Genomic DNA, 72,089 nt, shown 5'->3' with positions numbered 1-72,089 from the left:
CTTATGTGCATTTTTGTAGGGAGGGGGTCCATAGCTTTCACCAGATTTTCAGAAAGGTACGTTACTCAAAAAAGGTTAAGAACCACTGGATTATTGTGTTGTTTGAACCTGGGCCAGGTGCCTTGCTACAGTAGTTAAGAAGCCACCCAGAACATATGGGCTACAGTAGGGTTCTGAGGTGGCTTGTTAACCACAGCAACAAGCCACCCTGCCCAGGTTCATACAACACAATAAGCCACAGAGACTGCACAACACAGCTTGAATATTCATAATGATGGCCAGCATGCGCCCCAAGCTACCGTGGCTTCTTTAAGCCACCATGCTGGCCACTGATTGTGTGAACCTGGTCAATGTGTAAACCTTTATGAAGGTTTGTTGTCTCTTCTGAGTTGAGTTTACTAAATTGGGAGCAACTCAACATAGTCAGAAGGCATTTGAAGCACACTTTTTAAATTATTTGATGGGGTTGTAATCTCAGAATAACCAGACGGGGGTAACAAAATGCATACACACCACCTCTGCATCTTTATTTGTGTGATTTTGTTAGCCAAACCCAAGAGAAACCGGTACCCTTAAGAAAAGGACAAGTATAGGGTGACTGTAGAAATGTGAGACAGCAGTGGAAACCCTTTCCAGACCATTTATTTTCATCTTTTTATCAGCTGGCCCCAAGGGTGGTTTCAGACTGCCTTAACAATTTGTCACTCCGCTTGCTGCGACGACTGAAATTTTGGAAGGACCTGTATAAATCTCTCGTGGCCCACTCTGTGCATCGTGATTAATGAAACCCACCCCCCCTCGGCTTGGTGTGTCACCAAAACCACTGTGTCTGTAGCCCAGGCGTGCAGCAGGGAGCCAGCAGGGGATGAATCTTCAGAACCTGGCTGTCACCAAGCCGAGGAAGATCCAGGAAACCAAGGAGGAACCGTGCTTTCTCGGTTTCTACCGAGCCCCTTTATAACAGCAGGAAGGGCTATTTATGAATTATGAATGATAACCGCTAGAATTGGCCTCCCTCTCCCCCCAAAGCTAATCGAAAATAAATCACGGCTCCTTTCTTTTCTAGTGGAAAGACCCTCTGCAGCCGATAACGTAAAGCAGCAGAGAGCTGATATGGAGGTTCCAGCTGAGCTGACAAAAGAGAACAGGGCGGGGTGGGGGGATGGGGGAGCCAACAGGGAATATCTGTCTGCCTGTGCCAAATGAATCACAGCAATCAGCCCATCATCTGATCTGTTCTTTGCTGTGAATGTCCCTCCTAAACCACTTCCTATACAGTGTCTTTGCTGAAGCACCGGCGTTGCAGACAGCTGCTTACCCTACAGAACTGTAGTCTCACTTCCTTTGGTAAACGGGGGGGGGGGGGAGAGAGAGAGAGAGAGAGAGAGAGAGAGAGAGAGAGAGAGAGAGAGAGAGAATAGGTAGGGAGGTTTCAAGTTGTTATGAAATTGTCCCCTATCCACTTCCTCCACACCATGCATAATTTTGTACACCTCTATCATTAACTTGTCACATTCACACACATTGGGCGAGTGCACACATCATGCTAAGCCACTGTGGGCTGGTTGTTCACTCAAAAACCGACATTACTCCCAACAGATGACTGGGCCCACTGTGGCCTGCCCTGGGTTGTTTCCCCCTTAGTCCTCCCACCTGTCTCCAGCACATATCCCAGTTGCCACCACCACCACCGCCACTGCGCCAAGCACTGGGGGGAGAGGGAGGAACAAAGCAGGAAAAGAGGGTTTCACGGCACCTGAATCAGTTCTCCTACCTCTGACCTCCCTCTGTCTGCCCTGTTCTTCTCCCCACCATTTTTTTTATAAAAAATCTGTAAATAATTTTTTTAAATGGTGGTGGTGGGGAGGAACGGGGCCCATTCCTCCCCCCATTTTAATTTTTACTTATTTACAGATAAAACTTTTTTTAAAAAAAATGGGGAGGGAAGGAATGGGGCAGTCTAGGGTGAGGAAGAGAGGGACGCACAGCACCCAGACCCAGCTCTCCTGACTCAGGCACCTTTGCAGTAGAAACCTTATTTCCTTGTCCACTATGTCAACACCCTTTCTGCAACCCTTTATACTGTTGTTTTATACTTTGAATGTTTTTAATTTTTGTGAACCGCCCAGAGAGCTCCGGCTATTGGGCGGTATAGAAATGTAATAAATAAATAAATAAATGGTCCAGTGGGGTTGCCGGCTCACAGGGAAAGAGCCTCCCCCACACATCAGGTCACCAAAAGCATATAATTTTCTGAGTCCTTATGAACACGGTAACACGTCCATAATTTTTTTAAAAAAAGTTGGTGTCTGCTATTTAGCCCAGCATATCAATATCCGCCTCTTGTCAATGTTCTTGTCAATTTCATCCTCCGCTTCAGGCACTTGCCTTGCTAGTGAACACCTTTTTTTGTAAATACACCTACCCCCAAAGCTCCTCCTCTGGTCTCCGTTTTTAGCTGTGAGATATACCGTATTTCTTCGATTGTAAGACGCACACTAATTTCAGTAGCACCAACAGGAAGAAAAAAAAACCTAAGACACACCCGCGATTCTAAGATGCACCCCATTTTTAGAGATGTTTATATGGGAAAAAAAGTGTGCCTTAGAATCGAGGAAATAGGGTATATCTGGGGTTACAGAGCAGTGGCAGGGATTGGTAAATGTACGCAGATTTAATGGCAGAGCAGTGAGTGGGATTGATAAATATATGCAAGTTTCATGGCAGAGCAGTAAGTGTGAACTTGCAAGAAAAATGGACTTCAGGGAGAAAATTCACGAGTTTGCAGAGAAAAGGGCCAGAGGAATAAAGCTTTTAAATAAATGGGTCTATTTATAAAAAGAAAAGTTACAAAATAGGGTCAGCAAGTCTTTTAGGACTGTTCTTTAAACTGGATGTTATGTTAAACAAAAAATAGCAAAAAAAAGTGTGGGAGAAATATAGCACATGATAGATACTTTTCTTTCATGATTCATGAGAATAATGGGATGGGATCATGACATATATGTGTGGGGGGGCTATGTTACAAGTTTGTACTGGACCTCCCCCCCCCCATTGTGCTTGGGCCCTCCCAGAATTCACAGGGATCTAGGGAAGAAGAAAAGCAGAAGTAAAAATAATGTTTTTTTTTTTTTTATAATTTTTATTCATTTTCAACACTATATAAACATAGATAAACATTACCAAATATAACTAAACAACACAATAAGAAAAAAAAATAACATCAAACATCTGTTACATACATCTTGGATAAATGTTGAGTACAATATCAAAAGCTATTACATATACCTTATCAAACTATAACATCTTCGCTCTTAACATAAAAGTGCACCCCCCCACCTCGGGATCATTCTTGAGTCCAAAATCTAATCGTTTCTTCTGCTGGTGGTTTCCCACTTCCCTTAGTAAACACAAACACTAGGAACTGTTTCCAAATTCCTTCAAACTCATTTATTTTAGTTATGCCTTTTCTCCACTTAATGTTACATGTCAATTTATCATTGATGGCTATATCCCATACTTCTTTATACCATTCTTCAATAAAATATTCCCCTTGGATCTTCCAGTTCCTAGCTACCATCAACCGTGCTGCTACCAACAAACTCGATATCAGCTCTATAGTTCCTTTTCCACACTTTATCTCTTCAAATAGTGACAGCAATGCTATTTTTGGTGTTTGTTCTATTTTCATTCCCACTATTTCTTCAATTTCTGAAAACACCATCTTCCATAATCTTTGTACATATTTGCATTGCCACCACATATGTAAATACGTTCCTTTTTCCCCACAACCTCTCCAACAATTTGCTGAATGTTGATCACTTATCTTATTCAATCTAACCGGGGTTAGGTACCACCTCCATAAAATTTTAAAATAGTTCTCCTTTATTCTTACTGATAAACTTCTCAACACTCTTTGTTTCCATAGCCCCTCCCAGCTCTGTCGCCCTATCTGTATCTTCAAATCTGATTCCCAAACCATTTTCTCTGTATTCTCTCTAAACTCCTTCTCTAACAATATTTTATATATTTCACTCATTAATCCTTTTGAGACTATACTATCTCCTTTTCCTTTCTCCTTACTTACTACTAATTCTTCAAACCTCGTCATCTTTCTACACTTTCTATTGTCCTTAATCCACTTTTTATTCCATTGTTCTAATTGACCATATTCTAACCACGATAGCTTCTTCTCCTTTAACAAATTTTCCATATCCTCTCTTGTTTTAATATCACTTAACCAATCCTTTAATTTTATTTTATTTTTTTCTTTTAATATTTTACACAATCTACCCTTTAGATCCTCTGGCAAATTCTTTAACATTATTATCGGTGCTAAGGGAGAGTTGCTCGGAATCAACTTCCCTTTAAATTTACTCCAAATTTCCCATTGAGTCCTCAGGAGTGGATTATCTATACTTCCAACCCACTTTCTTCCTCCATCTTTAAAAAAAACATTCTCCAAATTCATCTCTACCTTACTTATGTTTTTTTCTTCCATCCAATATAAATCTCCTACTCCCATAATTGCTTCTACAACATGTCTTAATCTATTTGCTACGTAATATAATTTTATGTTTGGGAGACCCATTCCGCCCTTTTTTTGGCTTACGTACCAATTATTTTTATTCACTCTTGCTCTCTTTTCTCCATTACAATATTTATTAATAATATTTTGCCAACTTTTTATCTCGGTTTCTGATATTTTTATAGGTAACATCCTAAATACAAAATTAATTTTAGCTAATATCTTCATTTTTATCAAAGCTATTCTCCCAAACCAAGATAAATTTAATCTTTTATATTTCTCCAATTTCTCTAATACCTCCTTCTTTAACTTCGTTAAATTTTCCCTTTCTAAATTTTCTAAATTTTTGGTAATTTTAATTCCTAAGTATTTAATCTCGTCCTTGACCTTCACTTCCATTCCCTTAAGTGCCAAATCCTTTTCTTCCTTCTTAGTATAGTTAAATAGCATCATCTCTGATTTAGACCAATTTATTTTTAACCCTGTAATTTTCTCAAATTCCCTCAACTGATATTTAACTCTTTCTAATTTTCTTAATGGATTCTTAATGGTCAATAAAGTATCATCCGCGAACATGTTTAACTTTATTTCCCTTACCTCTCCAATTCCTTCTAACTCTTCATCCTCCCTTAGTGCCTTCGCCAAAACTTCCATAACCATTACAAACAGGACCGGCGAGAGCGGACATCCTTGTCTTGTTCCTCTGGCTAGTCGTATCTTTTCAGTAAGTCCGTCATTTACCACCACTACCGCCGTATTTTGGGAATATAACTGTTCTATTACATTTTTAAATTTATTTCCAAATCCCAGTTTATCTATAATACTCTTTAGTGCCTGCCAGCTCACACAATCAAAAGCTTTAAAAATATCCAATGCCATAATACCTGCCTTAATATTTGCTTTTTTTATTACATTTATTACATTTAAAACTCTACCCACTAAATTATGCATATGCCTTCCTACCACAAACCCACATTGATCTGCTCCTATATATTCTGCCAAAAATTTATTTAGCCGTTTAGCCATAATAGATGTAAAAATTTTGGCATCCTGATTTATTAAAGAAATAGGTCTATAAGAATCGGGATTAGTCAAATCTTTGTCTGGTTTTGGGATCAGAATTATCACTGAATGTTCCCATGATTCAGGTATCTTCTCTCCTAATAATATCCTATTATAAAGTTCCATTAATTTTGGAACCAAGTAATCTTTGAAGACCTTATAGTATTCTGGACCCAATCCATCTGCTCCCGGTGATTTACCAACTTTTAACTTATCAATAACCTCTTCAATTTCTCTTTGAGTTATTACTGACTCCATTAACTCCTTATATTCTAATTTTATTCCCTTCTTTATAAACCTTCCAATATACTCCTCCACCTTTTCTTGTTGAATTTCTTTACCCTTATACAATTCCTGATAAAATTCCTGAAAATTTTTTATTTTGGCTTTCATTGCATGACAATAATTCCCTCGGCTATCTTTCAACGTTTCTGTCCCATTCCTTCCTTTTTCTTTTTGTGTGAGCTTGGCGAGCAACCTCGAGTTCTTATTGCTATTTTCAAAATATTCCCTCTTCATATACAATAAATTCTTTTGAACCTCCTCTATATTTAAATTTTCTAATTGTTTCTTCTTAGCTTGTATTTCCACTAATTTATATTTATCTTTAACTCTCCAATATCTTTCCTCCAAATTTTTAATTTCTATCTCTAACTTATCCTGCTCTACCCGTTGTTGTCTTTTTAAAGTACAGGTTTCTCTAATACAGATTCCTCTTACTACGGCCTTCATGGTGTCCCAAATGACTGACCCAGCTGTTCCTCCTTTTTCATTTATTTCCCATGACTCCGACAGTTCCTTCTGAATTTTCTCTACTACTTTATTATATTTCAATATCTTTGTATTCAACTTCCATCTATATGCCTCTTTATAATCTTTCTTAACTGTAAATTCTAAACTTAACAAGGCATGATCAGTTACTTTTATTACCCCTATTTCCATCTTACAAATCTTCGTTGCAAAATCTTTTGAAACAAATATATAATCTATCCTGGAGTATGTATAATGAACTGGGGAGAAATATGAGAACCCAGGCCTATTCCCATTAAGTAAACGCCACGAATCTAGATAACCATTTTCTTTTACCAATTTATTCAGTATAGTCATATTATTCCTCTTTTCAACCTTAGTGGGATTTGACCTGTCTCGTTTATTATCCATAACCATATTAAAATCCCCAGCTAATATAGCATATCCTTCCTTAAATTCTTCTATTTCTTTAAACAACTTTATAAAAAACTCTCTATGCCTCTCATTTGGGGCATAAACATTAATCAAAGTATAAACCTTTCCCTCAATTTTACCTTTTAACATAAGATATCTGCCTTTATCGTCCTTTTTTACTTCTTCTAATACGAACCCACTTTTTTTTGAAATCAAGGTGGCCACTCCATTTTTTTTAGATGTCCCTAATGACTTTTCATAATAGGCTAGCCACCTTAATTTTATCATATTCGAATTCTCGGAGCCTTGATGTGTTTCTTGGACCATTATAATATCTGATCCCTCTTTATTAAATAATTGTTCTATTCTCTTCCTTTTCACGACTGCCCCCAAACCTTTAACATTGAGTGTTGATACTTTTATCTTTTTATCCATAATCACCCTTTTGAAATCTCTTCCGATCCCTCGTGCTCAGTAATTCAAAATTACTTACATAAAAACACAAATTCCACACATAATACTCCCCCCCTCCTACCTCATAAACAAATACAACAACAAATATAACAATAAACCCTAACCCCCCCTAACCCCCCCATCGGGAAAAATAATGTTTTTAAAGCATTCTTTTAAATTATTTTTCCCATGTTCGTTCTGAGATCAAAGTAATTCAGGATGCAATCCTATGGGGAATGCTGGGAGTTGTAGGACTTTTTTCTGTCTAAACATGTGTAGGATTGCATCCTCATAGTGTCATATTCTTTCATCCTCTCCCCCTTCCCCACTGCCAGATTTCTAATCCTTTCCTTTTTAGGCATCTGGTGACGAAAATGGAATGGTTCTTCCCCCACCCCCCTCCCCTGCCAAATCATTACACTACGCTGTTGTGCTCTCAGGAATGGACTAAAGTATTGCAAGACATGACTGAAGCATGGAAAGCAACTATTTACCAAGAGCAGGCAGTCCTTGTGAAAGACTGGCTGCTCTAAGTTTCTAGCCTTCATAAGACAAGAGAAGCCCCAGGGCCCACCGCAGGTGAAATTCCAGAAAATAGGCCAATGTACATGGAGCTAATTGCTCCAATCCAACAAAACTAAAAATACAACCTTGGGGAAATGCCTCAGCAAGCTCTGTAGCTCAAGAGAATGCTGATTCAGAGGGGAAAAAGTGGTGGTGGGGAATTGGATAAACGCGAAAGCAAAGTCAATTTGCTTAGCTCTTCTTAACAGCCATCTTTAATTTATAGCCTCCGGCGTTTCAATACAGATGATTAAAATTAAACTAACAAAAACAGAGATGGAGTATCAGGGAAAGCCCTCCTGACAACCCAATCTCCTCATGAACCTCCTGCAGGAAGAAATAGAAGCAATATTGCGTCGGACGATCATGGCTAAGCCTGACTGCCTAAAATTGGCATTTTTTTATTTACTGTTTTATATCCCCCTCGCCCTTTCTCCAAGCAGCTCGGAGCAGCATTTTCACTCCCAAGAACCCTGTGTAGTAGCCTGTGCTGAGAGAGATTCGGTAATTTCCTCTGAGGCTACCTAGTAAACGCCACAACAGAGGAAGGATTTGAACCGAGTTTCCTCACATCTATGTCCACTGGCGCTGGTCCTGTATTTGAAGAGTGCAAATGGAACCTGCAACATAGTGCACCTATTCAGGGTTCCAGCCAACCATGCCCTCTTCCACGATACTCCATTCTACTTTTTCCTTTTCCATTCCCCGCCCCCACTCCCTCACAAATGCTCTGAATTCTGTGTTCACTGTGTATTGGGCATTTATTCATTTATTTATTGCCCTCTTTGGTTTCTGGTTTCCCCCCTAATTTTTTTGTGCGATCTGCTGCAAACCTTTGGATTCCTCTGAGCGTGTTGATACCTCCCTCTTGTGCTTGGTTACTTAAGGATCAGCAGTCACCCCTGAGCATTACTAACAGAAGGAACAACTGAGGCTCACAAAATGCTGGTCCTGTTCAGGATTGTATCCAGCCAGCTACATCCTCCTCCAAGACAGTCCATTCAATCCCCTCCATTTTCTGTTTTTCTTTTCCAACCTACACTCATCCTTCTGTGGCTACTGAGCATGCCCTCAGAGGTTTTATTTTATTAAGGTTCTTTTTATACTTCTGCAAACCTTAAGCCTCCCTCAAAGCATATTGACACCTCCCGATGGCTTTTCAGTGTTCTGCTTTGGTTCCAATCCTGTCAGCAGCACTCACCTCTTGAGTTCACGATTAGGTGTGATGACAAAAACGTTAAGAACCAATGGGCCAAACATACATCAGCAATCACCGGCAGGATCAAGAAAAAATCCGCCAATTTCTTGGATGTTGGGTCATTTATTTAGTGACTACTTTTCTATAACAATGATACTCAAAGTGTCTTACAAATTGAAAAACACCAAACTGCAACAAGTCAAATTGTTGGGGGGGGGGGGGGAGATACGCACAAAAACCGGGAAGCCAGCAATGCACTAAACATCATACATTTTTTGGTACTAGTTTAAGCATGGGGGAGAGCAAGGAAGGTCCAGAAGACCTCCCTTGGGAAGGTATTCCAACAATGGTGGCACCACCACTGAAAAAGCCCTGTTTTTATTTAATTAATAGGTCCCCCCCAATGAAAATAAATATTAATAGTTAAACTACAGTAGGTAACTACCAGCAAAATTAGTTTAAAATACTTCATTTGAACTACTCATAAATCTGTTGCAATTACATGAAAAATTGCATGTAGCTAATAATTTATATTAAATTATAATAATTTAGCTACATGTAATTTAACTACTGCCCATCATCAGTTACCATATCACATATCATATTACCAACTGTCTCTGGAGAGGCCACCAGTGAGGGAGGAAGCAGCAGCCAGGCACCTCTCCACCATGCCTGGGTCCAGCTCCAGCTCAGAGCCCCCTCCCTCCTGCTACCAACTGTCTCTGCAGAGGCCACCAGTGAGGGAGGAAGCAGCAGCCAGGCACCTCTCCACCGTGCCTGGGTCCAGCTCCAGCTGAGAGCCCCCTCCCTCCTGCTACCAACTGTCTCTGCAGAGGCCACCAGTGAGGGAGGAAGCAGCAGCCAGGCACCTCTCCACCGTGCCTGGGTCCAGCTCCAGCTGAGAGCCCCCTCCCTCCTGCTACCAACTGTCTCTGCAGAGGCCACCAGTGAGGGAGGAAGCAGCAGCCAGGCACCTCTCCACCGTGCCTGGGTCCAGCTCCAGCTGAGAGCCCCCTCCCTCCTGCTGCCAACTGTAACTGCTGAACTTTGCAACTAAGATTGTAGTGCCTGAATTTGCTTTCCTTTTCCCCCTCCTCCTCCTCCCTCCCAATCCCCTTTCCTTTTGTGTCATGTCTTTTAGATTGTAAGCCTGTGGGCAGGGACTGTCAAGAAATACTTTTGTAAGCCGCCGTGAGAGCCTTTTTTGGCTGAATGGCGGCATAAAAATCCTTAAATAAATAAAATAAATAAATAAAAGTCTTCAAAGCTATTATTTTCCCAAACTGAGCGATCTGAACATTTTCAAGTATGGAGGCCATTTCAGATAAAAAATTAAATATATGTACACGCATGAGGTATCAAAGTCTCTATATTTAGATACATACATTTATTTTGGAGATGGTGATAACCAGCTCTGCAGTCCACTTCGTTAAATTCAACTTTTCAGTGGGAATCTTTTTAGATAATCTTGTAAAGCACAATGTACATCACTGGCACCATTTTAATAATATATTTGAATAACCAATAACAGTTTATCAAAGTAACACACTGGGAGATGTTTTAAGTAAAGGTGTGATAACTGAGATTAAATATAACCATCTGGCTGCATTCCTATAAAACGTGTCCCGTTAACTCAAATTTAGTTTTGTACATTCCACAGAACAAAAACGATTACTGTCTTTAGGAAATGAATTGGGAATAAGGCCTAAAATGGTGTGCATGGGTAGAATATATATATATATATATATATATATATATATATATATATATATATAGTCTGTTTACACTTTTCAATAACTGTAACTCAGCAGTCCGCAGCAATAGAAAATGCCAACATTTCCCTGAAATTACAGCAAGCTATTTGCACAAATTGCAGTTGTCCTGTACAATTATCATCAATCCGAGAAAAATTAAAATGGAAACAAATAAAGCAAAAAACCAATACCACCCTGATGGCGCTACACCATCCCTGCTTTGAATGATTTCTATTTCCAGCTAAGCAATGAATCTTTCCACTCTGCTCAACCATAGATCTACACTACTGCTTTATAGTGGTACTGAAGTGCATTGATAATTGTTGGGGCATAGAGCGGCATCACACAGGGGAAAATCACGTTTGGTTACCGTTGCTTCTCCGCCCATGCATTTGTCCCTCATTACTTCCCCTTTTGAAAGAGGAAGTAAACAACTTGCACGTGGCCCATTCAGTGGGCCGTTTTGATCCCGCTGCTTCTCCTGCACACAGCGGGAGATAGCAGCAACTTCCGTCTTTAAAAATAAGTCAGACTTACTGGGGTGGTTTTTTTGTGGTGCGAAGAAGGCTAGAAGGGGTGGGAGGCACTCAGGAGGCAGATGTTGTTGTGAGAGGGAGCTGTGAAAATCTGCGAGTGCCCAGTAATGAGCATGCAATAAAACGCTTGCCTGATGGAGCTCACAACCCTATATACAGCTTTCATAGTGTTATATCCTGCTTTTTATTCCACATTCGTAAGGGTTTGACACAAGGTGTAGATCTGGCCCAGATTGTGTCCAGATCGCCTCTGATGGATGATAGAAGTGTCTAAATGCTGGTGTACCTTTTGTCAAATTCAGGACAGTGATAGTGACCTACAAGGTGGAATGCGTGCACCAAACTTTTCCAAAGAAAGAGTCCCGTGCAATTACACATAATCATGTAATTGTTTTATCTAAGCAGGTGACTTGCACTCAGGGGTATTAAACAGGAAGATACAAAAACGGGAATCTGGACGCCATCCAATACCAACATGCACCCTGTGCAGATGCAAACATCAACAGGGCGGAAATATAATTGGATTACATTTGGCTTCTCTCTCTAGTCCAGCTTCACTCTGTAGCCCCCAAAGGGATAAGAAAGTCTTATAAGCAGCCGCTCATCCAGCTGACTATGATGAGCAAAAGTTGCCTCCAGGTGGCTAGACAGGAAGCCGTTGTAAATTGGAAAATGGTTGGTTCTCATTCACCTTTCAGGCCACCAACATGCCGCAAATGGCTAACATCCACCAGGGCTTGCCCATCCACATCCCTATTAGCCACATGAATGGCCTGACAGAATATTAAAACCCATACTCTCTTTGAATTTCTTGCCACTTGGTCAAATCTAGAGTCACACACAAAGGAATGAATTTAGCATAGACTTTTCTGCAGATGTTTGCATGTCCGAGAGATGCTTGAAGGTGATTGGTGGAAGATTCAGGACAGACAGAAGGAACTATTTCTTCACACAGTGCAAAGTTAAATTATGGAATTCACAACCTCAAGGTATAGTGATGGCCACCAATTTGGATGGCTTTAAACGGGGGTTGGATGAATTCCTGGAGGAGAAGGCTATCAAGGGCTACCAGGCCTAACAGCTATGTGCTACCTTCACTATCAGATGCAGTAAGCCTATATACATCAGTTCTTGGGGAACATGGATGGGATGGTGCTGTTGCACCGCTGTCCTGCTTGTGAGTTTCTGATCGACAGCTGGTTGGCCAGAATGCTGGACTAGATGGACCCTTAGTCTGATCCAGCATGGATCTTCTTATGTTCTTATGCTCAAGAGTATAGAGATTAATTTCCCCTCTCCTAGGAGATGAGAAGTAGTGGGTTAGCAGTTTCCATCTCTCCTGCCTGCCAACCCGTGAGGGAAGGAGGCATAGAGCCTTATTATCCATACATACCCCTCTAACGCACATTCACTTACACACATTAGGAAGTGTGCCCTGGAACTCTCTCCCAAGGGCCCTACTATTAGGCAGAGTGAGGTGGCAACCTCAGGCAACTGATTTTGGACATAGTGAAAAGGCAGCAAATTGAGAGCCATTGAATTTATTATTGTTGCATTTTTATTGCCAGTGTGTATGGTGGAGGGGGAGAGGCGCTTGGGGGTTTTCTGCCTCAATTGTCAAAATGACTTGGCTGACCTTGGGTACTCTGTGCCCTGATTTAGGAGGTGAGGTGGGGTGCCATTTGCTGCTCCTCATGTAGTGAAATGTCTTGGCCCAACCTGTCTCTCTTCAGTAAGGCTCACTCAGAGCAGGGTTACAGATCTGGACGTTGCTAAGTGTTTTCAAACCATAATTCCAGTATTTGGGAAGACATTAGCTGCCAGTTAGGCTAGATCTACACCTTGTGTCAAAACATTACATCCCTCTTGTGCATTTATACCTCGTAGGACACACAATGACTTTTGTTGTAGTCATTTGGATAACGTGGAATAAAAAGCAGGAAATAACACTATGGCCATGGCTAGACCAGGCCTATATCCCGGGATTGTCCCAGGATCATCCCTGTGCATCCAAATGACACACAAGGGATCCCAGGAGCAGGCAGAGACGACTCCTCCATTTGCCTGGGATAATCCTTAGGTCTAGCTAAGGCCTATGAAAGCGGTATATGGAATGTGTCATGGGCCCCAACAGTTATCAGTGCACTTCAGTACCGCTATAAAGCAGTAGCTAGACTGCTGGCAGGTACATCTTACAGAGACCACATAACACCGGTCTTAAAGGAACTGCACTGGCTGCCTATATGCTTCCAGTCAGAATTCAAGGTGTTGGTAATGACGTTTAAAGCCCTAAACAGCTTGGGACCTCGATACTTGAGAGAGCGCCTCTCCTTATATATGCCCGCCCGAGACCTTAGATCTGTTGGAGGAACCCTTCTCCGCATCCCACCAATGCAACATATACGCTATGTTGGGACAAGGAAGAGGGCTTTCTCTGTTGTGGCACCCTGACTGTGGAATTGCATTTCGATGCCAACATTGATTGCATTTCGATGCCAAATAAAAACATGGCTTTTTAACAAAGCCTTTGATGGTTAAACTCACTGGCACATTGTTTAAACTGTTTTAACTGCTTATACTGCTTTTAAATTATATATTGTTTTAAATTGGATCAAAGTTTAATTTGTTTTTAACTGTGCATATTTATTGTTTTATACTGAATGTTTTTATTTGTACGCCGCTCTGAGATCTTAACGATATAGAGCGGGATATAAATGTTTTAAATAAATAAATAAATAAATAAATAGTGTAGATCCAGCCTTAATAGATTAATACCCTTCAGATAATATTTTAGGTGGGTTCAATTTTGTTGTTGCACTAACAAGAATTTGTAAGGGGAAAATATTTTAATCCATTTGTAGTTGTTCTTGTTGTTAAAAAATATTCTAAAAGCATAATATCTAAAAGCATAACATCAAAATCTAGTATGTCACATATGATTCCTTCTTCTTAATAGCTTAGCAGGAAACAGTATTTCCTAAACATTTATTGTTCTTAGACAAATATTCCTAATCATGCTGTCGAAGTACAAAGTTTCCCATTCATCTTTGAATAGTCTGTTCAGGTAACAGATACACAGACGCTACTTCATTACAAAATCAGCGCATACTTATATCTTTTTGTGTAAAGATTACCTCATAGCTAATATTATTCACTGCCTTATAAATCAGAGCTCACAGTCTTCATTATCTCATTATTACTAAACATTCCTAAAAATGGAAATGTACAAAAAAGAAGGTTTGGATATACACCTTTTAGACTAGATAAGTAAGATCAATTCTGAACCATACCTTTGAGAAGATCACTCCTTTCTCAAAATTTGCTAATTAAACCTACATCTAAATGTTTTTCCAGGAATCTGTTTTTCAAGCTTTTTGATGTGGATACTGTACCCAATATTAATTGATAAACACTTTGACATGGAATAATAGTCTCACATCCATTCATTACTCAAATAACCTTTTGAACCAAGTGATAGGTCTTTATCTGAGCATTTTCTCGTTGGATTCCATCCAGGTCATCTTGACAACTGATTCTCAATGCCAGGTATCCAGAATTCATTGTGAACCCCCTTGTGGATTCTCTTTAATACATTTACTGCTTCTTACTTATTTACATCTTCAAATTGTTAATTATTTATCATTAAGCATTTTCAGCTGTTCATCGCTTGGCATTTCACAACAAGACATCTTATGCCTCTGAATACCAGCCACTGAGGAATAACTGTAGGAGAAGGCTGTTGTGTTCATGTCTTGATTGAGGATTTCCCATTGGCATCTGGTTGATGAGTGAGGGGGTACATCTTGATGAAGGGTTTGCCCCGGGGTGGATCTGGAGTGGTGGCAGGTCATCCATATGATGCAGCCATCATCCAGGGGCAAATCCCCAAAACTCCGCTTTAAAAAGTTGGGCACTTACCCTGACTTTTTTTGCTGCAGGGGCGTGTCACAGCCAATGGCGACCCCTGATTGGTCGCCATTGACTAGACAGAGAAGGGGCGGACTTCCAGGAGCTCCAAGTCAGGAGAGCTGGGTCTGGGCGCCGCGCATCCCTCTCTTCTTGCTCCTCCGGCTGCCTGTTCTTCCCTCCCTTGTTATTTTTTTAAAGTTTTTATCTGTAAATAAATAATAAATAAAAAACAGGTGTGGAGAGGAATGGGGCTTGTTCCTCCCCCCCTTTTATTTTTTTATAAAAATAAAAGCTTGCATTTACGAATTAAAAAATGGGGGGGAAGGAATGGGCCCCATTCCTCTCCCATTGTTTTTTTTTATTTATTTGTAGATTTTTAAAAAAATTAAAAATGGGGGAAGAGGAACGGGGCAGCCAGAGGGAGGAGAGCTGGTTCAGACACCACGCGACTGTCTCTTCCTCCCCCTCTGGCTGCCTCGTTCCCCCCCCCCCCCCCGGGTGCGGCAGCAGAGACAGCAACTCCAGACTCGTGCTCCTTGCCATGCAGATGCCGTGCAGAAGCACAAATATGAGGGCTCGAGGTCTTGCCGTGCCAACGTGCCTCCGTCAAGACGGGGCCAGGGAAACAAAGTTGGACTAGCTAGGCCTTTGGTTTCATCTAGCAAGGCTCTCGTGTGCCAATGCTGAGACCTTCCGATGCTGATAGTTATGTATCGTTTTAACATGGCTTCTGCTGATCTCCCTGCTGCTGCTTTTTGTGTGTGTTCCGTATCTGACTCTATACTGTTTAGCTTCACCCTACCCAGTGCCTGTTTACACTTCCCTGTGCCTGTTTGCATTCTCTTTCCCTCCTTATTGTCTACTACAACTTTATTAGATTGTAAGCCTATGCGGCAGGGTCTTGCTATTTACTGTGTAATCTGTACAGCACCATGTACATTGATGGTGCTATATAAATAAATAAATAAATAAATAAATAAATAAATAATTTATTCTTGTCTTAACTGTCAGCTGCTTGGGGAAGTTTTACCCAATGAAGAGGATATAAATTCTTTAAATAAAAAATAAAAATGTCCATTTTTGCATATTCAGTAAAAGGGGTAGTTACTTTACTTGGAAAGTGATACAATTGTTTCCTTCTTAAAGGACTGAAAAGAAGCTTAATTGCTTGCCTTGCATAGGACTGTAACTCCCACGTATGTGTGTATGAGAGAGAGAGAGAGAGAGAGAGAGAAATTGGGGTGCGGTGCTAAGTTGTTCCTTCTTCATTCTCTTCTCTCAGAGTTTTTCTTAGTCCCAGTCAGTTTTTGCCTTATGGGCTAATTTATTTATTTATTTTAAAAGAATGAAACGACATCACTGAACAATGTCTTGCTTTAATCCATTCACAATGCAGTCCTGTGCATGTTTACTCAGAAGGAAGTTTCACTGTGTTAAGTCTCACAGTTAGCCAAGAAATAAGTGCTCCTTTGTCTCAAAACACGTGGTATCATGAAGATATTTAATGACAATAACTTTTTCTGTTGAGTCTTGACTAAGGGTGCTTTCAGATGAGACTTCTATTGTGCAATTGCCCTGCTTCATTCACAGAATTTTAACCCTCTTGTCTTTTCCCACCATTTTTTCGATCTTTTTTCTTACCTCAAAGAAAAACCATTAAGGATGGAAAGACGGAATAGCTGTGCAGTGCTTTTTGACTGGTATTGCTAGGAGTCACGTGTCTGGAAGCACCCTTAGTAACACAGAATTCATCATTTAGCCTTTGTAAGGCAATCTTGAATCCAGAGATAAGCACAAATTGCCTAAACCAGCCTCCTCCAACCTGATGCCCTCCAGACTACGAGTGTTTTCAAACCAGGGGTGGGTGGGGTGGAGAATCATGTTTCCTTACTGTTGCTCTCTTCTTGGTTCTCTTCCGCATTTGAAATGAGCACAATTACACGGAGAAGAGAGCAGCAACCATCTGGCCTGCATATTTCAATGGGACAGCACCTTCTACTGGGCATTTTAGAATGCAACTTCAGAAGAGTCGGGTTTTCTGAGGTTTATTTTGTGACGGTAAAAGTGAGAAAAGGTGCGGGAGACACACAGGGGGCTGACGGTGGCGTCAAAAGGACCCGCAAACATCCATGAGTGGTCAGTAACAAACATGCTACAAATCGCTTGTTTAAAAAAGCTCTACAACTCCCAGAATCCTGCAGCTAGCCATGCTGTCTGGGGTATTCTGGGAGTTCTAATCTAACACATCTGGAGGGTACTGCATTGAGGGCAGCCGGTTTAAATGCATGTCATTGGCCCTGAACTCCCATTCACAAGAACAGCACCAATTAAAAATCCATATAATATAATTCATGGTTTGTGAATTATTTTTTATTGATTAACTGATGGATCCTTTTATCTCCACTTAGCATATCCACCTTCCCCACTTAGCCTGCAGGCAAGTTAATGAAACGTTTTAACTAGAAATGCCTCTTATTTTGCCAACTCATTTCCTGACGTTCCTGCTTATTTAGCTCCAGCATCTTCTCTCCCCGCTCTGTGAAGCTGTTATGAAAAACACTATTTTCTTTCATCTCTGGTATCTTTCCAATTGAAAGATCTCAGGTACCTGGAGTAGGAAGGAGAACTGTACATTGTTCCGTACATTTTAGGCAAGATGGGACCACACAACAAGTCGAGCCATTGATGTGATTCAGCATCAGAGAACTGTGGCAGTTTCGTTATTGTATTTTTTAATTATGCAGGTTGTTTCCTAAACAATAAACAATTGCAGTCTTACATAACCGGAACAGCAGAGGGCAGCTCCACCATGCTGAAAGCCAAAAAATCAGCGTTCTTATAGAGCAGCAGCCCTTTGTGGCAGATCCAGAAACCTGCTTCACTTTGTGGCACTTTATTCCCATTAAAATCAACTGGACTAAATAAATCTCATTACTGGGACTAAGTAGATCCAGAAGTATTAACAATCAACACTTCACATTCATCTTTTACATACATAAAACGGAACATGGGCATACCAGAGGAAGGACTCTTGTAAAACTGCAGTGCCTTTGTAATCCTCAGTACCAGCCCAAGACATCTTGCTGCCTGACGCAGAGAACCAAATCTCCCCACCCACCATCAGCCTCACTGAACCATTCACACAGTGATTCCTGCCTTCAGCTTGCGGAAATCCCAGTTTATATAAACCTGGCCAGCAGTGCAGCTGACTGGCAGTGGGCATGGGTCCTCTTTTACAGAGGGCAGTCCTCTGTTTGAAGCACTAGGAGAGAACTGTCCTTCCTTTGGAAGGCCTCCTCTGTTTGAAAGGGTCTCCAGTCCAAGCCATCCGAAGGAGGAGCTGGACTGAGAAGTTGTCCATCAACAATCTTCCTCACTATGGTGAAATTGAATTTCTATTTAAATTGTAATAGTTATTTCTAAATGGGCATCTCTACTATAAATCAGCACATGCAGATTTTATGCAAATATGTGCCCTCCTTTTCCCCCCTAGTGATGCATGCCCTCTTTTTTGGTGATTCACAAGGGGACACCCCAATGTGGGGGGGTGGAGAAGAATACGAGAGTCAGAGTGCTGGGTATGGTCATGTGACAGGTAACATTGTGCCTAGGGTGGACAAATGTCCTCCATTACAGAGGACCGTCTATCTGAAGGACAATTCTCTATTTGGAGGTGTTCTCTGTTTGAAGGGCAGTCCAAGCCCAGTTTAAATATAAAGAACTATCAAAAGAGAGACCAAGAGGCTGTCTGTACATCTTCTTTGCCCTGTGGTGGCTGCATGATGGCACTGCATGATGGCCCGCGCGCACACACACACACACCGACTTACACCACTGATGGGAACAAGTGTGTTTTCTTTTCTTGAGGTCTCCTTTATTGTGCTAAGATAGCCTGTGTGCATGTAGGATTGGAAAACACTCATTTGCCTTCCCCCCCCCCTCTCTGCTAACTGCCTTTCTTACAGGTGACACCATTACTAAATAATTCTATCAGTGCCATGTAGCCAACAGAGATGGGGGACAGGGGGAGCGGGGAGGTGGTGGCACCAAGAGAGAGAAAGAGACCTATATAATCCTGTGGTGTTGCAAAACCAACCCACTTTGGGCTCTGGCTCCACCCACTTTTGGCCCCTGACAGTTTACCCCAAGGGAATGTAGCCCTTGACTTACTTGGGTAGAGACTGTAGCTCAATGGCAGAAGGTCCCAGGTTTCGGCATGGCATGCAGAAATTCCACATCATCTTTACCATCATCTCAGTGGTAAAACCGTGTGCTTTCCCCACAGCATGACGATATTGGAGGAAGGACACCTGTTGAATTTCACTCTTACAAGATCCAGGTGCACTGTTCTCCCTATTGCAGGAAAATAATAATAATAATAATAATAATAATAATAATAATAATAATAATTCTTACCTGCCTCTCTGTCTGGATCGAGGTGGGGAACAACAAGTATAAAATACATAAAACTGAATTAAAAACATAGTTCACATTATTAAAAACATCCTAAAAACATCCGAAAATTCCACTGGATAGGCCTGCCGGAATAGATCAGTCTTTATAGCTTTCTTAAACGCTAAAAGACTTTTACGTTGATGAGTCTCCTCCAGTAGGCCATTCCACAGTCTGGGAGCAGCAGAAGAGAAGGTCCTCTAGGTAATATTTGCCAGCCTAGTTTTGCCAGACTGAAGTAGATTCTTCCCAGAGGACCTAAGTGTGCGGGGCGGATTGTACAGGAGAAGGCGATCCCGCAGGTAGCCTGGACCCAAACCATGTAGGGCTTTAAAGGTGATAACCAACACTTTATACTTTGCCCGGAAACTAATTGGCAGCCAGTGAAGAGATTTTAAAACTGGTGTAATGTGGTCCTCCCTAGGTGTACCGGTGACCAGCCTGGCTGCCATATTTTGAACTAGTTTACTTTCCAGACTAGGCACAAAGGTAGCCCTATGTAGAGCGCATTGCAGAAGTCGAGCCTCGAAGTTACCATATGAAACCTTTTTTATTTCATGGATCCTTGTTTTACTTTCTTTCCGGATCTGTTTTTTCTTATTATTTATTTATTATTAATTATTATTTTATCCTGCAGTCCATGGAGAGCAAGGTGAGGTATGATGTGATGGTGGTTTTGGAGGGATAACATGTATAAGGTGCCAAGCCACCGTGTAACGCTGACCAACCTGGCTGCCATATTTTGAACTAGTTGAAGTTTCCGGACTAGACACAAAGGTAGCCCTACGTAGAGCGCATTGCAGAAGTCGAAAAGGCCATCTCTGGCCTGTGGGTCTAATCCAGCCTGTGCTGGGATCCAGTTCAGCCTGTGGAGGACTGAACACCCTCTGCGGGGCCCACCTCATGCCCTTCCCAAGCGCCTTCCCCCCACACCCACCCAAGGGTGAGCGGTACAAAGAGGAATCCCTTTCTTATCTCTGACCAGAGATTGGAGGTAAACTGGCGTTTTCCCTGCATCACTTCTCATGCCCCTGTTCTAAATCATAATCTTATATTTGTTTTCCCTTGTCTTTTGCCATCCTTTTTCAGGCTGCACAAACAATTGCTGCACTTTAACTTGGCATCCTTTAAGCACTGAAGGTTCCCTCTGCAACCTTTAAATTAGCGCTAAAACAGTTCCTACCCTACCTTTAAAAAAAAAAAAAGCAATTGAAGTCAATTTGAGTCAAGTTAAAGTTTGAGGAAGGGAGAGGGGGTTGTATTGGATATTTCAACCCCTAAGCTCCAGCTCTGTCATTGCTGGGTTTACCAATCAGCCAGGGGAAAAATAAATGGCCTCACCCACTTCTGTAACTTTAACATCAATTTGGTATGTAGAAAACCAGCAGGGGGTGTTTGTCTCCATGCTGTGAAAAGCTTCATCACCCACAAAATGTTTAAACATCAACCTGCTGTTATAGCACAAGAGAAAGCTGGTAAAACGAACACCACAAATGGGCAGTCCTCATCTTCACATGAGTGGCAATTGCAGCACAGATGCAGGAAGCCTGGCTGTTGAAGGGTGGGAGAATGCACCGGGCCTGTGAAAGAGCATTACCAGAACGACAGAGGGCCGGCCTGCTGTCTCACTGTTATTAGTAATGAGTAGAAAGATGCTCTTAGAATCAAACACTTTCCTGGCGTTCAGGCGCCCTTCCTGTGATGAGAGACTGAATTAAGGATGTCGAAGAAATCTGCAACTCAAATGAGGATTTTGTCCCGGATCAGCTTTTTCCAATTCATGCAGATTTCGGGGAGTAACGGGCCATTTTTTCACTTGGGGGGGGATTTGCACTAATTCATAGTAGTGCTAATTTGCAGGAACTAATGCACATTAGTGCATTTGCACAAGTGTGCATTAGCGCTAATGCTAATTAGCACTAATTAGCGCAAAGAGTACAAAATTCTGGTTTTAAAAAGTCCGTTTCTGTCAATGAGCGGACAACATCTTTGTAAACCACCCAGAGAGCTTTGACTATGGGGTGGTATATAAATGGAATAAATAATAATATTTGTGTGTTTCGTTTGTATGTTTTGGTGAATGGAATGCTCTGTGGTATAGAGTGCACTATTATTATTATTATTATTATTATTATTATTATTATTATTATTATTATTTTCAGGAAAAACTTCACTTGCTGAATTCCCGTTCCTGTCCAGCAGCTGTTAAATCTCTGCAATAAAACAGAGAATCCATCATGCGTATATGGCGTGGCAGGCCCATGAAGAAGCGCCCATAAAGATCTGCTTTTAAATTGGATAGTTCCGTGTTTCCAAGGATGTTATGACAATACTAGTTAGTGTCTGTATTAAATTATAGGTCTGACCTGTAGTAGCACATTTATTTTGTTCCCAGTGTTTGTTCAGGTTGCTATGAGCGGGGTGGATGCTACTGACAGCTTCTACGAACCCTTGCTTTCCTAGCAAACCAACCAGCGCTCCTAAAACCTGCTGTTTTTCATCGTCTGCCCTGCCAGATTCGGAACACAGCTTAATTTGTTTCAGCTTGTCAGCTCCAGACAGTTTGGATATTATTTTGATGGAAAAGAAGCTTATAAATGTTTTAAGAAATGGTGACAGCAGGGTTCCTAATGGAATTAATGCCTGGAATTGGACCCGCTGCTAAGGATGAATAATGAGACTGACAGTGAAATTAATGCGTATGTGCCCTTCCCGTGCCTTTAACGGGTCTCCAAATTCTAAAGAAACAATCATCCATTCCCCCCTCTCTTTCTGACGTTCGAGCTAAGAATGTCGTGGCTTATATGCAGCCAAAACAGCACCGCCCACGCACAAGAGGGAAGTAACGGCAGACTCAGCAGAGCCCCACAGTTTGGAAAACTACAAAAACATCTCATCCTAAATGAGGGAGCCCCACTAACAGGTCAATGAGTGAATTTGGTGTCCACCGAAAGATGACTGTTGTATCAGGCAGGTGGGGGATATAAAAACTAAGTAGGGGAATGGAATGGAGTAACAGGGAGGCGGACATGGCTGGCTGGCTGATCACTCAAGAGGAGCAAGCCAGCCAGGAACGTTCCGTCAAAGGTCCAATTTGTAAAGTGATTGTTTGTTATGAACAGGGCTGCCAACACTTTTTTTTGTTGGTTGGTTTAACCAGGTTTCTTCTGTGCCTTTAATAGCAGTTTGTTGTGCGGATAGTCGCAGGTGATGATGCTAATTTCCAGGCAGTGGATAGAAAGCATAATATACCAATTCCTTCATAGCGAGTTGCTGTTAAATTTGCAAGAGCAGGGCAGACCAGAGCTGGAGGTGCGGGGGGGGGGTGTCTTTCTCCTTGGTGGGAACAGCATAGGCAACATCATTTCCTGCTCAGGAGGCTCAGACCAGTAGTCTCCGTCCATGCCCGGGGGTAAAACTGATGCTCCATTGGACCCAAAGTGGCCGCTACATCATCCTCTAAATTCTCCTTCCCCAAAGGTATGTTTCTTGGGGCAGGGGGCAAAGGACATGCACAGTCCTCAAGCAGTGTTGTGTTCACCCCAATCCTGCTCTCAAGTAGGGAAGTACAGATCATGTAAAATCCCTTCCATCTGCATTTCACGGACTGTCAGGTGTTGTGGAATCAGCTTTATTTCCAATTTCCTGAATTCACGCTAATACACATTTTTGCAAATTTCCACTTGCGAAAATGTGCAAATCCCCCACAAATGCACATTTTCATGCTTTAACCTATGGGAGAAATGCACATTTTCGGGCATTCTTTTATTTTATTTTACATATTTTCCTATGATTAAATTTGTGTAAAATTCCTGAAAGTTAAAAAAAAGAAAATCAGCGGAATCTGTGCCGGTCCACTGTGGAATCTGCAGATCAGATTCATAGAAATCCAAATTCATTTGATTCTGTTCTAGATTTCTCCGGCATCCCTACTCCCAGGCACTTGATCAGGGCCGACCCTACCATTGGGCAGAGCAGCAGATGCCAGGAGGTAGCCTTTCAGTTGTTCCTCACGGACTCTCTGGCTGTTCCCCTCTGTGGGAGGAAAGAATTGTGTGTGCCACATATGCTGTCCTGTGCTTTCTAAACTACCCTGCTGCCTCAGGTGTGTGTGGAGGGCTTTATTCCATCACCATTGTTGAAGTGAGATTCCCTTGCCAGTCCAGTTGACTTTTGTATGTGGACTGGGAATGGGGGGGGGGGAACCATCTTGCTCCAGCTCAGGCAGCAAAAGATCTTGAGCCAGCCTTGACAAGGCACTTGCATCTGGCATTCCTAGAAATGCATGTGCACATTATTATTATTATTATTATTATTATTATTATTATTATTATTATTATTATTATTATCAACAACCCACCCTTGCTCCTCAGATTCCCAAGGTGATGCAAACAACATCAAAACCTGGCAACAAATCCAATATAAAAACCATACAATTCCACACTAAAAAGGAAATTAGACAACAACTCTGTTAACAACAGTAATTAGCCTCTGAAGTCTGGCCTACCCAAGCCATATAAAGAAGCTGCCTGGTCCATCTAGTCCAGTATTGTCAAGACTGACTGCTGGAGGTTCTTCGGGGTTTCAGGCAGGATTCCTTCCTGGCCCAACTGGATATGCTGGGGATTGAACCTAGAACTAGAGTTGGTCAAACTCATCCTTGTCCATGCAGCTTGCTGGACTCCTGCCAGCTGGCCAACCCTGCTTTTCAAGCATGTTGAGTCACCAAGTGGTCCGCAGGTGCCTGGCGAGTAGCCTCCCACTCCCTCGCCAAGCCGCCATTTCGCATAAAAATGGCAGCTTGGCCTTTTCCGTAAGAAGCCATTTTGCGTAAATTGCAGTCGTCAATTGACACAAAATTGCAGGCGTAAATGGGCTCTTGACGGCTGCCATTTGCGCAAAATGGTTCTTTGCAGCAAAGGCCGAGCCTTACATTTTGCAGCTTGGCAGAGCAGCGGGGACCACTGGACTCACCCGACTCAGTGCATACCGAGTCCAGCAAGTGCGGGGGCCCAAGCCGGTGAGAAATCGCTGCACCTCAACCCCACTTACAAAATCCCTGCCTGGGACCTTCTGCATGAAAGGTATTCCACCACTGAGCTATGGTCCCTCCATAGATGGCAAAATGCTGAGGTGGTAGAACGGAGAAGACCACTTCAGGCTGCAAGTGCGGCATCCTACGTTTGAGTGCCACCCTGTGTTCAAAACAAGCACTCCCCGGGAGTTCTAGCCAGCTAGAAAGAGTCTAGCCAGACCATTCTGTCCTGTGTGGTTTTCTGTTCGCAGGGAATTAATACTCGCAATCTGGAAGCGGTTTGGCCCAATCTACTTTATTTTGCTGCATGTGCATGAAGTTGGATGAGACATTCTATTTTCCAATCTATTGGGAAATTGCTTGCAAAAAATGTACATATTAGGTGAAATTGTGTAGAAAAGTGTATGTATTAGGGAAAACGCAAAATGTGTATGAATTTCCATGGAACTTTTTTTTAAAGTCTCAGTTTGGGATGAATCAAATTTAATACTGAAAAAATAAGACAGTGAGAGGAACCCAAGATTGACATCTATCCATCCCTACATGTGCATAATAAGCCTCTTAGCCAGCTATGTGGCTGCTACTACGTACAGAAAACTTGCTTGGGTTTATTAGTTACTAGCAAAAAAGCCCATCATACGACAGGTGTAGAGGAGCAGTCTGGTGAGGCGGTTAGTGGGTTTTGGCCCCTCTGCTAGGCCGGAAACTCCTGGCAGTTATCTTTCTCGGAAACTGGAACTTCCATAGAAGGCCACAGTTCTGAGAAACGTCACTAGATGGCGTCAGAGGGCAAAACCTAGAAGTGGCTTGGAGGTGCCCTCTGGCCTTCTATCTTGGAACTTCCCTAGACAGCAGTTATTTTTCTTGGAACTTCCAAGGCAGTGGATTGGCCTATAAGTGCAAATAGGAGAGAACATGCAAATAGGAGAGATGGCAGAGGCAGTGGATTGGCCTACTGGTTGGCTACCACTGCCACCCACAGTCCAGCACTTTATAGTCAGCTCAGGAGAATGAAACGCACAGCACTGCAAAGCTTGAGCATCATTTCAGCAGGAAGAGCCAACATAATTAGAGTAAATAGATATTAACACAAAGCGATGCGAGCATAAAATGTCATCACAAAGAGCCAAGTGGTGGTGCCGTATGCTGATAATGCAGTAATCTTCATAGCACTTGAATCCGCACACAATGCAGAGAATCCTCGGAGGCCCCTCTAGATGGCTGCATGTGCCAACCTGGATCAAACAAACAAACAAATAAACCATAACTAAATTATGGTAAGAACCAGTATAGTGGCTAAAGTCTTGGACTGGAAATGGGGAGATCCAGGTTCTAATCCCCACTTGGCCATGGAAACCCACTGGGTGATTTTGGGCCAGTCACAGACTCTCAGCCCAATCTACCTCACAGGGGGGTTGTTGTGAGGATAGCATGGAGAGGAGGGGGATTATGTATGCCACCTTGGGTTCCTTGGAGGAAAAATGGTGGGATATAAATGCAACAAATAAATAATAATTAATAAATTTAAATGGGACAGATTGTAGGCTTCTGTTGTTGTTTAGGAGCATAGCCAGTTCCTAAACATCAAAGGGTACTGAGGGTCCTTACAGGCTATGGGCAGTATCCAATGCTGCCCATCCATTAGTGGTACCCACGGCCAGCACAATGCAAAGCTAGCAGATCCTGCAGCAATCAGAAATGAACCAAAATGCTCATTTCCAGGACAGGGCAGGTCAATGGAGCTTGCAGAAAAGAGATTCTCTGACCTGTCCCATTCCAGAAATAAGCATTTCTGCTTAGTTCCAGGCGGTCCTGTTGGAAGCGCTAGTTCCTGTTGCACTCGTGGAAGATCCCCCTAGCGCAACAGAAACAGCATGAGTGCAGTGGCAATACTGGACACTGCCCCCAACAAATTTATGAGGACATACTTTTGTAGACTAGAGTCTACATGCTTACTTGGAGGTTATACCCTACTTAACTGGTACTTAAGAGAGCGTAACGAAGAAAGTTTGGTGTTCATGCTTTTAAAAATAATATTTTTAAAAAATTAAATGGAAGCAAAGGAGATGGCCTTATTCAGCAGGTAAGAAATAGTTCCACTCCAAAAGAGGGTTCACCAGAGACGCATCGGGTCCTTCAGCTCAGTTCTGCTAAGGTCTAAAAGCAAATGCTCAGGTACAACTTGCTCATCTAAGCAAAGTTAACAAGCCAGAGAATGTTGAGATAAATCCTTTGGATCATGGCCTGAAGAGCAATATGCACATAGGGCCAAGAACTGCATGGGGGCAACTGGAGCTTAGCTGGTGGCGTCTGTCTCAGCAGCCCCCACTGCTGAAGAGACAAGCTGCTGCCCGGTATGAAAAATGGATTCTCTTTGGCCAGCCGAAGCCACTGCAACTGCCCATTATTATTATTATTATTTTATTTATTTATATAGCACCATCAATGTACATGGTGCTGTACAGAGTAAAACAGTAAATAGCAAGACCCCATGCATCAAGAGCGTTAGATGAAGCCTTCTCCAAGTACCATTCGTAGGAGAAGTACATTATAAATGTACAAAGCAGAGGGCCTTTCCTTTCAAGGGGTCCCAATGCTGGACTACCCTTCCCGAAGGAAGTTCAACTAGTGCCAACATTTTCAGCTCAAGACATTTTTATTTGATAATATTGCTTCTACTCGTGGCGTCGTTTTATCATTGATTGCCACTCAGTCATTACAGTTGGTGTGATGGTTACTTTTATTGCTTTTTATTTGCAATTTGCAATTTTATATGCCTTGTTCACTGCCCTAGAACCCATTTTGGATGAAGGTTGGTTTAGGGGTTTTGTTGTTTTGAAAACAGCAAATGAATCCCTAACTGAACATGCATTTTTTTTCTGTGTGTTTCATTCATTTTTGTCGCAACCTCAATTGGAAATGGATTCATTCTGTGATCAAGTATGAGGAGGGACCATATAGCTTAGTGGTAGAGCAGATGATTTGCACGTAGAAGGTCCCAGGTGCAATCCTTGGCATCTCCAGTTAAAAAAAAAAAGGTGCGGCTGCAGATGGTAAGAAACACACCTGGCTGAGACCCTGGACAATGAGACAATATCAGGCCAGGTGAACAAAGAGTCTGACCTGATACTAGGCAACTTCCTATGAGCAATACATCTTGACGGTGTCCCCAATTGTCCTGTATTTGAAACTGACAACCACAATCAACGGTCTGCAAAGATACCTATGAATCTTCCCTCTTTTATTCTCTCAACCAGAGATGCCATTTTGAAGCACCACATTCCCCAGGCTGGCACCCATGTGTGCATTACTGCATTGTTGTTCTCAGCCTGGATACTGCAGCGTTGCCCAGACGTTCTTTATGTAATTCACTTAGCTTGTATGTGTTATATTTATAAACCTTTCCTGGAGTTGCTATGGTTTCAACCCATTTGGTGTACAGCTCATTTCCTCTCGTCTGTCATTGCAATGACCTCCTCTTCACTAAGATCTCATGTGGAATCTCTTCAGTTATAAATGACGTGAAAGACTATACTGGCACATGGCTAAGTAAAATGCTAGAACTTAAGAGCATAAGAGGAGCCATGTTGGATCAGACCAAGGGTCCATTTAGTCCAGCACCCTGTTCACACAGTGGTCAACCAGGAACCCACAAGTAGGACATGGTGCAACAGCACCCTTCTACCCATGTTCCCCAGTAACTGGTGTATATAGGCTTACTGCCTCTGATACTGAAGGTGGCACATAGCATCAGGGCTAGTGGCCATTGATAGCCTTCTCCTTCAGGAATTTATCCAACCCGTTTAAAGCCATCCAAATTGGTGGCCATCACTACATCTTGTGGTAGTGAATTCCATAGTTGCTGTGTGAAGAAGTCCTTCCTTTTATCTGTCCTGAACCTCCCACCAGTCAGCTTCAAAGGATGACCCCTGCTTCTAACATAATGAGGGTGGGTGGGAAATGTCTCCCTGTCCACATTCTCCACACCAGGCATAATTTTGTACACTTCTATCATGTCTCCCCTTTGCCTCCTTTTTTCCAGACTAAACAATCACAGCTGCTGTAACCTTCCCTCATAGAGGAGATGCTCCAGCCCCTTGATCATTTTAGTTGCCCTTTTCTGCACTTTTTCCATTCTACAATATATTCAGCGAGCCCATAGGTATGAGAAGAAACGTCTGTGATGAGAAAATGTAAAACAGCAATTTCAGACAAGCCATGTTCGAAAGGGATAACACTTTGGCCTATTCCCTTATATAAGCTAGAAAAATAACAGACTTATGAGTTCTTCTAGTGATGCTTGTCATTCACACTTCGTGAGTTGAAACGAGACGTGATGCAGGAGATGGCATCTCCCATACTTTAAAGCAACTGGGAGGAAGGGGGGTGTTTGCTAATAGCTAAATGGATTGGAGCAATGGCACTGCCAGGAAGTCAACCCCTTTAATGGGAGTTAATTCCTTTATTTTTCCAGTAAAAAGCATCCCCCAAAGCTGCTATTAGCCTCATAACAGGGGGAAGGGGGCATAATACAGATACCTATTTTTTGTCTCTGCTGCAGGACAAATACTAGCTTTGGGGAGGGGGATTTAGAACAGGAAAATGGCTACCCCCTTTCCCGAAATGTCACTGGTCCAATGAAAATTAAACTTAAAAAAGAAAAAAAAACCTCCAAGATCTGATTATGGATCTCCTGCATCACAGGTTCCAAGCTCTATTTTTAAACTTTTCACAAAGACATATTGCCAAGTTTCTTAGCATCCACAAAAACATTCTATTGGATACCTTCTCAGGCCAGGACTTCAGTCACTGGGTGGTTTGGGGCATGTTATTTGTCAGCTTCACTTTGACAATTGTAAAAGGTCGAAGATTCATTGTGGGTATGAAGGAGAATAGGACTCAAATGCACTCTGAATACTAAAAATACTATATAAATTACTAGTATTACCACCAATCAGCTAACAAATGATATATTACAGTGTTAGAAATTGGATATTATGTTTATGAAAGCTTTGGCAGAGCTTTGCCTTTTGGGCAGTATAGAAAAGTAATAATGAATGAATGAATGAATGAATGAATGAATGAATGAACTAACTTAAAAGAGGCAATCCATGCAGCAGCAACAACAACACCCCACCTCCGGATTAATAATAATGTTAAATAGTTCTCAATTTGTACTGCAACATTACAGCAGTGCAGTATTCATTCAGTACCAGCAACGTCCCTGGAAAACTTTCAAATGGTCCCCAAGACCACAATGAAAATAAAGAGAAAAATAAGAGAACTGGGAAATGTCTTTAAAATTTCCAGCACACGCTCAAGATGAAATCCATTTTATCTCACTGTTTTCAGATTAAAATTTAAAAAGTAGCTCACATCTTCAGAAGTGGAATGGGTGCAGTAGCAACTCCAATGAAACTCCTGAGATTCCATTGGGCTCCAGCCATAAAAAACAAACACAGCAGCTGGATCTTCAGAACTTTCTCCAGACTCAGAAAATGTGGCAAAGACCAAGCAACACAACACAGCGTTCCTCACTGCAACAAAGTTCAAAGAAACACTGCATCAGCTTTCCCCCAACCAAGTGCTCTTCAGATGTGTGGGACCACCATGCTAATTGGGAGTGATGGGAGTTGTAGTCAAATACGCCTGGAGAGCACCAGGTTGAGGAAACTGCACTACATATTAGTATCCACAACACAGAACAAATTAATTTGGATTTCACTTTTTAGCTAAATTGTTGTAGATCACAAACTGAACATGAGCCGACAGAGTGATATGGCTGCAAAAAAAAGCAAATATTTTGGGTTGCATTAATAGAACTATAGCTTCCAAAATGCACAAGGTACTGGTTCCCCTCTGTTCGGCACTGGTTAGGCCTCACCTTGAGTATTGTGTCCAGTTCTGGGCACGGAAACAAAGCCCTATGAGGAGAGACTGAAAGAACTGGGCATGTTTAGCCTGGAGAAGAGAAGATTGAGGGGAGACATAATAGCACTTCAAATACTTGAAAGGTTGTCACACAGAGGAGGGCCGGGATCTCTTCTTGATCATCCCAGAATGCAGGGCACGGAATAATGGGCTCAAGTTACAGGAGGCCAGATTCCGTCTGGACATCAGGAAAAACTTCCTGAATGTTAGACCAGTACAACAATGTAACCAATGACCTAGGGAGGTTGTGGGCTCTCCCACACTAGAGGCCTTCAAGAGGCAACTGGACAACTATCTGTCAGGTATTCTTTAAGGTGGATTCGTGCAGGGGGATGGATTCGATGGCCTTATAGGCACCTTCCAAGTCTTCTATTCTATGAAACCAGAGAAAAAAGAATGCCAGCTCCAAGGTCATATAAAGCAAGCACACAGATTTATGATGCAGTTTGTTCTGAGAAGGGTAATTTTGTCTATTAATATACAAAATATAACGTATCAAACCCACCCACAAATTGGAAATGACCAGCATATCCGATAGTATTTGTAGGCACAAATGCACAGTAAAAAAATATTGGTAACGTCAAATACACTATGCCCCTCTATTTGCAAGTGTTTTTCTTCCAGTTCCTGAAGTTTTTCCCCCCCAAATTCTATGACCCACACAACTCCTCATGTAACAGCAGTGGGTCCAAAAGGCAGTTTAAGGCTTCCCATGAGAATCCTTACATTCCTTGAACCGTGATGCCTCACAAAGGGAGACAGCGAGATGAACTAGGCGAGATATTTCTGCGAAAACTGAAAAGCTCCATGAAAGTGCCGTGCATCCAGAGCATCACAGCCAACGCAGCAGCCACAGCCAGAGCACAATAGAATCCCAAATCTGTACGCAGGGCAAAAAAACCACACAAAAGAAAAGTGAGTCATCATTAGGACATTTATTGTGGTTTTCTTTTATTTAAGGTAAAGCTGCCTTTTGTTGGAAATGAACACAATGTACCATTCACAGTCTTGACACAAGGTGCCTTCTTCTGTGTAAAAAAACAACCAACACGCCAATGACTAAAGAAAGCCAAAGCCAAACTGTTGCCAACATAAACCACGTAGCCAGCCACGCGTGGGACAGTAGGAACCGTCTTGGAAACGCCGATAACTCTCCTCCGCTATCGGACCGAGTTACATTTGCAGCTCTGCGCATGCTCAGCAAGGGCTCTGCAGGGGAGCTGGTTATCACAATGAACTAATAGAGACACATGAAGCTCTTGGAACGTAAATGACTGGTTGAGCAATTGGCCTGGTTTGTATGATCACGGAGGGGGAAATAAGCCACCATGGCTTATTTCCTCCTCCGCACGTGCCAGTTGCGAATCGGGGATTATTGTAATTACCCTCAGCAGCACAGCTCTTGTTGTGCAAACCTGGCCAGGGTGGCTTGTTGCCATTAGTAACAAGCCACCCAGCACCCTACAATAGCACATGGGTTCTGGGTGGCTTATTACCCATGGCAACAAAACACCTTGGCCTGGTTCACACGAAATGACAAGCTGCGCTGCCGAGGGTGACAATGCTAATCCTCCAGGCACGCACCAGTCACACAGGGAGGGAGAAATAAGTCACTGTGATTTATTTCCCCCTCTGTGATCATGTGAACCTCGTCTCTGGGGCTGTTTACGCAACACACTAACCCACACTCAGTGGTTGAGCATGGGTTGTTGTTGAAACGTAGGTTAGCATGCGGTCTGAACCCAGGACATTTTCCATGGGGAGTGGGGGCTGGTTAACCATGCAGTGTGGCTTATTTTTCTTGAACAAGCCACCTTGAGGATACACGGTTTGTTGTTGGGTTGTTCGGGGTCGTTAACAAGCCACCCTGCAGAAAATGTCCTGGGTTCACACGACACGCCTACCCACAGTCCAACGAACAACCCATGGTTCAACAACCCACATTCAACTACTGTGTCAATGGCTTGGCAAGCTAGGTGGAAATTAAATGAAGGATGTGTCTAGAAGGAAGCTTTCCCCACAGCTCAGCTTCCCCAACTGCATCTTCCCCAACCTAAGATTGCATCTCCCAGCAGGCTGTGAATGCTGGGAGTTTGCAATCTGATGTAGCTGGAAGACACCAGGTCTGGGAAGACTGCCAGAGCTGATTTAGCTCCAGAGCAGCTGGGGAAACTCAAGGAAGAGGTACCAGATAATGTAATTTTGGGGCTGTCCCAACCACACAGATCTTGGTAGTCCTTGGTCTATACGGGGATGGGGGGCAGACAGAGATCCATACAGGAATCAGCACAGTGTCCATATTCCTTGACAGAACATGGTGTTATAAACCAGCCTGCTTGACATTTGAAAATCCCAACCTCAAAACCTGGCAGTGCCCTAAAATATAGCTTTTCTGAGGAACAAATTAAGTTAGGTGACTAGCTCCCAAGTGAACGAGTGGCTTGGGAATGCTTCCTGGTTGTTTAAAGAATGCCCCGACAAGAAAGCCTTGAGGTCTGATTTATATATAACCTCTGACACACATGGGATGAGATCCCTTTTTCAAGTGGATACCTTGCCTTAGAATTGGTGGTCTGTGCCACTTTTCTAGAGCCAAATGCAAAAGCAGGACCTGCCATACTGCATTGCTAACAAGCCACGATCGTCTCCAAAATAAATAAAAATAAATAAATAACTTGGATATCCATCTCCCACACATGCACATACAAACAGGATCAATTCAAGAAGTGAACTATGCATTATGTGCAAATGGGCCCAAAGAACAAGTCACGGTTTTGCAACAGTTTTCACTTATCCTATTGGAAAGATTCAGCAGAAATGAGTACCAGTCATATTGGAGAAAACTGCAAAAATAAGTGGAATAGCTAGAAAGCACTAGAAATATTTTTAAACCCCCAAGGGGGGGATATTCCTGGATTTCAAGGACAGCCTTCACATTTGGATTCCATTATGTTGCACTTCAGTATCCTACAATGCAACAAAGGTGTAACTAGCTTTACAAAACAGAAATTCAAAAAAGGTTAGAATAAAAGCACAAGCAGTTGCATGAAAACAGTGCAAGATCTGCACTAGTTTAATTTTGCACTGCACTTGGAAGTTTAAGCCACTGTAATCTCTGGCATTTATGCAGCCTTAGCATAGCCAAAGTATTGCAAGAAATACCTTGTTTACAGTGACACCAGTGTTAATAAAACAAAAATGGACCTGAGATTTCAAACACTGAGGATTCTCTGCTACTTGTCTGCACCACACTTTATGCAGCAATTGAATTTGCTGCATTGGCATTGGTGCTGGTTGCAGTAAACACACAGACCGTGAAAAAGAAATGTGCATTTCTACACAACAGGAAACAAAAAGATCAAGATTCAACGGGCCACACGCATACGTTGTGTTTAGAATCTCCCTTTCACACTTTTTGTGATTATCAATATTCCAGCAAATATCAGTGTAGTCATGGCAACATGACTGCAGTGTAAAGTGAACCTGAGCATTTTCATCCTGTATCATACTGATGAGCTCTCTATAAGAGGGAGAGGCAGAAGCAAAGAATGAAAACTTCAGTCCTACATTCGAGGAGGTTGGGATCTAACTAGACATAAAATATGGCCTAAGACCAAAGGTATAACACAATCAATTTTGTTGCCTTTTCCCTGCACAATCCCATATATGACTGGCAGATAAAAACTATGAAAGACTAGGACTAACATTCACTGCTAAAGTGCAGACAACCAAAACTGCACGGGATTTCTCTTGCTATGTTTAGTTTTTAGTATTCATCCATGAAATATCATGATCTCATAGTGTTAATATTTTATTTTGTTCCCTTTAAAGTGCAAAAAAAAAAGTTTAAAATTAGTCTTGTCCATAGCAAAAAAAATTCAAGCCTTAAAAGATTTCTAAGTCCTTGTAACATTTTGTAATTGAAAAGCTAAAATCTCTCATGAAGAGAAGTCTCTGAGGTTAAGCAGAACCAAATTCCGACATCCACTTCTCATATTTCTCCAGGTCTGCAGCTGAAACGGACTTGGAGATTTTCTTCAGGGCCAAGTCAAAGTCTCCCTTGGTAACAGGCATCTGCAGCTCTTCTTTAGATAGTGCACGGATCTCTTCTGGCGATAAGCCATTAATGCGCCGCCTCATTGCCATCAAAGAGGCATCCCTAAAAATGAAGGAAAATGCACAAGAATTACTAATGTGGATGGACGGATCAGTCTAGTTAAGGGTCAATTTCTCCTGTGCTTAATCCATTCCATCCCATTTTCTGAAGATTTTCTAAACCACACAAAAAATGCATTAATTTCTCCTTAATATAGACATCTCCCCCAACCCGTATGCATTTTGTATGCATCTTTGTATGCAAAATCCACACTCTACAAAGGATAACTGCATTTCAAACTGCTTGTTAGTCTTGGTCATACAAATTAGGTTGGTTTGCAGACTTAAGAAAGGCCTCTCACAACCCTGATTAGTAACAGTGTGTGCTAGGAACTATTTGGATTTTGATTACCTCTGTATGTGGCAGATTTCTAGCAGTCAAGCATACAACATTTTACTTTTATCTTTCTCATTACGCCGATGATACACAACTATATCTGTCATCTCCGGAACTTTCTCCTGATGTTCACGATCGTATCTCGGCATGTCTTTCAGATATCTCAGCTTGGCTGCTTCATCGTCGCTTGAAGCTTAACATGGCAAAGACTGAATTGCTTGTTTTTCCTCCTAAACCTTCTCCTCATCTCTCATTCTCTCTTACTGTCAATGATGTTACGCTTACTCCGGTCAAGGAAGCTCGTAGCCTTGGCTTTATCTTCGACTCCTCGCTCTCCTTTATTCCTCATATTGAGGCAGTAGCTAAATCTTGTCGATTTTTCCTGTATAATATTGCCAGGATTCGATCATTTTTGTCTGTCTCTTCTGCCAAGACGCTTGTTCATGCACTGGTTATTTCACGGTTGGACTACTGCAACCTTCTTCTCTCTGGCCTTCCTTCTTCTCACATCAGCCCGTTGGTTTCTGTTCACCACTCTGCCGCAAAGATCATCTTCTTAGCACGCCGCTCCGACCATGTTACTCCGCTTCTGAAATCTCTTCATTGGCTTCCAATTCACTTCAGAATCCAATATAAACTTCTCCTGTTAACCTTCAAAGCTTTTCACGGTCTAGCTCCTTCCTATCTCTCCTCTCTCATCTCACACTATTGCCCCGCTCGTGCTCTTCGCTCCTCTGATGCCATGTTTCTCGCCTGCCCAAGGGCCTCTACTTCCCTTGCTCGGCTTCGTCCATTTTCGTCTGCTGCCCCTTACGCCTGGAACGCTCTTCCAGAACATTTGAGAACTACAAGTTCAACCACAGCTTTTAAAGCTCAACTAAAAACTTTTCTTTTTCCTAAAGCTTTTAAAACTTGATGTTGTGCAGACTTCTACTGTTACTTTCTACTGTTAGTTTTTCCCTACCCTGTGCCTGCTTACCCTTCCCTGTACCTGTTGGCATTCTCTTCCCCTCCTTATTGTTTTACTATGATTTTATTAGATTGTAAGCCTATGCGGCAGAGTCTTGCTATTTACTGTTTTACTCTGTACAGCACCATGTACATTGATGGTGCTATATAAATAAATAATAATAATAATAATAATAATCATTGTCCCTCTCAGCAAAGCTAGCTTCCATAGCTCTAATACATCCAATATTAATATAATCTAAAGGGCAACTGAAATCGACTAAGGCACCTGATAAATGTACAGAGATAATTAAACCTATAAAATTGTATTAGTGATGTATGGAGATGAGGCAATTGTTCTGCTCATGAACTAAAATGCTGAACTGATGCAGCCTCTTCATTCTCTGGACCCATCCTCCTTTACGCTGGGCAAAAAGGTCTTGCTCAGGTTTGAAAATCTAATTCAATATACATGACTGGCTGTAGAGTGAAGAAGCAGGCATCTGCACTTTTCCCAAGTACAGTATCTTCTCCTGCAGCTGTTTTAGCCAGGGAGTCATTGAAGGCACGGCATACAATGGGTCAAAGAGGTTGCAGAGTGGAGGAGAATCCCTGCTAAACCCATTAACCAGAACAAAACAACTTGAGCCTCAAATTTGCCCGTCAGCTAATATTGCAGATGATCTCTCCGTCATATTGCTTTAGGACTGTGTGGCATTGTCCTGGATGGTGGCTGTATCTACAGCCACTGCCACCATGCACTTTCCTTCCCAGAGAGCGAGGCTGTTGCCACGGCCAGAGCTGCAATTCAGCCGGGCAGCCTTGCCAGTGTTGGAGTTGTTGTGGTTGCTTAGCAACTTCCCGGCCTGCTCTCCAAACAGATCTGGGCTAAACAGTGGCCTCAAAGGTCACGTTCTGTGTACTTTCATTGTCAGAGGTACAGTGCGTATCTACAGCCTTTTCATTAGTGGCGCACAGGCATGAAACGGCCCTCCCTGGGGAAACAGGCCTAACTTCTTTTAGTTTTTAGAAGGCAGGCCAAGACTATTCTTTTTCACAAGACTTTTCAGGCGGAGGACAGACAGCTGTGTTGATCCTTGATGGATATTGTTTGTTAGTTCTGCTCTTTTTGCCCATTGATTCCCATTGAAACAAACAAGCCACTCCTCCAACGTACTTTATCTTCAAAATCGTCCAACTCGGAAATTTTGAAGACTTCGAGAAGCCCGTTCTGTAATTCACTGCATAGAAACAAGCTCACTGTACCAAGCCCAAACAATTTCAGCTTCAATTGGAACAACATGATAGTCAATGGTGGGGTAATTATCAACTCGACAGTTGTTTATTTAGATGGGACTCCCCACACAGGATAGCGATGGTGTGGATTAGGAGTTGCCTGTTAGTTCATGCTGAGTTGACTCACTCATTCCCCCACCCTCTCTCACCTCCTCAGTCCTCTTGCTAGTATCCTATCAGCCATTGCTGCTGAAAAACTATCCTGCTGGCTGGGCTGGAGCAGCCGCTTTTGCCTTATGACTCAGTGGCTGACGAAGTAACCAACGGTGCCCTCCACACAACACGATAACCAAAGGTGGTCCAAATAGCCAACTCTGCACAGCATTGTTCCTTTGCATGGGCTATTTGGGCCAAAGAACCAACTGTTGGTTAAAAAAACTCCCGCCACACAACACGAAGACCCACGTTGGGTTAAATAACCAACCATTGATTATTTAAACCACCACAGGTTACCGTGTTGTCTGAAACCAGTCTTTTTCTGTTGATTTTGCCACCCTCTGATTTGCAATCTTCAGAATATACAACATTAAAGTAGATGGTTAAAATGCTAATCTTTCATTACCTATTTAAATACCTATTATATAATTATCTAGAAACCATGAAGGATTAAAGATGATCAAGTTTTAATTTCTACTGGGATCATCTAAGGGAGGCATTTCAAATGGTGTTCTGTTGAATCCTGCAACTCCTCAAAAATGAATCAGGCGTCCCTCCAAAATAAGATAGGAACCTAGGAAGTTGCTGTATACTGAATCAGACCATTGGTCCATCTAGCCCAGTATTGTTGACACTGACCCGCAGTAGCTCCCCAGGATTTCAAGCAAGATTCTTTCTCAGCCCCACCTGGAGATGCCGGGATTGAGTTTAGCACCTTCTGCATGCAAAACAGGTGCTCTGCCACTAAGCCACACACCCTCCCATTAATAATGGCAGAAAAATTCTCTAGCAGGTAACATGTCTGCCACTTCTAAACATCCCCTGAAATACACCACCAGAGAAAAATACTGAATATGCTTTAGGACTCACTGTCAATTCACAAGCAGCAATGGTAAAACCCAAGAGGTTTGATCAACAACCTGTATGAAAGGGCTATGCCCTGAAACAGCTCCCAGTCTCTTGTTGGTTCCTTGGCAGACAATTTGACATGGACAGAATTTATTGGGGGGGGGATTCAAAAAGCTTAAGGAAGAAGATTCAGAGTTCAGCAATGTTCTTGAATAAGCGTTCAGTAAGGACAATTTGACTAATAATTCCACTTTTCCGTGCCTTGCAAATATAGGAAATAGGATACCTGCAAACATTAGTGATATCAGCGCCAGAGTAGCCTTCTATCTTCTCAGCGATTTCTTCCAGGCTGATGTCAGGATCCAGTTCTACTTCCCGAAGATTAATCTTAAGCAGCTCTGCTCTGCCTTTTGCTGCAAAAAATAAAGTCATTTGATTAGAGCAGGCTTGCAAACATGTAAGTATTCTATACAAGATTTAACTTTGAAGTTTGGGGGTGTTTTAGGAAAAATTACTGAACAAAAATGCCTGCAAGCAATTTTGCCGATGACAGCTCTTCAATTCTAAGTCACCAGTTAAGTGCTGATGAAAACCATGTGTTTTAATGAAAAATTAAATCTATGGTTTGTATCCAATAATATCATTTTCAAGGAAATGTGTATGTAAGGGGAGAGAGGGGGGGAGAGAGAGACCTGAACCCCACCTTCTGCCCAAACTCTAAAATGCTTTAGGCAAGCATTGTATCAAATGACAACAATTCCTCAAAACCTGTCTTTTCTCTGTTGCCTCTGACTTACCTTTTTTTAAAAAATCTTGATACTCGGCTGCAATCAAGCTTTAAGTACATGTAATGGCATAGTTGTTTTTAAATGGATATTGTCTGTTTTTATGCTTTTTATTTTTGTATATTTGTTTTTAATGTTCACTGTTTTTAATCTTTGTAAACTGCCCAGAGAGCTTCAGCTATGGGGTGGTATATAAATGTAATAAATTATTATTATTATTATTAATGATAATAATAATAATTAGTCCACATTCTTGTCTCCCTCCTTCTATTGCTCCCCACTGTCTGTGTTCGACTGTAGGCAGAGACTGATGGTACAATATAAACAGCAACAACAGAAAGCACATGAGCTTTTGCATAGTGTGCCTTTGGCAAGTTATACTGTACTGGTATAGCAAACTGGGATGCCTTTATCACCAGCAGCCATGTGCCATGCAAAAACGTGTCACTGTGACCCTGAGACGAGTTTGCAAGCTGCAGGGGCCAGGCGATATGGCTACGAAGGTCCTGTCCTCAACCAAGCTCACTGACAACTGCTGTCACAATGCAGTTTTATTCTGTTATCTTAAGGACTCATGAAAGGAAGGAGGCACCCCACTGTATCAAGAGACCACACTGCCAGACAAACCTCAAATGATAATGAACCTTGAAATTCATAATATATCTGGCTGACAGCCAGGAAAGGCAATCTATGAGGACGCATCCTCAGGCAGGGGAACAATCAGCAAGCTACTATCTGAAGGGCTGGAAATCTAGCCATAAAGGTCAGGCAAGAGTTGATTTATAACATGGAAATGCCTGGAAGTGAACATTCATGGATCCGCTTTTCTGCATTCATCGACAAGAGCAGGCAATATTTCTTTAAAGATGTCTAAAGGTTGCCTTCGGATGCTCATTCAAGGATTGCCTGTTAAACATTCAAAATAAATTCCAAGCTCATTAAATGAACTTGCATTCAAAACCCACAATCCCCCTCACTGGGTCTGCAATGAGAGACTAGACCATTTTCATTCTGCAATCTCAAGCATTAAAAGAAGAAGAACAGGCAAGTTATTAGCCCTGAAAATGCAACGTTTGTAACCAGCCTGTCAATGGATTCTTTAATGGTCCCCTAGGGATGCTTCAAACAACGAGGCCAAGGAAGGCGCATTTAGTGGGAAATGGTTATAGCAACACACCCACCTGTTGGCAATGGTATATAAATCCTTTTCTCCAGCCTCCTCCTCAAAGCCTCGTCAATGTCCCATGGAAAATTTGTAGCAGCCAGCACCATCACCATTCGTGAAGGGTCGTCATTCTCTAGAGCGCCACCTACTCCTATATGGACAGAGGGTAGAGTTAGTGGATACATCCGCTTTGTTCACTTTTAAATGCATATTTTACATGTGATTTAAAGGTATACCCTCTCCTGCCTCTCATGAGCGAAAAGGAAAGTAATATGGTATAGTGGTTAGAGGGTCAGACTGGGAATGGGGAGATCTGGGTTCTAGTCCCTACTTGGCCATAAAGCTCACTGGGTGACTTTGGGTCTGTCACTGACTCTCAGCCTAACCTACCTCATAGGGTTGTTGTACAGATAAAATGGGGAGGAGGAAGACCATGCCAGCTGCCTTGGGTTCCTTGCAAGAGGGAAAAAGTGGGATATAAATGGAATAATATATATATATATAAAAGACAGTTTGCTTTCTGGTAACTGTGGTTCTTCAGGTAATCATCTGTGAACTCACACATATGGGTTATGCGCTATTATTATTATTATTATTATTATTATTATTATTATTATTATTATTTATATAGCACCATCAATGTACATGGTGCTGTACAGAGTAAAACAGTAAATAGCAAGACCCTGCCGCATAGGCTTACATTCTAATAAAACCATAATAAAACAATAAGGAGGGGAAGAGAATGCAAACAGGCACAGGGTAGGGTAAACAGGCACTGGGTAGGGTAAAACTAACAGTATAAAGTCAGAACAAAATCAAGTTTTAAAAGCTTTAGGAAAAAGAAAAGTTTTTAGCTGAGCTTTAAAAGCTGCGGTTGAACTTGTAGTTCTCAAATGTTCTGGTAGAGCGTTCCAGGCATAAGGGGCAGCAGAAGAAAATGGACGAAGCCGAGCAAGGGAAGTAGAGACCCTTGGGCAAGCGAGAAACATGGCATCAGAGGAGCAAAGAGCACGAGCGGGGCAATAGTGTGAGATGAGAGAGGAGAGATAGGAAGGAGCTAGATAGTGAAAAGCTTTGTTTATATTGGATTCTGAAGTGAATTGGAAGCCAATGAAGAGATTTCAGAAGTGGAGTTACACGGTCAGAGCGGCGAGCCAAGAAGATGATCTTAGCAGCAGAGTGGTGAACAGAAACCAACGGACTGATGTGAGAAGAAGGAAGGCCAGTGAGAAGAAGGTTGCAGTAGTCCAACCGAGAAATAACCAATGCATGAACAAGAGTCTTGGCAGAAGAGACAGACAAAAATGATCGAATCCTGGCAATATTATACAGGAAAAAATGACAGGATTTAGCTACTGCCTCAATATGAGGAATAAAGGAGAGCGAGGAATCAAATATAAAGCCAAGACTACGAGCTTCCTTGACTGGAGTAAGCGTAACATCATTGACAGTAAGAGAGAATGAGAGATGAGGAGAAGGTTTAGGAGGAAAAACAAGCAATTCAGTCTTTGCCATATTAAGTTTCAAACGACGATGAAGCAGCCAGGCTGAGATATCTGAAAGACATGCCGAGATACGATCGTGAACATCAGGAGAAAGTTCCGGAGATGAAAGATATAATTGTGTATCATCGGCGTACAGATGATATTGGAGGCCGTGAGATTGAATAAGATTACCCAAGGGCAACATGTATAAAGAAAACAACAACGGACCAAGTGCAGAACAAGTGCCTTGTGCAAAACAGTCATTTTAGAGCAAAACAGAGTTTTAAATGGGAGCCCCGTCCACCTCCTCTGCTATCCACATAATAGTGAGCCCTGTAGATGTGGGGGAAATCTTTGGCTCTCCAATGGCATATCACCAGTGAGCTCTGTCAGTACTGAGGGGAGCTATGCTTCCTCAGAGAACAGTCTCAGAGCAGGTGATCGTACGATTCTGTCGAGAAGTGTTCCCTGGATTCTCCTTCTGACACTGAAATCAGGCACTGGATATCATCCAGGGAGTTACAGTCTCATGGGAATTGTAGTTTCGCTAGGCTTGGCACCAGCGATCACGTAAGAGTTTGAGGCGCTGTCTGCACTGAGGGTGCTGATTTGGAGCCAGCGTAAGTTCAGGTTCAGTGTCAGACTTTATCCTATGGGCTATCTTCTTCATTTTGATTTTCAGTCCCGGAGCCCAGGCGTTATCAGGGCATTTTTTAAGACTAGAATCACAGAATAGTAGAGTTGGAAGGGGCCTATAAGGCCACCGAGTCCAACCCCCCTGCTCAATGCAGGAATCCACCTTAAAGCATCCCTGACAGATGGCTGTCCAGCTGCCTCTTGAAGGCCTCTCGTGTGGGAGAGCCCACGACCTCCCTAGGTCATTGTCGTACTGCTCTAACATTCAGGAAGTCTGCTTGACCTGTTTGGTCTTATTGGCCAGTACCGAAGGGCCGGTTTCGAGCTGCTGGTCCATGGGGCTGGAGATGTTGGTACTGCAAGGGCTGGCACTCTCGATATCAGGGACAGTTGCCCTGAAGCGTTTTCCATTACGCTGTGCACTGAAAGAAGCTGAGAAAGAGCCAGAACCGGTTTCTTGCAAATAAAACCCGAAGCAGCATGCAGAGGCTGGTTCATTGCAGCCGTATCTGCTGCCTTGAAGGCTTGCTCCCACATTAGGACAAGGAGGTGTGTCATTCTGTTTCTCCTGTACCCACTGCTTCGCAAAGTCCTGGCAGTGGGTACAGAAGTCTGCCCTGTGAGCCTCTATTGAGAGGAAAACTGGAATATCCTTCGGTCAACAATATCTTCTTGCCACAGCAGGTACAATTTTTGAAGAAGGACTTGGAGGCCATGCTCCCTGAAGGGGCAATGAAGAAAAGGTAAGAAAACTCAGAGAAAATAGGAAAGTAAGAGAAAAGGAGAGTAAAAAGAACTCTGTTCAGCATCCCAGGAGTGGATATTTAGAGATTTATATCTTTGGGGGGCCAAAAGTGAAAGAACAATGTTAATGCTGTTAATTGCTGCAGTGGCCGAAAAGGAACTGAGAAGCAGGTGGGAACCACACCCACAGCATGCGTAGAGCAGGTGGGCAGACTTCCCACCTAAAATGCTGTTTAGCTCTAGAATGTTCCAAATGACTGTTCTGCACATGTGCATAACCCATGTGTGAGTCACAGAGAAGAAGAATCCTAGTTTCCCACAGGGAGCAGGGAAGAGCCAGGACAATACCTAGTGCAAATTATCTAGGAAGTGGAAAGAAGTCTCAGTGGTAGCGTATTTATTTTACACAGAGAAGACAGTGGTGTTCCTCAGGCATGTCTCAGAACAAGGAATGCCGCTTTCTAGGCTGACATGGGGAGAGCAACAGGGGAAGGAGTTCACACATGCACACATCCTCTGGAGCATGCACAGCAGAGAACTGCTGAGTTGGCAAGGGAAGAGGAGAGGGAGCTGTGGTGTCTTTTCTGCTGCCAAAGCTCTGGAACTTTCCCCATTACCAACTGCAGGTGCGGGAATTCAAGACACAAACAAGAACCCTGTGGCTTTTCTCTAGTTTCCAATAGGGATGGCACAAGAAATGTGCACTGGAATTCGCCAAGATCAAACTGACCTCCAGGACTAATGTGTGGACCAGAACACAGTTATCTATTGAATTTCATACTCATCTGAATCTTGAAGTGCAGTTCTCCATTCAAATGACATACCAAAATGCATTTTATAAGGCACATTTTAGGATAAAATATGTTTAAAAATATTTATTGGGTACAAAAATATGTTCAAAACATGTTTCACGCATTTTTTTAAAAAAATTGCAGATTCATGTAGAGATGGAACAGAACAGACTTCTGAATGAGCACAAGTGAAAGCAACAGGGACCAGAAATAGACTGATACAGCCATACCTAGCTTCCTATGTCTTATTTGTGGTTATTCATGCTAAAAAGTAGACATGTTGAACCTCTTTCAGCAAAGGCACACAGGAAGAAAATAGTTAACACTCTCCTTATCCCCTCATATCTCTTCCCTGATCTCCAAAGTAGCCGCTTGGGGGCTGTTAGTTAAAAAAAAAAGAATTTCTCAGGAGATCCTGATTGTGGGTCTACCACATCATTTCCATTGTGATCTAGTATATTTGATTCTGATGCTTATATTTGATGTTCTTTTTGTAAACTGCCCTGGAAGCATCAATGGGCATATATGCATCAAGAAAGAAAGAAAGAAAGAAAGAAAGAAAGAAAGAAAGAAAGAAAGAAAGACAGACAGACAGACAGACAGACAGACAGACAGACTGCCTTCCTTGTTTGGCACTTAATTAGGAAAATACTTTTTAACCAGCCTTTTAAAAGAAAAATGAGCATAAAATTTCAGACTCTTCGGGGTTTTTTATTACTATACTACATTTAGAGCATACCCTCCTTCCACAACAGAATTCAACACAAAGCATATAAGAGGCCCAGGCAGTCTCCCAGACAGGCATTGACCAAACCCACCTTTAGCTTCAGCAAGGTAGGTGGCTGCATCTGTGCCCTTTGACTATGCCCAGAACACATTAAAAAACATATGTCAACAGAAAGTTGGGTAGTTCAAAACATTAACATTTGGGGACATCTTCTCAAAGATGCTGCTTCTTAATTGCCTGCACTCATCCTCTCAACTAGTCTACAAACAATTTACAAATTGGAAAGAGAAGCTCTAATGCCAATTACCATCCATCTGAACAAGCAGCTCAGACTTGACTCGGCGGCTCGCCTCGTGTTCATCGGAAGTGCCTCTGCGGCTACAGATAGAGTCTATTTCGTCAATAAAAATGGTTGTCGGCGCATAAAACCTGGCCTTGAAACAAAGACAACAGCCATTTGTACAAACAGAAGCATTCAAGAGATTCCATCATGCGCACAATCCCACGCTACAGCCATGTTTGACAAAGCTAATTATCTGCTGTCAAACTTACCTTATGCTAACTCCCTTAGAAGCACGATCTGGATATTTATTGCTAAATCTAAGCCAATTTGGGAAAACATTTTGGGGGACTTTCTATGATTGCAGAAATATAAACGATATATCAAATTAAAGCACATACGTATACGGAAAAAGTGTTTTGTCCATTTATCCCCAAAATCAGATCAGTATGACCTAAAAACACAGGCAAGCAGTTTTGGGAAACTTTCATAGCTATTGACTCAGAGCACTCTGGCTTCAGTAGATTGAAATGAGTGCTCCCCAGCTGCTAAAAGCAAAACTTTCAAGAAAGCAGAACACCCAAGAAAGCCATATCTTAAATTCCCAAAACGATTAAGTGGGTCATGGCCCAAACTAGCCATTTTGAACACAGATACCATTAGTCATAAAATCTGTGATTATTACAGGCACTGTGGAGAACAATGCTGTTACATAGTTGGCCATCAGTGGTGCAGTTAGGTGATTTTAGACTTTGGATGTAATGGTCCAGTGGCGCTCCTTAGATGATAATGTGCATTACTTCACTTATTTCAACATGTGAGAAGCCAGCCTTGCTCTGTTTGGGGGCCCACGTGTTCATCCCGCCAAGCGGAGCCCTGGATGTCTTGCCCCAACATCCTGCCCTGACAGCACCACTCCCGACAACTGTTGCTGCGAACCCTCAGCCCAGCAAATGAAACAGAAAAGCCAATCATAACAGCTCTAGAACTATCGACCCTTCTCACTGGGGCTGTTTTATTAAAAGCTGGTCCTCAGACAATGTGCTAGTAGAGCTAAGATGTCTGTTACGTAGTAAGACGGGGATAGTTGGACACCCACAGTACGTACCATTTCAAACAACAAGCGGACTAACTTTTCAGACTCGCCTCGGTACTTCGACGTCAGAGTGGAGGAAGATACATTGAAGAAGGTTGTTCCACATTCTGTAGCAACCGCCTTTGCTAGCATGGTTTTACCTGTCCCAGGAGGGCCAACCATGAGCACTCCCTGAAATGGAATGCAGGCAACAGAATAAACACCAAACAGGCCTGGTACAAGCATGTCACAGCACACTGTAATGAAATTAAACAAATTGGTCGAAGCATAGCCGAGGCCAATTGTACCATATGTGTAAGAGTTTATACAGTTTTTGTTTCATAGAAGCCTTCATGGATTTCACTACGCAAAAGCAAACTGATACTAGACATCTGAAAGGTAAAGTAAAATAAAGAGGCTGACTACTATTTCTAGTTCAGCACTTCTTTACTTATTATTGTAGAAATAGTCTGAATATCACCAAAGCAGTTTTTGCATTCAACCGCCGCCACCGCCAAATGTTAACTTGCGACTTTAGGAAGAAACTTCTTGCATTATAATAAATGGATGACTGTATGCCATGATTGACCTGCCACAAACAATTCAGATTTTGGTGACCCTTCCGCAATGCAAAGGCCCTTCCTGCGTTAGAAATCAAGAGCCTTCTCAGATAAGCATGTGGTGTCAATTAGGTGACAGATAAATTGGCACGTCTTCACTCCTGGACTTCGACCATTACCTCACTGCATAGGATCACAGAACTGTGGAGTTGAGAGGGCCCACAAGGATCATCTAGTCCAACCCTCTGTAACACACAGGAAAACCAATTAAACCATCCATGAGAGGTTGTGTCCAGCCTCTTCTAAAACTTCCAGAGATGAAGAACCCACAACCTCCATAGACAGAGTATTCTACTGTTGTACAGATCTTACCATCAAGAAGTTTTCCCTTATATTTAAAATAAGGAAAAAACTTATTTAAATAGTGCACTCACCACTATGCACAGAATTTAACTACTGACAAATGCTGGGGAAAACAGTGTTTCTTCTGTGAATCATGGGTGATCAGGGGTCTGCAACAAAGCCCTATGAGGAGAGGCTGAAAGAACTGGACATGTTTAGCCTTGAGAAGACTGAGAGGAGACATTGCTGCACTCTTCAAGTACTTGAAAGCTTTTCACACAGAGGAGGGGCAGGATATCTTCTTGATCATGCCAGAGTGCAGGACACAGAACAATTGGCTCAAATTACAGGAAACCAGATTCTGGCAGAACATCAGGAAAAACTTCCTGACTGTTAGAGCAGTATGACAATGGAACCAATGACCTAGGGAGGTTGTGGGCTCTCCCACACTAGAGGCCTTCAAGAGGCAGCTGGACAGCCATCTGTCAGGGATGCTTTATGTGGATTCCTGCACGGAGCAGGGGGTTGGACTCGATGGCCTTGTAGGCCCCTTCCAACTCTGCTATTCTAGGATCCTATTCATGGAAATGAACACCCACACAATATTTTCAGTTACATTTCCTGTAGCTCCTACACACCTAAAGACCACACAAGCCACATTTTAGTATGTAATGAAAGTACAAAGGAATATTTCTGATGTGTAACAAAGTATAAAAGAGAATCCAAAATGTTTCAAGTGACAGACTTGGGGTGGTAGGAAGAATCATCTGTTTGGGGAGGATAGCAAGATTCTGAATTTCATAGAACTTTCTTCAGGAACGGAGCTGCTTGCAATATATATGGCCCAATAAAATAAACATCTGAGACATCGAGGATGAATCTATTTAGGAGACAAGTATTACAGCTTGTTCACCTTCTGAAGGTATGGCCAAATCCTAAAAGCTGGCGCGTCCTTCCCTGTCAGCACCATAGCAACAGGAAACGCCGCCCCCTTCCCAGCTGCGATGGCCCTGACAGGGAAGGAGGGGCACCACGCTGGCACAAGGATTTGTCCTGCATCTGTGATGAACAGGAGAGATGCTTGCGCGTCCCGTGCCCTTCTTGTGTGGAGGACGGGGACAGGATGCGCAAGTATCTCTCCTGCTCGCCACAGATGCAGGACAGATCCTTGCAAACCCTGCTGTGATATCGGCAGATGGATTTCTCCAGTGTTTGACGTTGCACATCAAGCCACAGGAGACATCCATTCTCCCCCGCCCTGCAATCCATTTGGAGATCAGCTCTTCCATCCCCTCAAGCCAATCTCCAGCTGGATTGTGGGGTGGGAGGGCAAGGGATGTGCCCATCCCAGGAAGCAAGTAGGAGCCCCCAATCACGCTCCCCACCAAGGGGTGGGACGATTGGCGGCTCCCCAAGTACTTCCCAGGTCGGGATTATTTCCCATGCCGATAGAGCCCCGCTGGGCAAGAGCAGCAGGGGTTTCTGCTATTGCCTCGTGACTCTGTAAGCATGTGAAATAATCCACAGAGCCCACCACACAGCACGATAATCAATGGTTGTGCAGATAATCAACTCTGCAAACCATTGGTTATCTCCATTGGTTATTTCTAGAAAATAACCAGCTGCTGGGGGGTGGGGGTGGTTCCCAACAGACAACACACTAGTCAATGGGGGCTATTTAAGCAACGGTCATCTGAATCGAGTCCCTGACTCCTGTCCTATTGTAAGAACCTAACCCAACTTCACTTCTTTCTCCCCCACGTCAGCCTGGAGCCCTAACTCTGCCCTACCTAAGCCTGCCCCCATGATCCTCCTGGTTTCCTACTCTGGCCTCGCAAGCTACTGCTTCCACCTTCATCTGCTACCGTGGCTGGTACTCTTCTCTCTCGCCTGCCCCGGCCCCAGCCTCAACAGTTGCCAGGGATGCTAGGAAAATGTGAGGAGGAAGGACAACCTTGTTCACATACATTTCCATTAATTCTTTTCTCTTCCACACTGTTGAACTACTGACAATGGACTCGGGCCTGTTCAAGAACGACATATAACTTATGATGAACCAGAGTTTGGCCATCTCTGGTAAAGGCTGGAGTTTTACTACAGAGCTTTTATATTCCTTAAAAAAAACCCAATAATTTAAGGATATGCTTGCTACTGTTTTCTCTCATCAAGCATTCTGCTGCGACCGCGTATCTTTCATCCCCCCGAAAATGTAAGATTGGATTACATACTAACCAGAACTTTTGGAAGAAACACTGTATGTTCAGGGTAATCCAATTAGTATTGCACATTACAAGGGACCTTATGCAATTAATATCTTTCATAAAGAACCCACACAATAAAAGAACCAGTTAAAAGCTATCCACATTGCAAATTAAACACTGTCGGTTCTTTGGGAAAAAATTACTTTGTAAGAATGACACGGGGAAGACTTATAAAAACAAATCAACTGAAAATGCAATTATTCAAAAATGGGTTTCTCCCCCAATTCTTTGGGCATAATGGACTCACTGTGTCTAGATTTCCCATTAACTCTTACTACTTCTATAACCATTTATGGACTTTTCCAACTGTACATTTATGGGTAATGAAATCAGATGTGTTCATATTCTTTTTACACAGTTGGTATTTAAATGGTACTTCTTAGGTTACAGAGGTTTTCCTAAAATCAAAGGTAAAACTCACAGAAGATAAATGAGATTGACTTCTGGAAGATTGTTCAATAGCTGGCCACAGAGATGAAGTGAGTTCTGGCCCACAAATACAGATTTAAATATAGAGATTTCTAAAATGTATATACCACTCTTAAGCAATGCTTGCAAAAGGGAAATAGAATAAGTCCCAAAATTAAAAAACAAACAAACATCACAGCATTTCCCCCACATTCTTTGGGGAAGAAATGCTACAACATTGGAGATCTGATCCCGGACGCCCGCTTCTAATCTGTCTTGGCCCTTAAGAGTTATGCTGATATAGGAATCTAGATGTAATCTGCATTGTATTTCATTCCACACAGTTGGAACTGGTCTATTTTTCAGAGCTGAGCAGCTTCATAAAGTGAATTTGTGCAACACCTGGCTACTTCTCTCTCTGAGAAATGTCAGCTCCACGATGAATGGCTAGTTAAAATGCTTCGCACAAAACTTGTCCTTTCCGCCGGGCTCTGTCAAATCTAGGAATGCTCCACTCACGCACAAGCGCGCTGCAGAGAGGCAGGCGTTTTGATAGATTCACAGCAGGGTTATTTCTTGCCGTTGTAACGATCACTACTCAAACAGTGGGAAGCGCAACTGGAGTTTGGCCCTTCTTGGCTCAAAGAACACATCAAAGAGAGCAAAACTGGCAACTCTCTGATGTCCACACAAATATATCTAGCCATGCCTGGGCTCACCTGGAGAAGAGCCGTCTTCCATATCAAGTGCCTACTTTTGAGATAAAAACAGCTGTCTGGAGAATTGTTCTCAGGAGAGCCCTGAGCATACAAGAATGGAGTTGACTGGTTGTTAGCTGAGTTAGAACTGTCAGTGACCGATACCCAAAGCTGCATATTTCTGCTGCTCCAATAATGAAATATAACCCTCTTCCCCATACCACGAGAATTAAAGGGTGGGGGAAACACATAGTTCCATATTCTCCTCAGCTCTGAGGTTGTTTATTAGACAGTCTGCATTTGGTTTTATAGTTCCAGAAAGTTGCCAGGGTCAATTATTACATCACCAATATCTTATGATTAACAACACAGAAGGCAGAAGAAATGTCTGTCAGGGTCTACTGGGTGCAATTATCACATCTGTCTCTAGGCTGAAACTGTTGGTCAAAGCCACAAGCAGTATATCAATCCCATACCCCAGGCTAAAAACTGGACCAGCAAGAGTCGAAGTAGTTGATGGTTGTAAAGGTTTGAGCCCTACAAAGGCGAGGTAATAAAGTCAGGCCTTAGAGGCCTGGGTTTTTCTGCTGGGAGGGGATATTCCTGAGAGGAGTAGTTTCATTTCTCCAGTTAAGTTTAATTTCTTCAAGACTGAAACAGTACTGTCTATTTTGGGTGAAGAGGCTATAAAAGAGTGAGAGAGAAGAGAGAGCAGGAAAAGACCAGAGCATGAGTCAACAGCAGGATAAAGCAGCCTGAAAAAGTCTAGGTGAAGCTAGGGTAAAATAATTTGTATTTTTGCAACTTTTATTTTCTTTTAATGCCTTTGTATCACTCACCTGTATTGACTAAATACCTTTACTTGTAATTTGGTTTTAATATACTTGAAAACTCGTCTACATCTACAGCCTTAACCCCACATTGACTCTTAAGGAGGCAAAAGATCCTTAAGGAGTTGCACAGGGGGGTCCAGGTCATAGGTTGGACCCTGGCAATGGTATATAGATGTGGTTGGAGTTCAACAACCTTCCCCAAGAATGGAAAGTTAGAGATAGGACAGTAGGTGCCCTTGTAATCTATACACAAGGTAGGTCTTTTGAGCAGGACAACCACATATTTATGTTTTTCTGGCAATCTTCTTTTCCTGAGTGAGTTATTAAGAATGCTAGTTATCAAATGGCCCAGCCTCTCCAAACTGACTTTCATCAGCTAAGATGGGCACAATTCCAACTCAGAGGTGGCTACTTTCATATGCTCAACAACGTCCTTCATTTCAGCCAGAGACAAAGATCAAAGCTGATCCAAAATAACAAGAGAACCTCAAATATCCCAACATTTCAACTGTGTCCAAAGTTGAGCCTTCAAGATAAAATCAAATGTGAGCAATTTTCATTGCAAAAAGGATTGCAAATTCATCCACAGTGGACTAATAGCATCTCATCATTTGAGAGATGGCATATGAGGATTACTAGGCCATTCAGTACCTGGAACAGTTCCATCAATGACACTTGGCTAAACAAATAGCATTGACGAAGGATTTCTCTGCAGCTAATGCTACTATGTTATGAAACCTATTCTGTTGCTACCTTACCAGCTAGTAATCACAGCAATATTGGCAAGGAAATAGCCATAATGATGGCTCCTGCCATGTGACCCTAAGGTCCCTACGTGGTGTGGTGTGAGGAGCCAAACTGCAGTGGCTTCCACACTGCTATGGTAACGAGTCCACAGACTTAACATTGTTTTAAATCTATGCTGCAATCTGGTGGCTTCATCTTAAATTGAGATCCACCTTTCATTTCCTTTCTGGCTTCATCTCCCCCAGGTCCTTTGTAAACCACAAAGATGTGTGCCATTGAAGCAATGGGAGATGGTACCTGAAAAACAACCATATAGATGGTAAAGTCAACCTGTTATTCTTCAGCTTAATCAGGCAAATTAAGAGTAGCTATCAAGGCTGGATGTATAACCACCAGAGAATTCTGGGATGCAGTTAGCTTCATAAGTGCCAGTGTGGTGTAGTGGCTAAAGTGTTGGACTGGGAGTCGGGAGATCCGGATTCTAGTCTCTACTCAGCCACGGAAACTCACTGGGTGACTTTGGGCCAGTCACAGACTCTCAGCCCAACCTACCTCACAAGGTTGTTGTTGTGAGGATAAAATGGAGAGAAGGGTTATGTACACTGCCTTGGGTTCCTTGGAGGAAAAAGGTGGGATATGATGATGATGATATAATAATGCTGTTGAAGCAATGATCATTCTAAGCATGTACTTTCAAAGCATCCTAAGCATGCCTTGAAAGGGAGAGGGAATGTAGCAAGGGAATCTCAATTTACCCAATAATGAGATTACTCCTTTTTAAAACCAATACAAATATCCAATTTAATATGCCTCCCTGCATTTGTATAGGGTCTCTTACAGGAGCATAAGTCTAAATACATACTACAGTATTTGTTTATAGGTACATCTTTATATCTTCAATTATATATACACACACACACACACACACACACAAATAGTAGCTGAAGAGTTCTCACCTTCCAAGGTCGCCTGATCCCTTTGAAAAAATCCGGCATCCACATTGGAAGAACAACTGCTTCCCTTAATAATTTTTTGGCTTCTTCCAAATCGGCTATATCATCCCTGTGCAAGATCAACTCAGATTTAGAAGACTAATGCATAAAAAGCACTGTGCTGTTGTTTTTTAAGTAACATCTTTCATGTCACTTAAAAATATTCTGACATCATGTCCTTATGCAGCATGCTAGCATAAACCGTTGTCCTGAAAAATGACCTTCTGTGTGATAGACATGGGGGGAAATGACTTTCAGCTAACTAAAAAAAATGGTTTCCTGAAAACATGATTTTTCAGATAACTCTTAAAAATGCTCTTGAGCATTGTTGCCCATATTAATGAGTGTCTCTAATGCACCTTTTCCACATGGCACTATTTAAAAGTGAGAATCTTGCTTTGTAATCAGAACAGTATGCACAGATTGCGCCATAAACTTTCCTGATGCAACAGAACAGGAATGAGGAAGTCTAGCCTGCTGATGCATGTGGTTACCATCTGGTCTATGGAGGCTATCTAGATGTCCAATGGTGAATAAGGCAGACCTGATCTAGCAACAGCCTCCACCTAAATGACAACATGAGGTCATGACATACATTCACAGTGTTTGAAACAACTGTCCCAGATGGCCAAGACCTCCTTAGACTTCCTGTGGTCTCCTACTGGACAGGCTGACTATTTTGGCCAAGCAGAAGAAACGATAGTGTGTCCTGCCCTGGACCCTGCAAACTGGGGAAGCTGACAATGGATCTGCAGGTTGGAGATGCTGATATTTTCAGGGACAAAAAGGATGGAATGAAAAGCTGAAATGCATTCAGACTGCCCCAATGACCAGGGCCATCACTGATCACATTTTAGGAGGTGGGATCTATAAGAACCTATAAGTCCCAACCCTGTTTCTTAGTGTGGTCCCACTACAATGCAAGCTGTAGGACTGGGTAAGGTGGCATCATGTAAGACCTTGGCTAATGTTAGCTGAGGGCTTTTTAGGTAGATTACATGTCCCATCTGCTACTGAACCTACATAAATCATAATGGCCATGGGGGTCTGCTGAAAATGTCTTCATGGACCTCAAAGTTGCCTCAGCAGGAAAAACAACTTAAGATTTAAAGCCATTTCTGGAAACATTTATCTGAGATATTTCCAACTTCTCCCATATCCTAAACTTCCGTGATACCTATGCAGGCATGATACCTAGGATTCTTACATTATGGTTACCACATGCAAATGGCTGGAAATGCTTACATGTTGCAGTAGCTCCACATGGTGGCTGTAACATGGCACTGCATGGAGAGCTTCCACATCAGTGCTGCATATCCTCCACTTAATGGTAACATTGGGGCGGAGGTCGGGAGCGCTCTCATGGATGCCATATGGAGCCACTACCACACTGACGGGTCTCCAATGAGACACTTCCATAAGACAACTTCAGTGTAAGACTCGTAATCTGTTGTGGGAGTTGGTGATCTTATAGGACAACAGTTAACAATAAATTAAAAACTTCTCATAGCTTCAGAGTGTCACAATCTCATGTACTGGTACAGAGAGGAGCCATCTTGTTGGAAATTTAACTGTACATGCATCTCTTGCCTGGGTTATCTTTTTAACAGGGCAACATGCTCTCACCAAACAAAATTCACTAAATATGTTTTGCTATTAAAGACTATACCAATCTTACTCGGAATATCAGGGATCATATCTATAAAATGTCAGTCAGTCCTTGTACTTTTCCAGCAGGAATGTGATGAGCATGTGCAGAGTGCTCAATGTAACCTACCCGTACACTGCGCTCAACATCTAAGGTCCTCCTCCGAGTGCCTACTCCGAGATAAGCTCGGAGGATGGCAACAAGGGAGAGGGCCTTCTCAGTGGTTGCCCCTCAACTGTGGAATGATCTTCCTGATAAGGCTCGCCTGGCGCCAACGTTCTTATCTTTTCGGCGCCAGGTCAAGACCTTTCTCTTCTCCCAGGCATTTTAACAGCATTTAATAACATTAAGTTGTTTTAATGGACCCCAGAATTGTTGTTTTAAATGGATACTGTTGTTGTTTTTATACTGTTTTTATGTTTTTTTAAAATTTTGTATACTTTTAATGATTACTATTTTTAATTGTTGTAAACCGCCCAGAGAGCTTCAGCTGGGGGGCGGTATATAAATGTAATAAAATAAATAAATAAATAAATAAAGTAATCCCAGATATGTGGGAAATGGTGGTTCCGCATGGCCCTATTGGAGTCCACCCGGAGAACAGCCTTCAGTGTGGTGGCCCCCTTTTATGGAACTCCCTGTCTACAGTGGTCAGGCAGGCGCCCACACTGTCTTGTTTCCAGCACCTCCTGAGAACAAATGTGAAGGGTATATAAGTGCTATAAATAAATAAATAAATGGCTGTGGCTGTTGAGGAGTGAAGAAAATGCATTCTCAATATGAGTTTCAGAAAGGTAGCTGTGCTTCTTGTTTCCACACCAGGGCCAGATCTACACCAAGCAGGATATAGCACTATGAAAGTGTCTTGAAAGCAACATATAAGAAGCAGGAGCCACACTATTGCTTTAGAGCAGTACTGAAGTGCACTGGCAACTGTTGGGGCCCATTGACACATGCCATATGCTGCTTTCATACCGCTTTCACAGTGCTATATCCTGCCTGGTCTGGCTCCTGCCTCTTATGTAACTCTTTCAGAGTGCAATACCCTGCTTGATGTAGATCTGCCCTAGGACTCCAGTCCACAAAAGCTTATAAAAGCCTTTAAGGTGCCACAAGCCTCTTTGTTGGTTTTTGTCCATGCAGCTGTCCTTGGTACTAAATAACCATAACTGCTGCTGACATGTCAAAGACTATGGGAGATGTCTCCCAGGCACATAAGAACTCCTCTCATTTTACAAATTAAGCACCGTACCAATGAATACTTAGATTCCTTGACACGATGTCTCTTTCAAGAGCTTCAACCAGATCTTTGTCATATCCTGCTCCATCAAATTTCTGAATTTCACCGTCACCAGCACCATCCTGGGGGATCTTCTTTCCCTACATCAAAGCGTCGGAAGCAAACCTTTTTTAAGTCAGCATACAAATTAGTTGGAGGCTAAAACAATCTACAGATACAACAATCTACAGCTACATTTCCTTTTCTTGAAGAGTTATCTGAGCTTTATTCCCTTTGTCAACCAATAGGCTCAAACATGCACATGAGAGATATGGAGTATATGTATATTCAAGGGACTTTGATATGAACAAGTTAAAGAGGGGAGAAATTGCATCAGTTCAATGTAAAACACATATTTTATTTAAACCTTAAGATCTGTAGTTCTGGGATTGGGATCAAATTACAATTTCCAGGATTCCCTCGACCCAGCGTGCTTTGTTTTAAAAGCAAACATGAATTCTGTCAATAGGAGCAGGGAGGGCATATCATTCAAAGGGAAAAAAATAAAGGTTCTTGAAAACAGAGCATTTTCAGGAGATTCTGGAATTGGCCACAGCGCTGTAGGTAGACGAGAATTATGTAGTTGCTGCTTTCCAAGGAGGGAGGGACGCAAAAGAGCTGAGACCTATTTAGGGCTTCTTTTATGTTTGTTTTAAAAAGGGCAGGTAAGCACCCATCCTTTAATGAACCATCTATCAATATCTTTAAACAGTTCCAACACTAATATGGCCATTACGGATTGAGGAGATCATGTCTCATCAGTGATGTATCATGGAGACAACATTAGCATAAAATGTACACACCTCTATCATTTTGGCAATAATTGCACTTAGGATAGGAGGCGTTTTAGATTTTAGCAAATGCCTTCAGAGGCAGTACAAACCCCTTGAAAAATTGGTTTGTTGGTAATAGATGTGCAAGAGGGAAGAAAATCCAATGTGATAGAAGAAGAGAGCTTCCAGAACACTGAAACTATGTCATCAGCATAAGCCCCAACCCATACAAATAAAGGGAAGTGAAACAAGGCCCAACAGATATAGGATCTGGGGAACAATTACCTCCTCAGCCCCAATGGCAATCAGTTGTTCTCAGAGGACCCCAGTGAATGCTCCGAGAGCAACTACTCTTACAGCAGCAGTGAAGCTTAGGTGGTGCAAACCTGCTCAGTGCATCTGCATGAACGACTACTGGGAACCCCTAAGTAATCTGCCTTGAGCTTTCCAAAGACACAGTGAGATACAAGTATAAATAATATTAATAACTCAGTGAGTACTCTAAGCCAGCCTCTAATAAAGCCTGTTTGCTTGGAGTATCAAATCTTTGGAAAAACATTTTAATAGCAATGATAACCACTTAAGAACATAGCCATCACAGGCATAAAAACAGAAGACAGACAAATAGGCACTATTTCCGTCTTCTATAAACTTACCACAAACATGTCTATGATATCTAAAATCTTTGCTTAGAGAACATTATGGCTGCATTCAGACAACACAACAGTCAATGGTGGGTTAATAAGCAACTCCATAGTTTACTATCAAGGGGGCACTCCCAATGCAACATGATTATAATCAACTGTGGTGTGGATTAAGGCCAGCGTGGAGCTGACCATTAGTCAATGGTGTGTTTGATTGACACATCCTCTGCTCTCTCTCCCCCCATCAGTCCGCCTGCTGGCATCCCATCAGCCACTGTGAGTTCTGCTGAATGGACTAGAGCGGCCACTTTGATCACTCTTGCCAGGGGACTCTGTAGTCACCAAAAATAACCAAATGTGTGCAACGTAATAGTCAATGGTACCCAACACACAACATGATAATCAATGGTTGTTCAAATAATCAACTCAGCAAAGCGTTGGTTATTTGCACTGGTTATTCCACCTGAATAACCAACCATGGTGTGAAACAGTCCCGACAGATGACACAATAACCAGCCATTGACTACTGAACCCACAGTTCACTATTGAACCGACCATTGGTTATTGTGTCATTCGAATCCAGTCTATGACTATTTTCAGACAAGATGATAGCCAACAGTCGTTTAAATAGTCAATGGTTGGTTATTTAACCCACCATGGTTATTGTCTTATGCGGAGGGAGTTTTTTAACCAACGGTTGGTTATTTGGCTGAAAAAAACAATGCAAATAGCCAGCACTGTGCAGAGTTTGCTATTTAAACCACCATTGATTATCGTATTCTGTAGAGGGCACCATTGGTTATTTCGTCAGCCACAGAGTCGCAAGGCAAGAGTGATCAAAGCAGCAGCTGTCATTCTGGTCCAGGCAGCAGGATAGATTTTCAGCAGCAACTGCTGATGGGATACTAGCGGGAGGACTGAAGCAGGGAGAGAGGGCGGAAGATGAGTGAGTCAACTCAGGTGAACTAATAGTCAACTCAGTGCTGATCCTAATCGACACCATGGTTGATTATTATCCTGTTTTGTGGAGAGTACCACTTAGATAAACAACTGTCAACTTGTTTATTACCACACCGTTGACTATCGTGTTGTCTGAACACAACCATAGCAAATAAGCTAAAATGTGTCTCCACGTTTCAGACACCAACTACACTGTCAAAATAATCTATCATAATTGGGTGGGATAGCTAATACCCTGGAAGACAGAAACAAACTTCAAAGTGATCTTGATAGGCTGGAGTGCTGGGCTGAAAACAACAGAATGAAATTTAATAGGGATAAATGCCAAGTTCTACATTTAGGAAATAGAAACCAAAGGCACAGTTACAAGATGGGGGATACTTGGCTCAGCAATACTACAAACGAGAAGGATCTTGGAATTGTTGTAGATTGCAAGCTGAATATGAGCCAACAGTGCGATATGGCTGCAAGAAAGGCAAATGCTATTTTGGGCTGCATTAATAGAAGTATAGCTTCCAAATCACGTGAGGTACTGGTTCCTCTCTATTCGGCCCTGGTTAGGCCTCATCTAGAGTATTGCGTCCAGTTCTGGGCTCCACAATACAAGAAGGATGCAGACAAGCTGGAGTGTGTTCAGAGGAGGGCAACCAGGATGATCAGGGGTCTGGAAACAAAGCCCTATGAAGAGAGACTGAAAAAACTGGGCATGTTTAGCCTGGAGAAGAGAAGATGGAGGGGAGACATGATAGCACTCTTCAAATACTTAAAAGGTTGTCACACAGAGGAGGGCCAGGATCTCTTCTCGATCCTCCCAGAGTGCAGGACACAGAATAACAGACTCAAGTTAAAGGAAGCCAGATTCCGGCTGGACATCAGGAAAAACGTCCTGACTGTTGGAGCGGTACAATAATGGAATCAGTTACCTAGGGAGGTTGTGGGTTCTCCCACACTACAGGCATTCAAGAGGCAGCTGGACAACCATCTGTCAGGGATGCTTTAGGGTGGATTCCTGCATTGAGCAGGGGGTTGGACTTGATGGCCTTGTAGGCCCCTTCCAACTCTGCTATTCTATGATTCTAAACAAAAGTAAAGCAACCTACCAAACAATAAAGAAAAACAAAATCTGAGGCTTAGACAAAGAGATAACCCTGTAATCATGTATCAAGAACATTTCCCTCAACCCAGAAAGGGTGTACCAAAGTAAAATAAGTATGTTTATTCATAGAAATATATGGCTTGTTATTTAGTAACTTTAGGTAGATCCAAAGAATTTCCTTTACTGTAGTTACTTTTCATTAGTAACATTTCAAAGAAAGTCACCTTTCTTTCCCTTGGTTGTGCCAATTTTATCTAATCTTTTAAGGGTTTCCCCCCACTATAAGAATATACCAAAGTTCTGTTTGCTGCTGTTGATGTGCAATTCAGCATCTCCAACCAAGTGCCTTCCAGATGTGCTGGGACTACAAATTCCATCAGGGATAATGCGTACGTGTAGTCCAACACTTCCAAAGAGTACCAGGCTGAATCACAGTTTTAGCTCCTGACAATGATTGGTATGAAAGAGCCTTTTAAACAGCTTTAGCTACAATAGTATGTATTAACCATTGGATTAATTTTATCACTTATTTATAGAAATCCTCAATGTGAAGAGAAGAAAGAACTTTTCAGAAAGGCAGCTACCTGCACAAGCTGTATTTGTATTATGCAACTTAGCATCATAGGAAGACAATACATTTTAAATTCAGTTCTTGTATGCTAGTACATAGCAAAACTGAAAAAAATGTTCACATTTCTTCTCTTTGTCCTTTCTAGTTTATTTTGGGCACCAGCCTCCCAAGATTAGCTTGTTTTAGGAGTCAAAGAATAATAGGACCATTTAATACACACATGGATACACCATTAATTCCACACACACACCCCAAATTACTCCCAGCACCACCTGTGCATTCATTACACCTAACAGCATACATGGTGGGTTTTTCCTGCCCAGGAATGTGGGAAGAATCATATATGCAACAGCTCCCCAAATATATATACTTCATGACCTACTCACAACACAGATAGATACATCCATGGCAATATTTAAGATCAAGATGTGTTTATTATTTATTTCTAAGATGCATTAGACGCTTTATAGCGAATGTCTCTCATGGCAACATACAAAACCCCTAGCCCAAAATCTATATAAATCAAATCAAAAGCAGCATAATAAATCAGTTGAAAGCAGCAGAGGCTAAAATGAAATATGCCTTTTCTTTTGCACGAAACAATGGCACCACCCTGTTCCACCTGCCCCCTAGGGCTAAATCCGTAGGTCCCTTGCAATCCACAGGCTTCAGAATGGCTAAGTGTGTGTACTGTAGTTAAGACACAGATTTTTACCTTTTCATCTTTTCCTTTTGCTCGAGCTTCCCTTTCTCGGCTGCTGGCAGGTTTTTCATTTTTTGAAATTGGCTGAGCTCTGCCTACAGGTCCCCGCTGCAACCCTGGTGATTCTCTCCTCAGGGGTTTCACTTCTCGATTGGGTCGTTTTATCTGAGGTGGGGCTCTGTCAAGTAAAGAAAGCACACAGGAAGCAGTTAAGAGTTTTGCCATCTTGCTTTGATACCCAATTCGGTGGGAAAAGCTTACATTCAGATTGCTCAGGTTGATTCTGTGAGGAGCCAATGAATGGATAGCCATGCTGGGGGCAGAAGGTTAGACTAAATGCAGATGATGATCAGTTTACTTCTGATTAGTATGCAAAGACTTCTTTAAAAAGAAAAAAGAAAATGACTGCAGAATATCAGGTGCCTTTGCTTATCTGGTGTAAGTCTGTGGTAGTCCATATTAGCAGCAGTATCCTATACTGCTGCTAATTGTTTGAAGTAGAACTGAAAACCACAATTGGCACAAAGGATCATTTGGCAGAATGTCTTAGTTCAGAATCCATGGTTACAACTGTAGCTCCACCTCCAGAGACAGTTGCATCATAGAAACAGTGGTGGTAATCAGATGAAAAATGAAATCAGACGAACAGTTCTAAATCATAATTTTCCTGCACAGTTTTAAGTTCAACCCAGAGTTTGAGTTCTGACCAAAATTAGCATAGATCTGTTTGGTATGGTGTCTAATTATTATTATTAATTAATCAAATTTCTTCAATGCCTTTCTCAGAAAAAGACTCAACATGTCTTAGAACGATTAAAATGTACAAAAATTTAAAGCAGCTAATATTGATAAAACAACTAAATTAAGAAGCCCATTATATGCTGTCAAATGCCTAGGAGTAGAGGAAAGTCTTAACCAAGCACTGAGAAATGACAATGCTTCAAAGAATCATAGAACAGTAAAGTTGGAAGGGGGCCATAAGGCTGTCGAGTCCAACTCCCTGCTCAATGCAGGAATCCAGCTTAACGCATACCTGACAGATGGCTGTCCAACTGCATCTTCAATGCCTCTAGTGTGGGAGAGCCCACGACCTCCCTAAGTAATTGGTTCCATTGTAGTACGACTCTAACAGTCAGGAATTCTTTTCTGATGTCCAGCTGGCTTCCTGTAACTTGAGCTCATTATTCCATGTTCTGCACTCTGGGATGATCGAGAAGAGATCCTGGCCCTCCTCTGCTTGCACTAGGCAGAAATCACTGAAGACCATTCCATAAACAGGGAAGGGCACCACCAAAAAGGCCCTCTCCGTTGTTGCCATGATCCAAATCTCCCTCAGGTATTTTGGTCCTGAACTGTGTATGGATTCATAGGTAAAAAACAGCACCTTGGGGTCTGCTCAGAAATGTACAGGCAATCAGTGCAAGTGGGCCAGAATTGGTGTCATAGGCTCAGACCTTCTAGTTCCCGCTATCAATCTTGCTGTCACATTTTTACACAAGTTGCAATTTCTGAATCATCTTCGAAGGCAGCCCCACACAGAGTGCCAGGAAGAAGTAAAACTGAAGCCACAGCCATAAACAGGTCTAAACAGACCATGACTGGTAAGAAAGAAGAAATAGCTCATTTCTTAGGGATTGTTCTACAGGCTCTCTTTCAAGCTTTAGTTGATTAATCTACCAATTAAACTTGCAATCCTATTTTAAACCCAATTACCTGTGCTCAGCTGGAACAGGAGGTGGCCAAACAGTGGGATCTCTAAAGTGTTCATCTTGATAAGATACAGGAATATCAGTAGGTTTGTCTATTTTAAAGCTCTCTAAAGTGTTGACAATGCTCTTTACTTGCTCATATTCTTCCAAGAGTTCTTGCCGAACCTTGAAAATAAACAGATTATTTTATCTTAAAGCATTCTACTATATTTTACATAGCTAGCATTTAAAAAGAAATATGATCATAAGGATAAGGAAGTCACAATAGTTTAATGGAAGGTGAGAAAAAGGTAGATTGGAGTCCATCTAGGAACCACTGGCCAACTTCTAGTAGACTGGAATTTATTTTATTTATTTATTTAATTTTATTTATTTATCACATTTTTATACCACCCAATAGCCAAAGCTCTCTGGGCGGTTCACAAAAATTAAAACCATAATAAAACAACCAACAGGTTAAAAACACAAATACAAAATACAGTATAAAAAGCACAACCAGGATAAAACCACGCAGCAAAATTGATATAAGATTAAAATACAGAGTTAGAACAGTAAAATTTAAATTTAAGTTAAAATTAAGTGTTAAAATACTGAGAGAATAAAAAGGTCTTCAGCTGGCAACGAAAAGAGTACAGTGTAGGCGCCAGGCAGACCTCTCTGGGGAGCTCATTCCACAGCCAGGGTGCCACAGCGGAGAAAGCCCTCCTCCTAGTAGCCACTTGCCTCACTTCCTTTGGCAGGGGCTCACGGAGAAGGGCCCCTGCAGATGATCTTAAGGTCCGATCAGGTACATATGGGAGGAGGCATTCCTTCAAATAACCTGGCCCCAAACCTTTTAGGGCTTTGAATGTCAATACCAGCACTTTGAATCGGGCCTGGGCCTGGACTGGCAGCCAATGAAGTTGTAAAAGGACTGGCGTAATGTGATTTCGCCGGCCAGTCCCTGTTAGTAAACGGGCTGCCCTGTTTTGTACTAGCTGAAGTTTCCGGACCGTTTTCAAAGGCAGCCCCACGTATAACGCATTGCAGTAATCCAAACGAGAGGTTATCAGAGCATGGATAACTCTAGCTAGGCTCTCTCTGTCCAGATAAGGCTGTAGTTGGTATATCAACCTAAGCTGATAAAAGGTGCTCTTTGCCACTGAGTTCACCTGTGCCTCAAGTGACAGTTCTGGATCCAAGAGCACCCCCAAACTACGGACCCGATCCTTTAGGGAGAGCGCAACCCCATCCAGGACAGGGCAAACATCACCTCGCTCCCTACCCGGTGCCTGTTTACACTTCCCTGTGCCTGTTTGCATTCTCCTTCCCTCTTTATTGTTTACTACAACTTATTAGATTGTAAGCCTATGCGGCAGGGTCTTGCTATTTACTGTGTTATCTGTACAGCACCATGCACATTGATGGTGCTATATAAATAAATAATAATAATAATAATAATAATAATAATAATAATAATAATAATGGACAGATGAACCACCCGCTAACAGTACCTCCGTCTTGTCTGGATTGAGTCTCAGTTTATTAGCCCTCATCCAGTCCATTACCGTGCCCAGGCACTGGTTCAGAACAGCCACTGCCTCACCTGGGTTTGATGAAAAGGAAAGGCAGAGCTGGGTATCATCTGCATATTGATGACACCTCAGTCCACATCTCCGGACAACCTCCCCCAGCGGCTTCATGTATATGTTAAACAGCATTTACCTGTTTGTTCCTGAGATTCTCGCATAAAGCAAGCTGAACTGGGCAGATTTTAGTTTGATCCAGCAGGGCACTTCGTATGCAAGCGGTGCTGCATATTCAGGATCAGTATTCAAATGCAGTCATGTGTACGGGGATGTGGATGGGATTTGTATCAGAGATTCCATGTGGAGGCAATGGGTTCAACTTCCTTCACCACATGCTGTAGCCTCGATCCAATTCCACCATCCACAAACCTGCAGGTTTGGAGCACCCATCATGAAACTTTCACATCAAATCTAGTTTGGCCCTTAGGCAGTTAAAGTACTGAGCTACAATCTCCATATCAGTCCAATGTGAGCAGTCAGTTGGGTTGTGTATCCTCAACCGGTTGTGCTCCTCTGTGGTGCAGGAAGCTTTTTTGTTTGTTTTTTGCCAGCTGATTCTATTTAGAGCATTCATTCCTCAATAAATATCTTTTGCTTTAAAATTCAGATTTAAGTTTCCAAAATATTCAATTCACTCATGACTCTGGACTGCAAAAAGAAGAAATCAAAGAAAACTGAGGAAATGGTTTCCCATTAGATAATCCAATTTCCATTTCTTAACTACCCTTATAAATGTATATGGCACCAGCTCAGGGACAAATGAAATATCTGAAGCTCACTCTGTGTTCAGCAGAGCAGTAGTATTCTGGAATTAAGGTGAATGTTACACTTTTTTATTTATTTATTTCACTTATATACCGCTCCTATAGCCGGGGCTCTCTGGGCGGTTTACAGAAATTCTAAAATTAAGATAAAAACGAGTATATAAAATTTATTCCACTTAATCACTTCCAGATTAAGCATTTGCCTATCCAGGGGAAGGCCTGTGGAGATTGCTCATCCAGCCCACGAATGCTCTGACAACCTCCCCAAGCCTGCCCACTCCGCTCCCAGCCCCTCACCTGAGATAACAAGTGGATTGGGGAAGCAGCAGCACTTGTAGAGGAAGGAAGGAAGGAAGGAAGGAAGGAAGGAAGGAAGGAAGGAAGGAAGGTAGGTAGGAAGGAAGGGCAAAGCCAGGCTTTGCAGCTTCACAGGCTCTGCAGCTTCACTGGCTCTTCATCCCCTTCTCATGACAGAAGACATGAGGCTGTCAAAGAGGCTTCATATCACACAGGCCTTCTCTGTTTGGAGAAGATCAGCACACAGTGGAGATGGTTCTTAGCGGATGTGCTGGGGGGATCCATCCTGTTGATGCGCCCACCAGAGACCAAATGACATCAAAGGATGTAGCCCCACTGCCTAATATCATTTGGCTCGCAGAGGGCAGGGTAGGGGTCATTCCACCCAATTCTGGTTGCCTGCCCCTACCTTAACCCTAAATCCTCATCTCCAACTAAACTGAAGGTTAAGTATAGATAACCTGATTTGGTCACATTCCTCTCTTCTTATCCTGCTTCTCTGTGCTCTTTTTTCCTCCAATATCTCTCCATTGTTAACATTTTGACCGGGGCAAGGATTTGGATTTTGCTTTACTTTTTCTTGCCAAGTACCATGTACACTGATCACAGTATATAAATACATTTTTAAAGTTATTGTCCTTCTTTGAGCTCACACTGAAAACTGGCCAAATGGTGTTAGAAAAGATGTGAAGGTGTCTGCTAGCCTGGATCTGCAGTCTATCAAATTATACTGGGTGTTTTATTATGTGTGGCTAAAATATATAAATAAACTGCAACTCTCACCAATTCTAGAGCTGCTACTTTCTTTAGTTAAATAATATGCTTGTTAACTTCATTAAAAGGTATTAAAGACTGTTGCAATGTGTCATGTGTTCATTTACTACAGGGGTGGGCAACTTGTGGCCCTCCAGCTGTTTAGATGTACAGCTTCCATAACAACATAAGAAGAGCTACAGTGGATCAGACCAAGGGTCCATCTAATCCAGCATTCTGTTTTTCACACAGCAGCCAACCCACAAGCAGGACAGGAGGGCAACAGCACCTCCCCACCCCCACAAGTTCCCCAGCATCATCCCTCACCATCAGCTTTGACCTGCAGGGCAGCAACTTTACAGAATCAAATAGGAACCTCATTCCCAGAATTCTCTGTAGGCTAGCTGGAGTACCGTGTGGATTCCTTAGCACACTGGGTTAAGCAACAACCCTGAGTGAGAAGGAAGAGGACTAGGGCCCAACAATGCTCTGAGTTCTTTGGTAAAAGAAGAAAAGAAAAAAGAACAGGACACAAATGGAATAAACCATCATACCTGTTGCCACTTGCCCTTAAGTGCTGGATCTCTGATTGACTGACAGTGCCTTTGAATTTGCTGGATGACACCTTGATAGTAAACCATTGAAGAGTCATAGTTCCCAAGAAGAGCATATTCCCTTCCTTTTTTAGCATTATCACAAATCTCAGCCAAATTCATCTTCTTTGAGATACCTACAATACAACAAGAAATTATAAAAAGAAAATGATTGCATGTGGTAAAGTACCTTAGGTCTATTGCATGTTTTACAGTTTTACATTATTTATTATTGTTTAGCTAGCTATGAAGCCAACAATCCCCACGGGAAATCTTGTCCAGTCACCTCTCTGGCTTCTAGAATTTCCGGAGGAATTGCCCACATACTTCAAAGAATATGTTGACAGCTATAAGGATGAAACACTTGCTCCTGAGAAAAAATGAAAGCTAAGATTCTCAAGAATCTAAATTCTATGCTCAGTACTAAATAGTGCACCTTTTCTTCATTCCTGAAAAATTGCAATGTACACACATGCCGAAGGGCTTTCCTATGTATCACAGAGCAACACACTCAGATTTACGCCCAAGTGTACACTTTACAAGTAGTTACAGCCGATTCTGGCTCTCTGATGCACATGTTCCATAATATCTGTTTGTCTCATTCAGAATGACTTTTTTTAGGTATTTACCTAAAAAGCATAATGTGTGAATAAAACCGTGTATATACAGTAATGTTGTACAGCACTAGGAGACCCAACTGCAGCATTCACGCATGTGAAGACCCTAATGGCAAGGATGCACCTTTTTGCCACAAAGTATCTTAACAAGAACAACCTTCAACCCCTCTTAATTCTGCCCATCTATATAGGTTCGGGCTTTTCACATATTTCCAAAAATCAACCCATAGACCAACATCTTCTTTTTGTATATTCCAATCTTCATAGAAGATGACTTACTGAATGGCAGTTGTAAAGTGTTCAATACATAGGCTACATTGTACTGCAAGCTTTAGCCTAGCAATGTTCTTTTTTTTTAATGGGCAGAACTGTTAATTACTTGTAGCTGGCATCTTTCCAGGACGCCAGCTACTGGAACAAATTAATGCACCTGAGATATAGCAAAGCCCTCCAGAATGCTTCTGACAACATGGTATTACAGAGGCTGATGTCATCCAGATATTTTTAGCACAAAGAAGACATAATTCACTATTAAAATACACATGAGAGTCTAGTAATAACAAAGACAACAGGAAACGAGTCTTTAAAGATCCAATGCATCCTCAAGTCAACAAAACAGATCTCAAACAGAACAAAATCCATATCAAGAAAGTATCGATAGACCTTCCTCAGTTCAAAACAAAGGCAAAATGACCTCTGTTGTGTCAAACAGTTGTCTGTTCACCTAGCATTCCCTCTGTCACAGCGCCCACTGTGGCACCGCCGCTTGCTAATACTGCTTCCCCCATTCTTGTTTTACTTCTAGTGAGTGTGCAAAGTCATTGGACCTTTTCAACTGAGACGACGTAGCACAAAAGAAACCCGTGGTGGTGCTGGTCTGTTGGTAGACAAACTGCATGTACTGTATCTGCCATGTTGGTCCTGCAACTGCAGTGACCATCTTAGGCTGGAGATTTAACAAAATTGTAAAATTCAACAGAAAGATGAACATCAGGATCTGTCCTGAGAAAGGATTGGTGTAGATGCATTATTAGAGTATTAAGGTACACACTGAATATCTTGTTCCATTCACCGACACCTGTTCCCATCGGCTATTTAACAATCAATTTCAAAAAACCATTAGCATTCACCTTTTCATTCAGATCTACATAGCTGGTATTTGTTATGAACTTCGGCATGAACCAGAAGCTTGGGGCTGACACGTAGCCTAGTGAATTACTATGGACTCTGTGGAAACATCTTCAGAGCATTCTACATCAGCCCTTGTGATTGACATGCAGTATGAAACCCCTGATGGGCCAGGCTAAGTATAAATACTGGGAGCCCAACCAACATAGCAGCAGTATTTTGCTTGGTGCAAACATCAAGATGCCCAAGTTATCATTATCAAATTTAATCACACAATCTTAAAAAAATACCAAAAGGCAGCAGAAAACATTATAATTCAACCTGGAATATGAAATCCAAGAATATGGAATATGAAATAATTCTTGGAATATGAAATCCAAGAATAACTAGAAAAAATAGCCTGAAAGCATATTTTCATGACAGAGGATGTCAACCTGCCACCATCTTTCCCTCCCAACTTAATCAGTTCTCAGATCCACACTAAGTGGATTAGACTCTGCCTGCAAATAAAACCATTTGTTAGCAAGTTCAACCATTATGGCAGGAGTCTTCAACCTTTTCGGACCCATGGACACATTTGGGAATGTGAGAAACTGCTGTGGGCACCAGCACAAAATGTGTCTACCTGTCACAACTTAGGCTGCATCTTATTCAGCAAAAATGCTTGCTTCTTGTTTATTGGACACCACAATGTCTCCTTAATATGTTTTGGCAATGTCCTGTAGTTGCTTCTTTGTGTGGGGAGGTTATTACACAGATTTTTTTTTGTACTGGAACAGTCTTTAATATTCACTGATGTGCACATTCTTCTAAATTATTTATCTGCTTCATGGAAAATAACAAATGGTCAGCATAAATGGATTCTCTGCACCCTTTTGACAGTTAAATGACTGATATTACAACACTGAACGAATAAACACTTATCTCTATAATGAAATCGACTGAGGACCTTACAATGGTTTCAATATTTGAAAGGGTAGCATATGGATGCCACCTTCAAATTGGATATTTGGTCTACTTTTGTTGAAGCCCATCTATAATTGCTAGAAAGTTGTATGCATTTCATACAAATCCACGTACGTATATTTAAAATAAATAAATATTTTTGGGTTCTCACAGGCCTCCACATTGTGGATCCATTCATGGGCGCTACTGGAGGTGTCTGTGGGTGGCGCATTAGGGAGCTCTGCCATATGTTGTATGTTGAGCAACTTAATAGTTCACAAAGGAGAATAGATATGCCCCAACACCATTCCACAATTAAAAGCTGTTCTAGTTTATTGAGGAAGTTACCCATAAATACATACAAAGAGATAAGCAGCTGAAGGGAGTTAGACCAGGGACAAGATCATGATGACCAGTCACGACCTCTCAACAGAACAACAGACTCTAAGTGATGTGACAAGTCAACTCAATCTCAATTTGCCTAACTACTGAATTACTTCTATGTTCCTTATTCTGCCTTCTTTGGGTCAATAAAGTTCAACAGTAAGCTTTCACAGCTTATTCACATCTCCTTTTGTAACCAATATCTTAAGAAATGCTCAGTGTTGACCAAACTATCTTTAGATTAACTCACAGTTCCAAAGTTAAAACAAAACCTTCTCTTTCATCCTTGATTAATCTTATCAACAGCACCTTAGAACATCTAGCGAAATCTTCCTTTAGCAGATAATAAAATATTTTCCGTATGATACAATATCCCTCTTTGATTAAATAACATATTTTGATAAAAAAAACAATAAACAATAGACCAGTCTTTCCCAACTTGGTGTCATCCAAATGTGCTGGATCCCTATCATGGAATAGACTTTTATGTGTTTCACAGAAAATTCGAATATGCCTTTTAGTAAGAAAAATCTGAAATACCTGGGTTAGGACAATAAAGTCAGGGAGAAGGGGGATGCCACAAGCCTTTTATATATCAAATATAATTGAGATCCAATATTTCTACATTTCCCTATTTTGTTTTCTCTCTCTGTTGCATACCCAAGGGAGATCCAGCAGTAAAATAAGCACTTGATTAGGTTTATCCTAGATGGGAAGCTGAAAAAGGGAAAGCCATCTTCATCATTTAGAGCTGCAACATGTATCTGATCATATATTATCCTTTATTCCATAACATCCCATAGACAATAGACATTGCAGTGTTTAAGGCCCCCATCTCCAATCTTTTTTTTTCCTTTTCATTTTGCAGCCATGGCAATATTCCTGATAGACTTTCCAGCTCTTTTATTTATTACAATTCTAATCCGCCCAATAACTAATGTTCTCTGGGCAGACTGCAAAAATTAAAAGACTAAAATGCCACAGAAGTTAAAAATGTAAAACATAAATATCTGAAAGAATACAATGAAATGCATTTTAATGTTAAGCCCATATTATTATTATCTGGTCACCTGACACACCCCACCTTTCTTACAGCCCCCAAATGATAAGGCCTCGAGATAGACGGAGAAAAAGAAAAGGGGAGGGACTTCTCATCACCGTTATGTGGGCGCGGCTCCCGATTGCGCCCCCTCCCCGCACCGCCCAATTTCACCTACATAATAATTACTACCTGCCTTTTCCCTCAGGCCCTCCTCCCCCTTGCCGACCCTCCCCTCAGAATAAGTAGGGAGGACTCACGGGCAAAAGAGCAACACGAATCTGATTCCCCCCGCAAATACACAGCACTCGCTGGGATTGGTAGTTCATGGAGGCTCGCATCTCCTCAGGAGACCAGACAAAGCGGTACCGGCAAGACTACAACTCCCATCATGCTCCGCGAAGCGTGGGGGGGGAAATCTCTCCCTGGTCTTCTTTGAAACTTGCTTACCGGCGGAGGAAGGTCTATGAAATCCGGAGGCTCGCGATTCCTGGCGGGAGGGGCGTGTTTCGCATCCTCCTTACTCCAGGCTGATCTGGTGGGAAGCGAAACGCGGGGCAGGAGGGTTCCTGGGCCTATTACCTAGTGGGGCCGCGTCCTTCGAGTGCGCGCGCGCACGGGGGAAGGGGCGCAGCTCGCTCCCCACAGCCCGTTGGTGTGCGCGCTCGATAGTGGTGGCGGCGGCGATTGGTTACCATGGAGGCAGAGGGGGAAGGGCGAGGAGAGCTCCCGTCGCTCCTCCCCCTGCTGGTGGGAGGGAGACCCGAATCCTTCTCACAGGCTGAGGAAATCCCGACGCCTTCATTGGGCTACAAAGGATCTATCCTGCCCAGTCCTCTAAGTCTCCCCAGCATACGCTTTTCCTGAGTTGAGCACAAGGGAGCAGCAGAATTTTCTGACTATGTCAACAGCTTGTGGCAATTGATAGACCAAAAGGGGTGGGCAACTTGTGATATATATTTATATGGCTACAATCCCCATCATCCTCACCATTGGCTCTACTGGCTAGGGCTGAGGTACGTTGTAGGCTAGAAATCAGGAGGGTCACAAATTTAGGCAAAAGCAGGGCTTCTTAAGACAGGGCTGGGCAATTTGTAGCCCTCCAGATGTTTTGGACTACAACTACTATCAGCCCTAGTCAGCATAGCTAGGTGGATGGTGGGTGTTGTAGGCCAAAACATCTTGCCTAGGCCTGCTTTAAGGAGATTTACACATGATGAATCAGTGGCTGAGTTCGGACAACACACTAATCAACAATTGTTTCCCATTCTGTTCCTATTTTTTAAAAAAACTCCAGTGTCCAAACTCAGCCAACTTTCATCCCACCTGGGCCCTCAATGCAGCTCCTGGTGAAATCACATTAAAGTTTCCATATCATGATAGAATTCGATTGGAATCTCCTTGTGGGCAGGTATCTGTCTTTTTCTTTATGAAACTCTGAAGTGCCATGCACATCATTAAAGCTGTATAATAATGTTTAAAGCCAAAAATGGATTAATTCACTTATGATGCGATCTTATGCACGTTTAAATAGGAAAACAAACAAACCCTACAATGCTGCATTTCCCAGCCAGCAATATTGTAGGATTGTGGGTGTTAACATGATTTATATGGAAAGGAGGACAGGGCTCCTGTATCTTCAACAATTGTATAGAAAAGGAAGCCCTGCCCTCTTGCAGATTTAACTGTTGTGATGAGGAGGGAATTTCACCAGGTGCTGCATTCATACAAATGATACTTGCTGAAATTCCCTTTTCTAAACA

At 42.2% G+C, this 72,089-nt stretch overlaps 1 protein-coding gene across 2 annotated transcripts; it reads right to left on the bottom strand.

Annotated features, from left to right (window-relative positions):
- Positions 1–33,990: 33,990 nt before the first annotated feature.
- KATNAL1 (katanin catalytic subunit A1 like 1) lies at positions 33,991–70,878 on the bottom strand. Of its 2 annotated transcripts, none has more exons than XM_063126991.1 (11): positions 70,777–70,878; positions 66,175–66,350; positions 62,243–62,403; positions 60,542–60,707; positions 55,756–55,883; positions 52,820–52,925; positions 46,048–46,206; positions 44,967–45,093; positions 40,294–40,428; positions 38,614–38,740; positions 33,991–34,745 (listed from the first exon to the last, which is right to left on the bottom strand). In XM_063126991.1, the coding sequence occupies exons 2-11, from the start codon at positions 66,334–66,336 to the stop codon at positions 34,547–34,549; spliced, it is 1,470 nt and encodes a 489-aa protein (XP_062983061.1). In that variant the 5' UTR covers positions 66,337–66,350; positions 70,777–70,878; the 3' UTR covers positions 33,991–34,546. The 2 variants fall into 2 exon arrangements, with proteins under 2 accessions (XP_062983061.1, XP_062983062.1); XM_063126992.1 differs by lacking the exon at positions 70,777–70,878 and adding an exon at positions 70,587–70,629.
- Positions 70,879–72,089: the final 1,211 nt, after the last annotated feature.

Source organism: Elgaria multicarinata, chromosome 5, assembly GCF_023053635.1.
Source record: "Elgaria multicarinata webbii isolate HBS135686 ecotype San Diego chromosome 5, rElgMul1.1.pri, whole genome shotgun sequence".
Taxonomy (NCBI): domain Eukaryota; kingdom Metazoa; phylum Chordata; class Lepidosauria; order Squamata; family Anguidae; genus Elgaria; species Elgaria multicarinata.
This window is presented reverse-complemented; position numbering and strand designations above follow the sequence as displayed.

Coding starts and splice junctions, on each gene's coding strand:
- KATNAL1 (XM_063126991.1), bottom strand. CDS start 66,336: ATGAATTTGGCTGAGATTTGTGATAATGCTAAAAAAGGAAGGGAATAT. Junction 55,884..60,541: donor CAAAAGGAAAAGATGAAAAG/GTAAAAATCTGT, acceptor GCTTTGATGTAG/GGAAAGAAGATCCCCCAGGA. Junction 45,094..46,047: donor TCCGCTTGTTGTTTGAAATG/GTACGTACTGTG, acceptor CTTTGTTTCAAG/GCCAGGTTTTATGCGCCGAC.